This window comes from Equus quagga, chromosome 9, assembly GCF_021613505.1.
Source record: "Equus quagga isolate Etosha38 chromosome 9, UCLA_HA_Equagga_1.0, whole genome shotgun sequence".
In the NCBI taxonomy this organism is placed as follows: Eukaryota; Metazoa; Chordata; class Mammalia; order Perissodactyla; family Equidae; genus Equus; species Equus quagga.
In genome coordinates this window covers 68,794,286-68,866,374 of record NC_060275.1, presented here as the reverse complement: position 1 = coordinate 68,866,374, position 72,089 = coordinate 68,794,286, and positions in this window count along the sequence as shown.

Genomic DNA, 72,089 nt, shown 5'->3' with positions numbered 1-72,089 from the left:
TAAGGGAATCAGCTCACGGATTTTATCAGCAACCACGGCCTTAGGTGAAATCTGACTGTGGGATTTCATGTAACTAAGAGATGCGGCGGGGCAGGAGGTGCTGGGGGTCTTCCGAAAGTCCTGAAGGAACGTTTAATAGCTGTTTACTTCTCACCAATTACAGATGGTCTTGAGCTTTTCCTCTGAAAAAATGCATTTCTATTAGGGCCCCTTCACTGATTCCTGGGCATGTGGAAGAAGAGAACACCAAGAATTCTAGGAAAATAAATATAATAGCCACCCTTTTTAGCCTTTACCATATAAAATACATTATCCTATTTAGTCCTTATAATTGTCTTACAAGGGAGAATATTATTATTCATGTTTGACAAATAAGGTAACTGACTTTGAAAGAAAAAGCAATCACCTATTTTTTAATGTCTATGGCAACACACAAATAGTCATGGAGGAGTTTTTTTTGTTTTTTTTTTCTCTTCCACATTTCCCTTCCTCTCCTTTACAACTCTCTCTTGGACCCAAAATACCAGCACCCCCAGGCATTAGAGTGAGGAAGTCAAGCCAAGTCTGTCAGCAAGACATTGTGAAGTCAGAGAGCCCCCATGTTTGAATTCACCTCTTACTAGCTGAATAATCTGTGTGTGTGTATTTGCAACATCAAATCATGTATCTGAGTGAGCATGGCTGAGAATCAACCCTATCCCATAAATGTCCCTTATGTAACAAAACTAATTGTCTTTAGAATAAAGATCTTGAAAAGATGTCTGAAAATATAAATCAGACCTAAGCACTGTGAACACATTCTATCTGGTTAGATATGCATGAAAGAAAACATTTTTGCAGTCCAGATTGCATCAACTCCTCCAACATTCAGCATCAAATATATCTCAAGCTATGGGATAGGAGATGCGAAAATGAATCAGATTCATTCCTCGTCCTCAAGTCCCTCACAGTCCAGTAAGGGAAATAGAGAAGCAGACAAGTAAATGAGCAGCATGAGAAGTTATAACACAAAGATGGACACAATGCAGTGGGGTCACAATGAAGACAGCGACTTGATATGAATAGGAACACACCAAGGAACCAAAGGGGTAAAACGTCCCAAGCAGAAGGGAGGAGTGTGCAACGACACAGAGGCCTGAATGAATGTGTGACTCCCAGGTAGCCGCAGGTGGTTCACAGATAGGAAACAGGTGTGGGTGTGGGTGTGGTTGCGGCTGGGGACGGGACTGGGCAGGGCAGCTTAGAAGGCTTGTTGGTCTCTAAAGAGCATGGGCTTCACCCTGTAAGCAACAGGAAGCCATTGAACGTTTTTAACCAGGTAGAATGTGATGCAAAGTTCATGTCACTAAGATAACTTAGGTCATTGTGTGGGAAATGAACTGGGGGGAAGTGGGGCCAAGGAGACCCATGAACGCTCCTGCACTTATTCAAGTGGGAGAGAACCAGGGCTTGGACAGCAGGTTCAACAGAGTGTCTGGAAGACTGGACAGAACTTGGTGAAAAAGAAGAAAGTATTTAAAATTATTCCAATATTTCAGGCTTATAGTCCAGAACAGTAGGCCACTATCCAGCAAAGGGAGGGACACCCCTCCTCCAGTGAGCATAAGAGCACACCCTGGAAGCACACAGGTAATCTAAAGCCCCGTGAATGCCGATCTACAAAGTTATGGAACCTCGTGAATGCAACCCTTAATGCCTGTGATCTGCTCCCTCTCATTGCCTTGTCTCCCTCTTTGCTCTAAAGGGCTCAGGACACAGAAAGGCCTTCTTGAAAGCTGGTCCTTCTGCACTCCCTGCTGTCCACGCCCGATTCTCAAGGCACAAATGCAGGATGCACCCAGCTCACTTGTGTGTGCTGTGTAGAATCCTTTGGGTTGACAAAATATAACTTCAGGTAGCTTCCCACCATGGAGCAGCACAGCTTTGTTTTAAAAACCACAGTGAAAGCAGATCAGCTGGGCCTCTGAAGACTCCTGAAGCCCATGTATGTCCTTAATGGATCCGTAGGTCTGAGCCCTGCCAGCCAGTTCACCTGGGTCAGCAGAAACGCATCCACACGTGGTTTGCCTGCCCCAATCCAAGCCGTGCAGTCAGCCAAGTCTGTCAGCAATACTCTCTGAGCTCAAGTGTCTTTGAGACTAATTGCCTGTAGGTCACAAGCAGAGAATGCACATTTATTCCCCCTACCTGAGGGAACATTTAGTTTTATTAATTTTCCATTATAGCCTTAATCTCTAATAGAGATGTACATACATATTAACTACAAAAATGTCCACCAAATCATTGTTTGTAATAGTAAAACGTTGCAAACATCTGAATTTCCAAGAAACAAACTGAAGTTCATCTATAGAATGAAATAAGCAGTAGCTCCTAAAAATACTGTTCCATGAATGGATGTGTGGATACAGGAAGATGCTCACTACAGAATGGTCACCAGAACTCAGGCTCCAGGAGGGCAAGCGATTTGTCTTGTTCATTAATGTACCCCCAGTGACTAGAACAGGGCCAGGCATAAAGTAGTTGTTCATTAAATATCTGTTGATTGAATTAATGTAAGAAGGGGGAACAGCAGATGACAAAAGAATGTGATTCCATTTCTATGAAAAGAAACACGCACAAATACACATAGAAAAGGATCTAGAAGGATATGCATCAAAATGTTACCAGGAGTTTTCTCTGAGTGGGTGGGCTCTTTTGTACTCTTGTTTTATCTTTTTTTCTGTTTTTCTGTGCACAGCTCAAGGTGCTATTGTAACAAGGGCCAAAACAAAAAAGAAACTATTGAGGGGAGGGGGGTCCCATTAAAAACTCGGCTCTTGCCTCTCGAGTTCACCTATGAACTCTCTGTCCTGTGCATGCCAGAATAACATGACATTATCTGTCCACAGTCTCACATGGGACCGTGAGCACTGATTTGCACTAACACAGAAGAGTCCCTCCAGCTTACATCTCGATTGACCCTTTGGCTTTGACCTCATTATCAGCCTGGGTTCCATCCAGTGCCCTCAGGACCCTATCACTCTTGGTTGAGTCCCATCCTAGTCCCTCATGACTGAGCTCTGCGACAGCACCCAATTCCTCCTCAACAACAAAGGAACATTTTACTCCTCTCTTCACATAAACAGAATGCCCGCATTTGAGGGTAGTCCGCCTCTCCATACTATCCCAGGCATAAGAGTGTGAAGACTTTTCACCCAGTTTCTCCACAGGCAATTAAAAAAGCACCCAAAGACATCACCTCCAGGGCTGGGCCCCAATTAAACTACGACTGCCCTGGAGGAAAACAGGGCAAGTGAAAACGCTGAAACTTTGTAAAATCAGCTTGTGTAAAGTTCCCCTTTACCAGAGCTGGTGTGTATAATCGTCTCCTGGCTGAGCTAATTGGCTTGGCTCACCGATGATTTTATAGCCTGTTCTCTGAGTGCGAGAATGAGAGTTGCCAGGTGATCTTAAACCACGGCACAGACAGGCCCAGCGCCACCAGAAGAATATTTGGGGAAAGAGCTATTTTAAACGAATGCTCCTGTGGGTATGAGGATACTTTTCTGTCTAGACTCCTGCTAACACCTGTTGCTCGCTCATCCTGCCCCCAGTGCACCTCTCCTTGACAGCAATGTGGCCAAGACAAACCATGGCCACCTAACAGAGCCCGGCGATGTGGCCACATGAACAGCAAGCCCAGGCGTCACATGCTCTGGTGAAGCCTGTCGGGCCCAGACAGCTCTGCTGCCAGTTGTCAGAGAGCCATTTGCAGGCAGAGAGCAGACCTGGCAAGCCATCATTTTAACCTTTCAGAAGGCCAGGGAGTGGAGTCTTCTTCCTGAGTCTATCACAGCTTTGGATCTGGCGTGCAAGTCATCATCAAGCAAGTAGACAGAGAGGATGGCAGCATTCTTGTCCAGTCCAACCCATCCCTCCATACCTTAGTCCCCTTTACCACATCCTCAACAGGTGGTTGTCTAGCCTATCCTTGAATCCTTCTGGTGACCATAAAGCTCACTACTTCACCAAACAGCTTATTTTATTTGGGGCAGTCTTCCTTATACTGAGCTGAATTCCTTCCTATAGCCTTTGCTCCCCTGTTACATCTTAGAAAGTTATGTAGGAAGAATCTCACGTCTCATGCAATTCAAATCACCATACGTTTCTGTGCTAAGCACATAAAACAGTTCAGACACATAGGCTTAGCAAGCACTGGAACCCTGGAGGAATTTTCCAATTCCTGGCAGCATAGAGCCTGGGTTTTAATAAGCCCTGGGAACAACAGATGAAGGCTGGGCTTGGGCAGGGTTGCAGGTCAGATCTGAGCCCACCGTATAAAGCTAGGATTCCAAAGGGCAGCCCTCAGACAAAAGGAAAAACAGAAGTCAGTACACTAAAAGGCACTAAAGATACTGTCTGATTCAAACTAGATTCTGGACGGAACAGGGAAAAAACATTTCCCCAATAACTCCCTAAATACAGGTTTCCCAGTTTTTGAAACAAATATTCACACTATATATGTAGACTAAAAAACACCGGTTGAAATCGTCATTTTAAATGGTCCTGAGTTAGTTGTGCAAAAGCAAAGCAAATCTTTTCTGGAGGAACACACTTTAAACTCAAGCCTCAGGAATTTTCACAGATAAAGTTTCCAGTAACATCAGCTTGAAATCACCAAACATAAAAGGAAACAAGTTACCATGATCAAGAATCAGAAGAAAGAAAAAATTTCCAAATCAGAACCACAAAGACTGCAGATACAGAATATGAAATAGGTGCATATAATATGTTTAGAGAATTTTTTTGAAATTTTTGAGAGTGTGGCAAAAGAAAAAGAAAGCTTATCAAAATTAACAATTCAGATTGGAAAAATACCAAAATAGAACTCCTAGAAATAAAAAAAAAAAATGTAAGAATTGAAATTATAAACTGAGTTGATGAGTTAAACTGTTTAAAACTGGAGAGAGAAAGAGATATTGAAAAACAGATTTGAAAAAATACAGCACAGAAATACATAGACAAAAAAAATAGCAAGATGTTAAAAGATACAGAGGATAGAATGAGAAGGCCCAACATATGTCTAATCTGAGGTCTAAAAAGACATAACAGAATGAGGTAGAATCAATATGACCGAGAACATTTCCTGGGGAAAAAATCATAGATTCAAGCAGCAATAATAAACCCCAAGAAGATAAAAAAGAAAAAGGACAAAAAGAACAACCTTGACCCATTACAGCAAAACTGCTAACATCAAAAGCAAGGATCTTTAAAACAAGGAGAGAGGAAAAAACAGATTACCTATAAATAATTTAATTAAACTGACAGCTGATTTCTCAATCACAACAACTTAAGCCAGAAACCAGCAAAACGATAAGCTTAAAGTACTGAGAGGAAATAATGTCCACCCATTATTCTCTACAAATAAAATTTACTTTTAAGACTGAGAGTGTGATAAAGATATTTCAAATAAAACTAAGATAGCATGCTACTAGCAGAAAATCTCTAAAGAATCTTCTAAAAGATGTATTTAAGAAAGAAAGAGAGGGGCCGGCCCAGGGGCATAGTAGTTAAGTTTGCCTGGTCCACTTCAGCAGCCTGGGGTTTACCGGTTCAGATCCCGGGTACAGACCCACACAGTAATCATCAAGCCATGCTGTGGCAGCATCCTACATGTAAAATAGAGGAAAATTGGCACAGATGTTAGTTCAGCAACAATCTTCCTCAAGCAAAAAGAGGAAGATTGGCAACAGATGTTAGCTTAGGGCCAAGCCTCCACACAAGAAAAAAAAAAAAAAGAAAGAAAGAAAATGATCCTATAAAGTAGGTCTTAGATGCAGGAAGGACTAGAGAACAAAGTAAATGGTAAACATGAGACAAACATAAATAAACATTGACTATATAAATAATAACAATTATGGTCATTTGAGGGACTAAAAGATCTATATAGAACTAAAACAGTAAGCCATGACAACAATAATTTATAATTAAAGGAGGAGAAGATTGAAGCTAAGGAATTTGATTTCTCATATTGCATATAAGAAGAATAAAGATATTAATTATCTTTAGACATTGTTAAGTTAAATATATCCATTAAAGCTTCTAGGGTACCATTAAAATGATTGAAATAGAGTATATAGTTTCCAAACTAGTGTAGAAAAACTGGGCAACTGGTGTTAATACAAAACAAAAGGGAAATAAATATTGAAAACAGAGAAAAGCCATGAAATAAGATAAAAATAAATCCAAATCAAGCAGTAATCATGATTTAATGTAAATATATTAAATTCTCCAGTTAAAAGCAAAGATTGTCATTTTTTAATCCAGCTGTATGCTAACTATAAGAAACAGAAAAACATAAGAATACAGAAACATTAAAAGTAAAAGGATGAAATACGCCCAGCAAATAATAATGAAAAGAAAGCTGAGATATTTATATCAGACAAAATACACTTTAAGGGAAAAGGGTATTATTTAGACATTAAAAAGATCATTGCATATTAATACAAAGTTTTATTCACTAGGAAGATATAATACTTATGAACCTGTATGCCTCTAACAAGTAGGGCTTCAAATATATAAGGCAAAAGTTGAAGGAATCAGAGAGAAAAATTGATAAATTCACTATCATGGAGGGAAATTGTACACAGCTCTCTCAGTGATTGATAGATCAGACAATATCACTAAGGATATGCAGATTTTCTCATTCAACATCCATTCTAAACTCTCCCTGGTATATCTTCCTGTACTGTGGGGCTGGAGACCTGAAACTACATTTCCCAGATTCCCTTGTATGACCCAGTTTCCCTGGGACAATCCTGGTCTACGCCCATTTCCCTGGCATAATTACAAACAGCACTCCCTTTATGCCCTCAAAAGAGTCTGGTATGGATAATAAATTACATTGTTACTCTACTTATATGTATAACACCATCAAAGAAAAAGCTTTTTGCAAGCATGCCATACTGGTGACTCAAATATCAAAAGCCATGTTATTTTCAGATGTGTAATTTTTTCACATAGGTGAACAACTCTTCCAAACAAAACAAGATCCACACAGTCTTCCCTGGGATTTACATGATAGTGACACTCCTAGAAAAATCAGTGTATATTCAAAGCATGCAACACATCTTTATTATTTATATACAAAATGTAGGTCGAATCTGGGTTTAGATAATTTTAAACATGTTTTCCACCTAAATAGAAGTACAGAGATACTTTAGAAAGCCATGTAGTACAGGAGACAATTCTTCACTGTATGAGTCTGTTCCACACATTGCAGGACATTAAGCATTTACTGCTTCTTGCCCTTTAAGTGCCAGTTGTGCATCCCCCAATTATTACAACAAAATCAAAATACCCCCAATATGGTAGTTTCACCCCAGCTCAGTACCACTGAGTGCAGGTAGCAGAGGCCTTTAAGAGACCATTTCACGTTACAGGTGAACAAAAATCTGAATAACATGCCACGGGCTCTGAGGTCTTTCAGTACATATGGTTTTCCTGCAGGTAAATGACCCTCCCTTAGCCTCCAGAGTAAGCTAGACAGTGGCTGTGGGGCTGAATTTAACATATCTCTACCCTAGAAGGTGTTTCCAAAAATTATCTTTAAAAAAAGAAAACTGTTTTAGAACAGTTTTATACTGACAGAAAAAATTGCAAAGATGTACGGAGAGTTGCCATACACCCCATACCCCGTTTCCCCCATTCCTAACATCCTACATTAGGATGGGACATTTGTTGCAATTAAATGAACCAATATTTATACATTATTAACTAAAATCCCTACTTAATTCATATTTCCTTACTCTTTACCTAATGTCCTTTTTCTGTTCCAGGATCCCACCCAGGATAACATTACATTTAATAGTCGTATCTCCTTAGGCTCCTCTTGACTGTGACAGTCTCTCAGACTTTCCTTCTTTTCAATGACCTTAACAGTTTTGCAGAGTCTTAGGTATTTTGTAGAATATCCCTCAATTGAGATTTATCTCATGATTGAAGTGGAGTTACATGTTCTTGGGAGGAAGACCCCAGAGGTAAAGCACCATTCTCATCACATCTTATCAAGGGTACCTAACTTGACGTACCACTGTTGATGGTCATGTTGATCACCCAGGTCAGGTAGTGCTTGTCAGGCTTCTCCACTGTGAAGTTACTTCTTATTCCCTCTTTTTGGAATGCACAGCTCATACTTAAGGCGTATGGTGTTATGCTCCACCTCCGTGAGGCAGAGTGTCTACACAAATTATTTAGAATTCTTCTACATGGAAGATATCTACGATCTCTCATTTATCTATTTATTCAATTATTTATTTACGTCAGTGTGAACTCACGGATGTTTATGTATATTTTGGGTTATGATCCAATACTACTTTATCTTGTTTCTCAAATTGTTCCAGCTTTGCCATTGGGAGCCTTCCCACCGGCTCCCACGTCCCTTTGACATATTCCCATCCTTGTGGGATTTTGCAAGGGGGTGGGGGGTGTTTTTGGTTTTTTGAGAGTTTCCTTACTTTACGGCACTACAAGATGCTCCAGGACCTCCTGCCCCAGTCCTAGAATCAGCTATTTCATTTATTTTATTGGATAATGGTGTTAGAACCAAGATCTGGGTGCTAACTATGCTAGTTGCTACCGGAGTGGTGTTCCTTCCAGACTCTTTCAACTGACAGAGCAAAGAAATATATGTGTGCATACTAACCCATGTATATAATCATATCTGTAAGTATTTCTACATGTAACTATCCATATCTGTATTAGGCTAGATATGAGTCCATACTGATATCTCCAACTCTATCAATACAAGGATCAGTTTCACCTCCAACCCTTGCTTATCTGTAACCCCCACTCCAACAGTGAGAAACCTGGCCCCCACCATCTACGATCCATTTACTTAATCATTCAATTCCAATATACATTATAGCAGTATCAGAACTATGAATCCATGCTCCCACAGGAAACAACTTTATTAACTAGAGTACAATGATTATGTACACTTTCATTCACCTTTAGTCCTACAGACTCCATTCATTTCCAAAGTTACTAAGGTCATCACCTTTTTCCTCCACCGCATTGAGTGAAGTTGCTTCATACAATTGTAAGGCAGCTAGATTGTTTTGTCACATTCTCCATTCCATCCTGGGATCCTCTGACTTCCTAAATGACTTTTTTATTTGAAATATATTAAAGTTCACTCTTTGCACTCTAATAGGTTTTGACAAACGCACACTGTCATATATTCACCACTACAGTGTCCTACAGAATAGTTTGGCTACCTTAAAAAAATTCCCTATGTTTCAACTATTTCACCCTTCCTCCTCACCCCTAAATCCCTGGCAACACTGATATTTTTACTATCTCTATAGTTTTGCCTGTTCCAGAATGTCATATGCTGGGATCACACGGTGTGTAGCCTTTTAGACTGACTTCTTTCACTTAGCAATATACATTTAAGATCCATGCATGTCTTTTCCTAACTTGATAGCTCATTTCTTTTTTTTTTTAATTCAAGTTCATAACAGTTTACATATTGTGCAAATTCATTTGTACATTATTTCTCGTCTGTCACCACATAAGTGCTCCCCTTCACCCCCTGCGCCCACCCCCCACCCTCCACCCTCCTTCCCTTAGTAACCACTCAACTGTTCTCTTTGTCCATGTGTTTGTTTATATTCCACATATGAGTGAAATCATCTGGTGTTTGTCCTTCTCAGTCTGGCTTATTTCGCTTAGGATAATTCCCTCCAGGTCCATCCATGTTCTTGCAAATGGGATGATTTTGTCTTTTTTTATGGCTGAGTACTATTCCATTGTGTATATATACATACATATATATTTACCACATTTTCTTTATCCAGTCATCAGTCGATGAGCACTTGGATTGTTTCCATGTCTTGGCTATTGTGAATAGTGCTGCAGTGAATATAGGGGTACATATGTTACTTTGGATTGTAGATTTCAAGTTGTTTGAGTAGATACCCAGCAGTGGGATAGCTGGGTCATATGGTATTTCTACTTCTAGTTTTTTGAGGAATCTCCATACTGTTTTCCATAGTGGCTGCACCAGTTTGCATTCCCACCAGCAGTGTGTGAGGGTTCCCTTTTCTCCACACCCTCTCCAACATTTGTTATTTTTAGTCTTAGTGATTGTAGCCATTTTAACAGGTGTAAGGTGCTATCTTAGTGTAGTTTTGATTTGCATTTCCCTGATGATTAGTGATGTGGAACATCTGTTCCATGTTTATTGGCCATCTGCATATATTCTTTGGAAAACTGTCTGTTTATATCCTCTGCCTGTTATTCTATTGGGCTGTTTGTTTTGTTGTTGTTGTTCAGTAGTGTAAGTTCTTTATATATTATGGAGAATAAGGCCTTGTTGGATATATGATTTGCAAATATTTTCTCCCAACTAGTGGGTTGTCTTTTTGTTTTGATCCTAGTTTCTTTTGCCTTGCAGAAGCTCTTTAGTGTGATGAAGTCCCACTTGTTTATTTTTGCTTTTTTTTCCCTTGTCTGAGAAGACATGGTATTCGAAAAGATCCTTTTAAGTGCCATGTCAAAGAGCGTCCTACCTATATTATCTTCCAGGAGTTTAATGGTTTCAGGACTTCTCTTCAAGTCTTTGATCCATTTGGAATTTATTTTTGCATATGGCATGAGATAATGGTCTACTTTCATTCTGTTGCATGTGACTGCCCAGTTTTCCCAACAGCATTTATTGAGAAGACTGTCTTTTCTCCATTGTATGTTCTTGGCACCTCTGTCAAAGATTAGCTGTCTGTACATGTCCGATTTTATTTCTGGGCTATCAGTTCTGTTCCATTGATCTGTGTGCCTGTTTTTGTACCAGTACTATGCTGTTTTTATCACCATGCCTTTGTAGTCCATTTTGAAGTCAGGGTTGTGATGCCTCCAGCTTTGTTCTTTTTTCTCAGGATTGCCTTAGCAATTCGGGGTCTTTTGTTGCCCCATAGGAATTTTAGGATTCTTTGTTCTGTTTCTGTGAAGAGTGTCATTGGGATTCTGATTGGGATTGCATCGAATGTGTAGATTGTGTTGGGTAGTGTGGACATTTTAACTATGTTTATCCTTCCAATCCATGTGTGTGGAATCTCTTTATGTCATCATCTGTTTATTTCAATAGTCGTATGGTTTTCATTGTATAAATCCTTCACCTCCTTAGTTAAATTTATTCCTGGGTGCTTTATTGTTTTTGTTGCAATTGTAAATGGAATTGTATTCTTGAGTTCTCTTTCTGTAAATTCATTATTAGAGAAATGCAACTGATTTTTGTAAGTCGATTTTGTATCCTGCAACTTTACTGTAGTTGTTAATTATTTCTAATAGTTTTCCGATGGATTCTTTAGGGTTTTCTATATATAAGATCACATCCTCTGCAAACAATTAGAGTTTCACTTCTTCACTCCCTGTTTGGATTCCTTTTATTCCTTTCTCTTGCCTAATTGCTCTGGCCAAAACCTCCGGTACTATATTGAATAAGAGTGGTGATAGTGGGCACCCTTGTCTTGTTCCTGTTCTCAGAATGATGGTGTTCAGTTTTTCCCCACTGGGTATGATGTTGCCTGTGGGCTTGTCATATATGGCCTTTATTATGGCCTTCTATCTGCATTTTGTTAAGTTTTTATCATAAATGGGGGTTGGATCTTGTCAAATGCTTTCTCTGCATCCACTGAGATGATCATGTGGTTTTTATTCCTCGTTTTGTTAATGTGGTGTATCACATTGATTGATTTGTGGATGTTGAACCATCCCTGTGTCCCTGGAATAAATCCCACTTGATCATGATGTATGATATTTTTAATGTATTACTGTATTTAGTTTGCCAGTATTTCCTTGAATCTATGTTCATCAGCAATATTGGCCTGTAGTTTTCCTTTTTTGTGCTGTCCTTGTCACGCTTTGGCATTAGAGTGATGTTGGCCTTGTAGAATGTGTTAAGAAGTGTTCTATCTTCCCTAATCTTTTGGAATAGCTTGAGAAGGATAGGTATTAAATCCTCTCTGAAAGTTTGGTAGAATTCCCCAGGAAAGCCATCTGGTCCTGGGCTTTTATTCTTTGGGATGTTTTTGATTACTGTTTCAATCTCTTTACTTGTGATTGGTCTACTCAGATTTTCCATTTCTTCTTGATTCAGCTTTTGGAGGTTGGAAGAATCTAAGAATTTGTCCATTTCCTCTAGATTGTCCAGTTTGTTGGCATATAGTTTTTCATAGTGTTCTCTTATAATCCATTATATTTCTGCAGTATTTATTGCTATTTCTTCCCTTTCATCTCTAATTTTATTTATCTGGGCTTTGTCTCTTTTTTCTCCATCAGTCTGGGTTGGGGTTTGTCAATTTTACTTATCTTCTCAAAGAACCAGCTCTTTGTTTCACTGATTCTTTCTATTGCCTTTTCGGTTTCAATAGCATTCATCTCTGCTCTGATTTTTATTATTTCTCTCCTTCTGCTGACTTTGGGCTTTGTTTGTTCTTCTTTATCCAATTCAGTTAGGTGTAGTTTGAGATTGCTTATTTGAGATTTTTCTTGTTTGATAAGGTGAGCCTGTATTGTGATGAATTTCTCTGTTAGTACCACTTGTGCTGTATCCCATATTAGTTGGTATGGTGTGTTTTCATTTTCATTTGTCTCCAGATATTTTTTTATTTCTCCTTTAATTTCTTCACTGATCCATTGCTTGTTCAAGAGCCTGTTGTTTAGTCTTCACATCTTTGTTCCTTTCTCAGCTTTTTTCTTGTAATTAATTTCTGGCTTTATAGCATTGTGATCAGAAAAGATGCTTGTTATTATTTCAATCTTCTTAAATTGATTGAGGCTTGCCTTGTTCCCCAACATATTGTCTATCCTTGAGAATGTTTAGTGTGCACTTGAGATGAATGTGTATTCTGCTGTGTTTGGATGGAGTGTTCTATATATGTCTTATATATATGTCTGTTAAATCCAACTGGTCTAGCTTTTCATTTAATTACACTCTTTCCTTGTCGATTTTCTGTCGGGATGATCTATGCATTGATTTGAGTGGAGTGTTGAGGTCCCCTACTATTATTGTGTTATTATTAATATCTTCTTTTAGGTTTGTTAGTGGTTGCTTTATGTACTTTGGTGCTCCTGTGTTGGGTGCATAGATATTTACGAGTGTTATTTCTTCTAGATAGAATGTCCCTTTCATCATTATATACTGCCCCTCTTTGTCTCTCTTTACCTGCCTTATCTTGAAGTCTACTTTGCCTGATATGAGTATTGTGACACTTGCTTTCTCTTTTCTGCCATTAGCTTGGAGTATCGCCTTCCATCCCTTCACTCTGAGCCTCTGTTTGCCATTGGAGCTGAGATGTGTTTCCTGGAGGCAGCATATTCTTGGGTCTTATTCTTTAATCCATCTTCCTACTCTGTGTCTTGTTATTGGAGAATACAATCCATTTACATTTAGGATGATTATCAGTATATGAGGGCTTACTGCTGCCATTTTATCACTCATTTCCCAGTTCTCTTGGATTTCCTTTGTTTCTTGGCCTGTGTGTTTTGGTCTACCAATTAAGTTATGTAGTTTTTTATGTTGTGTTTCTTTGTTTTCTCATTTATTGTTCGTGTCTCTCTTCTGCTTTTTTGTTTAGTGGTTACCATGAGGTTTGTATTCAAAATCTCATATGCGTTGTGGTTAAAATGACAAGATTATCTTTATTTTTGGTGTTTTCCTTCCCTTTGTCTTCAAGGCCATACCTGAGTACTTGCTATCCTGCTCTGATTCTGTCTACCTATTTGTCTCCTTAATCCATGCTTTGTAACCCCCTTCTCCCCTTTTTTCCCAGGTATGAGGGCCTTCTTGAGGATTTCTTGTGGGGGAGGGGCATCTCATGGCTGTGCCCTCCCTTAGCTTATGTTTGTCTGGGAAAGTTTTTATTTCTCCATCATATCTGAAGGATATTTTCGCTAGGTAGAGTATTCCTGGCTGAAAGATTTTGTCCTTCAAAGATTTGAATATGTCATTCCAGTCTCCTCTAGCCTTTAAGGTTTATGCAGAGAAATCCACTGAAAGTCTGATAGGAGTTCCTTTGTAGGTTATTTTCTTCTGCCTTGCTGCCTTTCGTATTCCTTCTTTGTCATTCACTTTTGCCAGTTTCACTACTATATGCCTTGCAGTAGGGCTTTTCACACTGATGTATTTAGGAGATCTGATAGCTTCTTCCACATGGATTTCCATCTCCTTCCTTAGGTTTGGGAAGTTCTCTGCTACTATTTCTTTGAACAAGCTTTCTGCTCTATTCTCTTTCTCTACTCCTTCTTGAATACCTATAATTCTTATGTTGCATTTCCTAATTGAGTCAGATATTTCTGAGAGACTTTCTTCATTTCTTTTTGGTCTTAGTTCTCTCTCCTCCTCTATCTGGAGCATTTCAACTTGTCTATCTTTGATTATGTTGATGTGCTCCTCTATGATGTCCACTCAAGCATTCAGGGAATCTGTATTTTATTTCTTCCATTGTGTATTCTCTCTAATATTTCTGATTGACTCTTCTTTACAGTTTCAATCTCTTTTGTGAAGTAGCTCCTGAACTTGTTGAATTGTTTCTCTATATTCTCTTTTAACTCGTTGATTTTTTTGATGATAGCTATTTTGAATTTTTTGTCATTTAGATTACATATTTCTGTGTCCTCAGGACTGATTTCTGGTTACTTGTCATTTTCTCTCTGGTCTGGAGATATAATATAATGTTTGATATTGTTAGAGGGAGTGGCTCTGTTTTTTCACATCCTGGTGTTATTTGGTCGCAGTTACTGCCTATGGCCACTGGGTGGGGGTCAAGAGCTGTGTATTCTGAGCCCTCTGCCTTCAGGCAAGATCCCAAGTGTTGGAGTAGGGCTTTGTGGGTGTGGGGAGGGGTGCTTTCTCCTGTGTGCTTTCGGGGTTTTCTCTCTTCTCACGATCTGCTCTCCTGGGTTCTTGGCTTGATAATGTCACCCCCAGCGAAAGCTTTCATCCTGGCAGAGATCTTCTCTCTAGGCTGCAAGGGCCCTTTGAGGATCCTTGATGTTCCTGTGAACAAATGTCCCCTCCCCCATTCTTTCCCTCTTGGAGGCCTCCCGGGGTCCTGGATCACAGTCTTTAGGGAAGGGAGCAAAGTTTTCTCTTATCCTGTTCCACCTCCTCCAAGGGGTCTCCAGCCTGTCCACCCTCTGTCATATGGCTGCGTGGGTCTGGTCTCTCCAACATTTTTTGTGTTGTGTTTGGACGTCCTCTGTTGGAGTATGGATGTCCTTTACATTGGAGGGGAAAGCCTGCTGGGGAAGCTCACTCTGCCATGAGGCTGACGTCACTCCAGTTCATTTCTTTTTCTCACTGAATAATACTCCATTGTATGTAAATACCACAGTCCATTCATCCTTTCACCTATTGAAGGACAGCTTGATTATTTCCGGTTTCTGGTTATTACGAACAAAGCTGTAATAAATATTTACGTTCAGGTTTTTCTTTGAGGGCATACGTTTTAAAATCAATTGAATAAATACCTAGAAGCATGCTTGGTTGGCTCATATGGCAAGACTATAATTAAATTTGTAAGAAATTATCATTCTAGCTTCCAAAGTGGCTGTATCATTTTGCAATGAATAAGAGTTCCTGTTGCTTTGCATCCTCACCATAAATCAGCATTGTTAGCTTTTTGAATTTGGGCCATTCTAATAGGTGTGGAGTGGTGCCTCATTGTTTTAATTGGCAATTCCCTAATAACAAATGATACTGAGCATCTTTTCATAGTCTTATCTGACACCTATACACCTTTTTTTGGTGACGTTATCTGTTTAGATCTTTCTTCCATTTTTTAATTGGGTTGTTTGTTTTCTTATTGTTGAGCTTTAAGAGGTTCTGCACATTTGGATACAACTCCTTTATAAGATATGTGTTTGGAAACATTTCTGCTTGTGTATGGTTTGTCTTTTCATTATCTTAATAGCATCTTCCACAGAACAGAATTACTGATTTTAATAAAGTTCAATTTATCACTCTTTCTTCTAAGGATTGTGCTTTGGTATTGTATCTAATAATTCATAACCAAACACAAGGTCACCTAGATTTTCTCCCATTTTTATTCTAGAAGTTTTAGAACTTCACACTTCAAACTTAGTTCTATGATACATTTTGAGTTAATTTTTGTGGAAGGTGGAAGGTGTGGGTTTATGTTTTTGTATGGATATCCAATTGTTCCAACATCATTTGTTGACAAGATTATACTTCTCTATTAAATTCTAAATATTTTAGCTCAGTTAAGAATAAGAAAAATGAAAGATATTATCTTCATTCCTTTTCCAACACTCTCTCTTTATATAGATCTGAGTTTCTGACCTACATCATTTTCCTTCTTCCTGAAGAACTTCTCTTAACATTTATTGCAAAGAAGATGTGGTGATCTCACATTGTTTGTTTTTGTTTGTCAAACAATGTCTTTATTCCTTCTTTGCTTTTGAAGGATAATTTCAGTGTATATAGAATTCTAGGTTGGTGGGTTTTTTCCTTTAACATTTTAGATTTTCCATTCCACTCTCTTCTTGCTTGCACGGTTTCTGACAAAAAGTTCATTGTAATTCTTTTCCTTGTTTCTTTACAAGTAAGGTGTTCTTTCTTCTGCATTCTTTCAAGATTTTCTCTTTGTCTTTGATGTTCTGCAGTTTGAATACAATATGTCAAGCAGGTATTTATCCTGTTTGGTGTTTTCTGAGCTTACTGGATCTGTTCTTTGGTGTCTGTCATTAATTTTGGAAAGTTCTTATCCATTATTACTTCAAATATTTCTTCTCTTCTGTTCTTTCTTTCTTCTTCTGGTATTCCAATTATACATACCTTTTGAAATTGTACCTACAAGTTCTTAAGTGATCAGTTCTGTTTTCTTGGGGCAGATTTTTTTTCTATTCTTTTTTCACTTTGCACTTCAGTTTGGGAAGTCTCTATTGACGTGTTGTCAAGCTCAATGATTCTTTCTTTGGTTGTGTCCCTTGCATCCACTGATGAGTTCATTAAAGACATTCCTCATCTCTGTTACAGTGTTTCTTATTTTTAGCATTTCTTTTAATTCTTTCCTATAAATTCCATTTCTCTGCTTACATTACCTATATGTTTTTGCATTATCTACTTTTTCCATTAGAGCTCTTAGCTTACAAATCATGATTATTATTTTAAGTTATATATCTGATAATTCCAACTTCTGTGTCATATCTGAGTCTGATCCTGATGCTTTGTCTCTTCATACTATTTTATTCTTGCCTTTAGCAAGCCTTGTAATTTTTTGTTTAAATCTAGACATGTATCACATAATAGTAACTAAGGTAAATAGGCCTTTAGTGTGAGGATTTATATTAATAAGACTGGGAGTTTAGTTGTGTTTAATGTTTGCTGTTTCTGTAGGAACCAGAGGCTCCAAATTCCTCTAGTGTCTTGATTTTTGTCTCCCCTCTAGCCTTGGAGCTTCCCTAAGTACTCCTCCATCTTGCATCTCTTTCAGCTGCAACACATTGTTATTATATTAGAGCCCTATGGGTGTGACGGCAAGGCCTGGGAGAAAGGAGGCATTCTATAATCCTATGATTAAATCTCAGTCCCTTGGTGGGCCTGTGTCTTTGTACCCACTGTGTTGTAAGAACGGGAGTGATGACTTCCAATCACAAGTACCTCTCCAGTGGTATAGATTTTCCCCTCCTTAAGTGAGAAAGGAAGTCTTGAGGTGGCTGTAGTGGGAGAAATATCCTTTTCCCTGTAAGATAAGGCTCTGGCAAAGTATTTTGCCCTGGAGAGTAGGCCTTTGTAAAGGAACACCCTCTTGGCATATGATAATGATTACTCTTTCCCTCCCCCTGCCAGGGCCACAGAGGATTTCTCCTGGATCTTCACCATGAGAACCTGGTGGTGGTTGGGGGAGGTGAGGGGATTCCTGGGAGTAAAACTCACAGAAGTGTGAGGATTCCCCTAAGACTGCATAAGGCTGTGGTGCCAGGAGTTTCTCATTCTCAGGCCAGCCCACACTCAGCTTTCAGCAATTCATCAAAATTACATTTAATTTCCAAAACTATCAGTGGCTTCTACTCCAGATAAGCAGATCTCACCTGTGGCTATTTGGATTTACTTGTCTCTCCAGATTTCAGAGTGTCGATTTGCCCTGAAATTTCATTTCTCTGATGGGTCCAAGAAAGTCATTGATTTTTCATTTGTTCAGTTTTTTCTTATTATAAGAACAAGAGTAATGACTTTTGATCTAGAAGTCTCAGAGCTCAAATTGGAAGTCTAAAAGTTATCTTTTTTAATTAGAAACATTTTTAAACAAGATTGGTAAGATGTGGTAATTGTTAAAGCTGGAAGATAAAGTCACAGGGGTTCTTTATAAATCTCTATTTTTAGGTATATTTGAAAATCTCCAGGACAATAAAGGTAGTTTTTTAAAAAAATTATTGTTCAATATCTGAAACATGGTAGCTTTAAATAATAGGGACAGGAAAGGAAAAAATTAGTCATTAGTCAACAATATTTATTATCTAATATGTACGAAGGACTGTACTGAGATAATTGGGACACAAAGATGAAAACTACAATTTCCCGTCTCACAGAGCTGACAGATTTTTGGGAAAGACTGCCATTAAATAAATAATTATGACTTACTTATGCTAAGAGCTACAAAGGAGATAAAAAATGGCACTATGGGAGCAGATAACAATGCACAGAGGGTCTGGAGGTTCAGGGGAGGTCATCTCAAGGACTATCAGAAGAGATGGTACAGGAGGAACCACTATGCTGTGTCTATTTCTAAGAGACCTTGCAGCCTGGGTCAATGATATAACCTGAAGTCAGTCAGACTGGACTCCAGGGCTGGCCTCCAAGGGTCGGATATAATAATGATAATGTTAAAGATAAGAAGAGTGAGAATATTTCAGAAGAAAGCAAGCTTTCCATAGGTTGGAATCCCCAGTCATCTCTTTGAATCTCTGATTACCTGAATTTAGGTTGGACAACCAGGTGAGATTTTCACAATTCATTCTTGCTTCCTATAATATTGACTTTTTCATGAACTCTTCTTTCCTATCCATTCACATTCTCTTTGGATACCAGTAAACTCTGGATTAATTGTAGTTTTGTTCCTGGAGTGATCCCATAGGAGAAGGATTAAGACTTCACATTGGACAGAGCTAAAGAAACAAGAGCTAGACAATGAGAAAAAATTGAAATTTTGGAGTTCTATACTCAGGTATGCCATAGTTGTAACATACAAACTAATGCAAGTTGCATGTCTTTTGCATGTAACATTTTTCCCACCTGGAAAACAGAAATTATGCTGCTTACCAAATCTAATGTGGACTGTTATTAAGCAACTTCAACAATTATGTCTATGTAAATGTTTTCTATTGATTTATTACATAGCTAATGATAATTTATGGTGGTAATTATTAAAATATAGATTGATATTAACATTTAGAGCAACATCTAAAGTTCCCAAATTATTATTATCAGTTTATAGTTTTTAAAATAACAGCAATTCATCATTATTATTATGGTTAAATGATAATGATTTGTAATATGGTATGCTTGCTCCAAATAATAAGAGAAGCACTAATCTATTATGGTGAAGATAATAGCACTAACAATGGGAGAGTGATGATTGCTAATCAGTTCTCATTATTGGTACTAAAATGTCCAGATCATCAAAAGTCTGGTGAAATAAAACCTAGTGGAGGGATATGGCAAAATACGGGATCTATATACACCAAGTCTATCAAATCAGGATTCTAGGCCAGTGGTTCACAACACTGGCTGCCTATTAGAAAAGACTGGGAACCTTTTAAACAAAATACCAATGGCAGGCCCCACCCCCCAGAGTTCTGATTTAATCAGCCCGGGGCATGGCTGATTTTTTCTAAAGTTTCCTGAGTGACTTTAATGTGCAGCCACAGTTGAGAACCACTACTCCAGATGTTTGATGTTTATGCCTGAAAATAAAGATGTATTTGCTCCTAGGGGCAAAACTGAATTTGAAACCGACTTGGCCAGCCTCTGTCAATCAGTGCTGTGTATAGCAGAGGAATGAGTTGTTAGTTTTAGTTGTCAGGGAATTTTCTTCATGGAAAAGAAGTACATTAAAATACCAAATTACAGTATTTACATATTTCAAGTTTTTTTCCAACTGCGTTCCCATAGCAACAAAATCCATTTGCTCCCTACTTTCTTCCGAGTTATTTTCCATCATGAGGAATGCTTACTAGTGAGGCAAAAAGTTTGCCCTCTGAAATGACTGTTTTGCCATTTACTATTTCTTTGCCAGGGAACTCAACTCTAGTTGCATCTTTCTTGCTCCTGCACTACCCAAATTCAATAAAGTTAGCTTTGCTGGTTTGGGCAGAGATAGCGTCCCTGACTGCTTTCCTCAGTCTGGAGCAGTCCCTGGGTTTTTTCTGATGAGCTGGCCAGGAGAAGGCAATGGAGAAGAAGGCTTCCCTCAGGGAACCTGTGACTGGGAAAGGATGCAAGGAAGGGAATCGATTAATTCCCAAACAGTGATCAATTAGCCTAAATCAGCAGTGGACGAAGGATAACCCAGCTCCTAGGCTTGGTCAGGCAGGGTCACTGGCAGAAAGGAGCCATGGCCTTGGAGATGGTCACCAACTAGCAAGCAGGAAGACAGTGAACCCTGCTCCAGTCATGAAAGGCTTACTGAACCCCCTGAGAGGAGACCCAAAGGATGCACAGGATACTAAGATTTCTTTGTAATTTCACCCAGACAACTTGGCAGACTGCAGGGCCTGTTTGTTTGTTTGAAACTATGACATTTCACTTGCTAATGGGGCTCTGCTTTGCAAGAGGACAGGGATGCCAAAGAAGATTGCAGAAGGGAGGCACCAGGCTCAGTGCTTCAGGGCAGCTCCCCTCACTGAGGCCTGATGCCAGGATGGACCTGCTTCCCCAGCGCCAGAAGAGAGACGAGAGCCACTGGAGACTGGGCGAAATTCTCTCTTCTCACTTGCTGCCTCAGAAACCTCCTTCTGTGCCAGCAAAACTAATGGAGATTTGCTTCCTCCTCTCTCCCAGGCTCCAAATAAAAGCCAGAGCTGTGGTGCAACTGCCTCAGGGGAGGGGGTAATCCAAGCAGCATCTCAGAAAGCCCCAACAGAATCACACACAGTGAGAGTCTCCTTCTCACTGGCAGGATCTGGAGCAACTTACATAGGTGCATTACTCACATTGCCTACTGCCATGTTCTGGGGGGTCACTGGTACAGTCCCTTAGGACTCTTCTACCAACCCATCATTTATACAATAATAACCCCCTGTATCAGCTAGGGTCCCAGCAGGAAACAGATGGCACACTCAAGTTGAGTAATTTGAGGAGAGTTTAATTAAGGGACTATTTACAAATGTATGGGCAGGGAGTAGGAAAGAACACAAAAAATGGTGCATTACCTCAGAGCTAGTAATAGCAGGGCTCTGTTACCACCCAAGGCCCGAACAGTAGAATCCAGAGACCAAGCTGTGTGGGGCTGACAGGAGCTGAGACCTTCAGTTGAGTGAGACAGCCAGCACACAGGGAGAGAGCCAAAGAAACAAATGCCTGGATCTCATTCTCCCCTCTTCCTTCAAATTGCCATCAGAGCTCTCACTGCCAAACCCAACCAGAAGCTCAGAGCGTGGTAGCTCAATGACTTTATCCACACAAGTCAGCCTCCTGGGGGACAAAACAAGGGGTAGTGGGGAGGAAGGGTCTGGGAAGACAGATAAAGACATCAAGTACCTTCTCTTGTGCACTGGAGCCAATGAGGTGTCCCATTACAGGGAGACATTTGTTTTACTATTGCCAGAACCCTCCCAATGCCAGCAAATGCGAAGACAACAGTGTCCAGGGATTCAAAGGGAACACTGAGAGCTCGCAATACATTCAACCACAAAGAAGGCAAGTGGAAAGACGCAAGGACGTAGAAGTGATACTGAGCACATAGACACAGCACCCCAGCCCTATTCAATGGTACCTCTCAGACTAGAATCACACTGCTGCTCACATTTTATGCTTTTCTTGCTCAAAAGGAAATCATGACACCTTGAGAAGCCCACTTCATATGGAACATTTGCCTGGTTTTCTATTTAGAAAGGAAAGTGTAAAAGAAAGCCTCATTATTCTGAAGTTTGGTGTCATTTGCACTGAGAATATGCAGCATTAAAAATAGATGGGCTTTAGGATCTGACAAGATGATGCTTGATTATTGAAAGTCCAATGTCTTAGGAAAATCTGCAGGATTAGTTGTCCCCATTCTGGTGGAGCTGGGAGAAGAGCAGATATCTGAAACTGGATGTACAGGAGGAAATAGAGGCAACATCAAGATGCTCTTCGGCTGCCTTTGAGTGGTGGGGGAAGCAATAATGATTATAGCATCTATCCTAACTGATTTCAGAGACCCTGTCAAACATTCTGCTTCTGCTTCTGCTTGTATTACATGGAAGCTGAAGAGTAAGTGCCATGCATGGCTCAAATAAAGATGGTCTGACCAAATACAAATGGTGATTGTAGGAAGTATAACAGCCTTTTTTTATTCAAGTTCCGATGCAAACTTGACGGCTCATTCTCTACTGTAACTTATTCATGAAAAATTAAAATTTCATGTCCTGGATTTGAAAACCAACCCAAAGATCTATGCTTAATCACTTCAACTCTAGAACTGGTCCACTTTAAGGTTATTAAAAAGAAGACAAAATTTACCGAACTGCTCAAAAGAAGAGACTATGAGGTGGTAGAAATCAGATTCTAATTAATTTAGACTTTGCACTGCTTTTATTCAATATATTCAATATATTAATAAATATATTAAATTTTTCCTAATTGTTTGCCTATTAGGCATCCTATGCACGGGTCGTCTAAGAATCATTCTTCTGTGTAGTCCATAGCTATGATGACCATATTTTCCCAAGTGAATATTAAAATTTAACACCTTGACGTGTGCTAGCCTGAAAAACATATAGTCACCATGGTTATGATATGTACAGAAGCACACTAGGGGTAACGGCATCCACAATAATAGCTAAAGATAGCCTCTCAAAAGCCTCTCTGTAACCCACGAATGTGTTCTCCAGGAAACTTGATTCCTGTGATTAGAGTGGTTCAGAGTCGGTTCAGACAGACACAGGCAACTGTCACTTCCCTTGCACTTTTCTTCCTTTTATCTCCCCACAGCCAACCACTACCCTTCTCCCGCTCCACAACAGCATAGCAAACGTGCAGAGGACACACCAATACACTCCACTCTGCTCTCAAGCCATGAAGTTTCTCCCTTGTGGACACTGTATACAAGCACAGGTTTATTTTCAGCGTGGTAAACCACTTTGCCCGGATGGCTGAGATCACAACTGTTCAGAGAGGACCTTCAGTTTTCAGTCTTTCCTCTGTTCTCCACTACATTGATGTTCAGATCTTCCCAGCTATAATCTCCTTCTAAGACCCAAGGTAGCAAGAGGAGGCACATGGAGAGCCACATGTTGTCTTGTGGGGCCATAGAGTAGGTTCTAGGGAGAGAAATAAGACTGGGCCCAACTGGGGCAGTTTGGAGGGGAACGATCATCCTACACCCACTGGGTTTGTAGTTGGATACAAGGTCCAGGATTTTTGTAACTTTTCCTGTAAGTAATGGAGAGCTGTCACGGGTTTTTAAGCAGAGATGCGAATTAATCAAAGATAACTCTGATGGAGATGTGAAGGATGAATTGGGAGGGGTAAAGAGTGAGACTGCAGGGGGAACACCAGGCGAGAGGAGATGAGAGCCCGACTAAAGCAGTGGCAGTAGGAAGGAGACAAAAATAGTGAATATCTAAAAAGGAAATTTTTCAACATACACAAATACTGTAGAGAAGTTAAAGAGAAGAAGATTTTTTGAATTCAGCCATTTGACTTTGTGGTTGGTGTTAATAAAACTAAAAAGACATAATCCCTTTTCTCAGAAAACTTTCGCTCTAATTGAGGACACTCAAAATGTCATTGGAAAGTTAAAGTATCTGGAATACAGGTTAGTGTCTATTAAATATTTATTACATGACTAAGGAGATATTCTTCCATCTTTTTATTTCTTTCTCATCTCGTCATACCTCTTTTCTTCCTAGAGATTTGCCTTTTCCCAGATGACAAAGATTGCCACAAAAATCACTATTTTGTTTTTTGAGGTCCTTTAACTTGAAGATACTTTTCTTTCTTTGGGTTAGTTTGGACCTCACTATGTTAGGTGGTGAGTTTTATTGTATTTTATTTTAAAGACCATTCTACTGAAAAAAAAGAAGATTTACTAGAGGAAAAAAGATAAGTTAAGAGATTCTTGTACCCCTTTTCTGCTCATTTTAAGAAGCCATCCCATCTTCCAGGTGTCAAAGGATAAATATTTACTGTTTACAAGGCAAATTCTAACTCCACTGGAACAAAAACACAAATATGCAGGCACAAACCAAATCTTTGCCCCAAAACACTAGACTTAGCACTTTGGGGTCCACTGAATTCTTGGAAGACATAGTTCCCCAAGGATGACCCCAAGCTTCTCCAGGAAGAGATAATAAAGCTTTGCTTAAATTATTTGCAATTAAGTACAAAATTCAGAGGTGCTCAAGATGTAAAGTTATTAAACCATGAGATTCTGTCTGCAAAGCACACAGGAACAACCAGAAAGGAAACAGATCTGTTTTTATATTATAAAGCAACTATCAGATATCACAAAACACTCTCATAGTCTTCTGTTTTCTACTTATTTCATTGAAATACCCCCAAACCACTTTGTGGAAATGTTTTACATGTCAACAAATGCATAAACAGTAACCAGAGCAGATAAAGTGAAATTCAGCTCAGATGTCCAGGTTGAGAGAGAGCGGCCAGACATTTGTTCCCTTATTCTGCCCTCTGCACTTGCCTTCTCCTCCAGTTTGTGTGTCTAATTGCTATGCTGGATGCTCAAGTGCCTCTGAGTACAATATATTACCTTCTGTTGAAACCCACATTGTTCTCCCCATGGTTTCTTGGTAGCCTTCCCACCCTGTATTACTAGCATAGTGGTGGGTTTGCTTTCATTACTCAGCTACAGACACTAAATTCCATCCAGAGCACTCACTCGCCAGGCTTTATTGGCATCTTTCCATGTGCGTCCACATTCCTGTAGGGGTTACATCTTCATTCCTTTCTATTTCCCCTCTTTTCCATTTCCTATGGTTTTCTCTTTTTCTATTCATCGGCCAACCCTCCCTGCAGCTACATGTGTTTTCAAATCTTCCCGTATTTTTAAATTATCCTGGTATTCTTAGCCTTTGGGCTTTCAGGACTTATTCAAACTCTCTCATCTTTCCTCTGCCGCCTTCCCAATTATTTCTAGGTCTCATTTTCCATGGTCTACTCGTAGCTTCTTTTTAAGTAAAATTTATTTTCTGAACAGCGAAATGCCTTACCAGGATAGGTGGTTTCTGTAACCTGTCCTTGCAGCACAAATTCAAAGTCTTCTAGATGAGTGATCCACACGTCCATTTGCTTCCAGTCTGACTTATCCAGAGTTCTAGCACCTCCTCTCATTATTAAAGATATAGATCACACTCCCCTATTAGAAGATGTTCCCTGGATTGGGAAACATGCTAAGAGTGAGGCTGTACCAATGGCAACTTACTTGCATCTCTTCTCCTAGCATCCTAGGTTGCTTGCCTTCCCCATAACCTCATCATCCTTCCCGAAAGGACTTTCTGAGTGTTGCATTAGGCACATACACACCACAAAGATAAACATTAGAATTCTGTTAATGAAAATTAACCAGTAATTATCCTATAAGTCACGTGTTCCTGTCTTCTTATTGGTCTTAATGATCAACAGTCAGATATGTAAGTTCAGTTATTTAGGATTCATCTTCCTTCTCTCCTTTATGAGCTGACACATCTTGATGAAAGCCCTCATTTAGTAGGGACAGTCTTGGCATCTCTCTGAGTACAAGATAACATCATATTTAGCTCCCATTTAGTTTTATCAAAACACAAATTTTAAACGCCACAAAAAACAGATTTATGGATCATTCTCCCTAATGCACTGCTTTTAATAATACTACAGACATACTCTAAGATATTCTTACCTCAAAAAAAAGACAATATAAGAACATTTATAAGATGCCAATTTGAACCCATGCGTTAAATTGTCTTCCTTCCCATATTCTCACTGAAATAGCCAAAGAAAATTAAAATATCTGTATCAGCCTTGGAAAACAGGGAAAGTTGTGACAAATACTTGAGAAAAATTGTGACCTTTTTTACTAGGAAAATATGAAATAAAAAAATTGACTCAAGAAGAGGTAAGAAATATGAATAAGCTAATACCACCAACGATACTAAAAATACCATGGAAGAATTGTCAAACTATAAAGGACATTTGGCTTAGGAGGTTTTAGAAAGCTTCAAGGAACAAGAAATTCTAATGCTATTTAACCTGTTAAAGAGATTAGAAAAAAGATTAAAGTTTTCCAATTCAATTTTAAAAACCAACTAATATAACCCTGACACCAAAAACCTGGCAAATACAGCACCAAAATCTATAGACCAACATCACTTAGAAGTGTTCATGCAAATATTTTAAGAAATTTCGGCAAATCAAATCACGAACATACTTTAAAAATAATAAGCCATAACTGAGGTAGATTAAAGATGATTCCAAATTCTTTGCTATCCTTCCCATTGGGAGGTGGAGCCTAGTTCCCTTCCACCTCACTCTGGGCTGACTTTGGCAACTTCCTTGACCAAGAGAATCCAGCAGAAGTGACACTCTGGAACTTCTGTGGTTAGGTCATAAGGAATCTTACAGCCACCATGTCTGGGAACATTTGCTCTTGGAAGCCAAATAATGTGTAAGAAATGTGACTACTCTGAAGTCACTATTCCATAATAAGCTCAAGTGACATAGAAAGTTGCTATAGGATTAAGAGGTCATGTGGAACAAGAGAAAGAGGCCACGGGGTACCCAGGCAGCAGACATGTAAATGAAGAGGCCATCCTGGCAGTGGCTCCTCCTGCTCAAACTCCAACGGAACCACCCAACCAAGTCCTTCCCCAGTTCCTGATCCCCAAAATAGTGAGACAATGAAATTTTTGAGGCAGATTGATATGAAGCAATAGATAACCAGGACAATAACCAAATAGGATTCATTCCAAGAATGCGAGCACTTTTGAACACTAGTAAATTAATCACATCGATAAGTCAAAGGAGAAAAATTATATGATCATGTAAAAGGTGCTAAAAAGATACTTGAAAAATCAAAAAGTATTCTTGATTTTAAAAAGAACTCAGTTGGATATGAATATGTTAATACTTTCTTAACATAATTTGAAAAAGAAAAGAAGTTCTCAATCCAATTACTAATTATCAATTACCAATTACTAATATTGTACTTAAAGATATAACAAGAAATGCATTTCCATTAGAATGAGAAACAAGACAGGTATACAGCTGCTATTTAACATCATTCTAGAAGTGCTTGGCAACTAAAAAGGATACAAAAACAAAATGAAAGTAGAAACATTGAAAAAGAAGAGGCAAAAATATCATTATTTGTTGGTGATTTGATTGTCTAACTGGAAAATCTGGGAAAACAGCTAGGACTTCTAAGAAACTTTGGCAAGGGGACCACTTGAAACAATAAAATATTTTAAAAGCAATAGTTTTATTATATACCTCAAATAAAAAGCTAGAATACTGGAAGAAAACATCCGCAATAGGAGTAAAGGGTAATAATGGTAATAATGCTGTTGACCTAGGAATCAAGTTAATAAGGAATATACAGGAGCAATATGAAAAAAGTTATAAAAATTTTACTGAAAGACATAAAAGAAGTCTTGAATAAATGAAAAGATATCCCGTGTTTCCTGATAAAATTACTCAATACTGTAAAGATTTCCACCAAATTAATCCATAAACAATGTATTTGCATTTAAAACACAATGGGACATTTTTAAGCTGACAAAAGTATCATAAACCTAGAAGATAAACATGTAAGAAAATTCCAAATACCTTTAGCCATATGGAATTGATTAAGAAAATTATAGTAAATCCATACAAAGCAACACCTTGCAGTCATTTGAAATGTTTGTGTAGCTATAAAGTTATTGACATGGAAAGATGATCACAAAAGATTATGCTGAAAAAGCAAGTTGCAAGACAGTATGTTTAGTTTAACCCCATTTGGATAAATTAAATAAACAAACAGGAAAATAAAGTATTGTAGCTACACACCAAAATATCAATAGTTATTATCTCTGAGATTGTAGGGTTTAAATTTTTAAAAATTTTGTTTATATGATTTTTCTCCAATGAACTTGTTATTTTTGTGATTTAAAACAAAAATGTGGGCCTATTTCTTAAATATACCTATTGTAGACCTTACACCATTGGATTCATCTAGGCCCTTCTTGAATCTCATTGTATTTTGACCTAACTACTTCTTGGAATAATGAATTTCATGATTTTACTGTAAATACGTAAAGCTACCCTTTCTTTTGTCTTCAAACTACCTTCAATATGTGTTCCTTACTCTCATTTTTCTGAGTTGTTACTTGCCTGACTCATTCCCTTCGTGACACTGTAAATTTTTTATCGCATCTCTCTCCACCTTCATCTTTCCAGATTGAGAGCATTAAGTGGTCAGCCCATCCTCATAAAGAAGCATTCACCTGCTCTGTCTCTGTTTTTACTGCATCACTAAAATGACTACATGGCCAGAATTGAGCAGTATATTCCCAATTTATTTTCCCATACTTCTACTTTACAAGAATTATTCTCCCAGATGTAAAATATCATCCTCAATATAATTTATGAGAATCTTTGTTAAACCAAATGTGAGTATGGATTGCGTCTGCACTATCTGCTGGGAAAGCAGAATCTCTCCTTAGGTCAATTTCAGTGGCAACAGCTTTTTACCTCTCAAAGAGACATAGATTTGTCTAGGCTGCGCAGATGGATGTGTATCCAAATTCACAGGGAAAGCCTTTCATGAATCAGTAGGTGCTATCCTAGCGTCATTTTGTTGTTGTTGTTGCTGTCAGAATGCCACAGTAGTGGAAAAAAGTGTCCCAACTCAGCCTGTGTAAATTATTAGTTTTAGGCTCTTCCCAAATTATTCTGCATTGTGTGCGTGTGTGCATGCATGTGCACACATGTGCCCACACTCACGTACATACACACAGAACGTCTGAAATGGTCTAATCAATGTGCAGAGCTACTGAGAAGAAATGAAAAATCTACCGTTTGAATTTGGATAAAGAGCCTGGGAATGGGGAGAAAACAGCAAGCAGGGGTGAGCAGGCACGTGGGCAGTTGAGGGAAGGAGCTGAAGGACACAGTTACATCAGTGTCACAGCTCCTGGGTGGAGAAGAAGGCGGATTCTCAGTATGAGACTGCGCACACAGACCAGTGACAAGCTCACTCTTCTGCATGCAACATTTAATGTCACATGGGAGAGGAATGTTATCTCACTTCACTTCATTGCTTCTCACCCAAACTGCCACAGCCTCCAGACACAGTTCCATTCCTCTACACTTCATCTTACACATTGGTGTCTGAGTGATATGTTTAAACAAAGTTCTTATGTTGTCACTTTTCTGGCTTATTAAAAAAATTCATCTCTTGGTGGCTATTCCATCCTCTGCGAGCCTTTCAGAACAGAGCAAAAATCCTATCCCATAGCGTATAAGGTCCTTCCAAACCAGGCCCAGCCTGCCCTCCAAGACTCACCTTATCCCAGCTCCCAAGTCCTTTCCTCCTCAAAGAAGCTCTCCCCATGCCTTTGCTAACCATCTCTTCCGGATGGAATCTTTGGCTTCCCACCTCCACTTGTCCAAATATCACCACCCTTCTTTAAGACCCTCCCCAACTGCCCCAACCGGGGGTACTACGTGATCAACTTCTTCCTCTTTTCCTCTCTATACTTGAAGTACTCAGGGTAAACCTCAGTAAACACCTGAGCACAATAATAAAACAACAAGCACTTACAGAGCATTCATTAAATATTGGGTATGGTGCTGAGTGTTTGTCTTAATTAGAGATTCTTAGGTTGTGGGAAATAGAAACTTGCTGGAACCCAGAAAAAGGGGATTTATTATAACAACTCAAGAAACCCAGGGCAAGATATATAAGCAGGATTCCAGAGGGACCAGAAAGTGACTGCAATCAAGGCAGCTCTCCTTCTCTCTCCAGCTCTCTTTCTCTCCCTGCCTCCCTCGCCCTCTCTCTCTCTCTCTCCTCCCCCGCCCACCCTCTCTCTCTCTCTCATATTTAGCAATGCCTCCCCCTGGTTGCTGCATACTACAATGGAGAGAGTTGTGAAGATCTTTATTCCTCCTCCCCAAACCCTACAAAACCATATAAATGACTCAACTTCTATTTAGAAGTGTTGAGTGAATATTGTTTATGTGTGCAGATCATTATGTATCAAAATGATTGTTGTAAAAACAGCAAAAGTAGATTTGTATTAGGTAATTATTTTATTTGTATTACGTAAATATACCCTCTTTAATCAAGTCTAAGACTTCATTGATTGTAAGACATGCCTCCATTTTGTGTATTATAAAGAAAGAAAAAAATGCTACCTTTTATCATTAGGAAGCTGTCAGTTCTAAGACATCTTTCTTTTTAGATATGTTAAAATGTAAAACAATGATTATGGATGAAGTATTATATAGAGAAAATAAAGTATAAGCTGCCTTATACAGCACCTAAGGTCTCAAAAGGAGAGATTTTTTTATGCCATTTTTCAGAGAGGAGCCCAAAGTGACAAATTTACTACTACATAGGCCCCAAATGAGGACCCAGCAGCTGGAGCTCCTACCAGAAACTGTCAGAAACCACATTAACTCATCTCAAAGATGACATCAATGACAGTAAGGCAGAAATTCAAAACCTTTGGGGTCAGATCATATAGACTACCCAGAGAAGACATGCAAAGAGTTTATCACAGATTTCTGATCCTGGAGGAGAAAGATTCCTCACTGTCTACTGCTTGATCCCTGAAGCCGCTCAAATCAGATGTTCAGGCAAAGGATGACCCTCAACTTCAAAACCAAGGTAGACATTTTCCCTCTCCACTACTCTTCCTCCCCTGGCATGACCAGTGTGGTGGAACTGAACAGTGATGACTATTGCCCTTCTCAGTTTCTGCTCCCTGCTTCTACCAAAGCTGGAAGATAGGCTATTGCCAAAGCCAGCCAGCAAACTGAAGACTAGACGGACAGCATGCAGAACTCTTCACAGAGCCCAACCGTCTCCTTAAACTGGTTTTATTCTCACTCAGTATTGATTCTAAGATCCATCCATGTTGTTTCATGTTCCTGTGGTTCATTCATATTCACTCCTGCATACTATTCTGCCATGTGAATGAACCACAATTTATTCACCTATCCTCCCATAAATGGTCATTTGGTTTATTTCCTTTTTAAAAAAAAACTTCTGTTATGAACAGAGGTTCTAGAACTCATTATATATGTTTGCTGGAGCACACGTGCAAATATTTCTCTAGAATATATACCCAGAAGTGGAATTGCAAGGTCTTAGACAACATTCATGTTTAGCTTCACAAGATAATGCCAGTAGTTGTTCCAATCTATGTTTGTATAGGAGATACATGAATTCCCATTACTTCAAAATCTACCAACAACTTGAAATTGTCAGACTTCTTAATTTTTGCCTATCTGGTAGAATGAAGGAAACTGCATACAGTATTATCATTATTTTTACAAAGCTCAAAAGTAAACAATACTGAATAATAAATTGTTTATATGTATATACACTTGTGATAAAACCATATTTAAAGCAAAGGAATGATAAATACAAAATTTAGGATTGTAATTACCTAAAAAGAGGCAAGGGAATTGAGATTATTGTATTTGTACAATATAATACATACATATGTAATGTACATACAATATACACACATACAATATAAGTACATACAACATACATATTGATTTTTTATTATTCAAATAACATAATAAAAATATTTTCATTCTCTGTTCCCACAACACTGAAACAATGGCTGTAGACATCTGTGGAATTACATCCTTATAGCTTCATCAGAGGAAAAACAAGTTCTTCCCTTCCAGCTCAGATACAAAGAAAATCTCAGCAAAGAACTCTAATTGGCCCAGATTAGATCACGTGTCCATCCCTGAACCAATCACTGTGGCCAGGGGTGATAAACACCAGGAGTGGCCTATCTTGTGTCCAGAGAGATGGAATCTGTTGCCATGAAGTGTGGAGTGGGATGAAGGGGTATGAAAAGGTAAAGTATGACAAAAACCTTGAGCATTATTGTCAAAAACTTTTAAAGGCCATACAAATATTAGGTGGCAGAGCTGGGATTCAAACCCAGATCTGCGTGACTCTGGGACCTGGGGATTAACCACTTCAGTTCCAGCTTCTGCTGAATTAAAATATTGGGAGTTTTCTCTAGTGCTATGCCAGGATTTTCTTAAAGGCTGGGACCCTGTCTTATTTATCCTTGTCCCTCCAGCTCCTAGAAATACTACCTGGCACTTTTTAAGTGTTTTGTGGAATTAATTAAATCTCCAAACTACAGATTGCTTATTTGAACATATTCTTATATCAACAAGGATGTGACCATTTCTGAGATGAGATTTGTGGGTCTTGTGCTCAGAAGAGAACATATGGGGATTTGAAGAGTGGGAAGGGGTGGAACATTTTCATTTCAAGAACATTTCAGCACCATGAAAATCAAAAGGGAAGTAGAAATACTAGAAATTTTATACTCAAAGCAAAGTTGCCTGATGATCAAAAGAAAGCATAACAAGAGTAGGAAGGAGTAGCTGTTATATTTTTCTTATGAGAAAATGATAACCATCCAGATTTGTTATTTCTACTACATTTTTTTAATAAACTCTGTGGAAATAAAAGTGGGTTTGGGCAGGGCCGACAGAAGATCTTTCTTTTGACTGTGTCATTACAATTATTATAAAATATGTTCACAAGAATACTTAAAATTTAAAATTAAATAGGGGCCAGCCCGTTGGTGCAGTGGTTAAGTGCACACATTCCACTTCAGGGGCCGGGGGTTCCCAGGTTCGGATCCCGGGTGCGGACATGGCACTGCTTGGCACGCCATGCTGTGGTAGGCATCCCACATATAAAGTAGAGGAAGATGGGCATGGATGTTAGCTCAGGGCCAGGCTTCCTCAGCAAAAAGAGGAGGATTGGCAGCAGATGTTAGCTCAGGGCTAATCTCCCTCAAAAAAACAATTAAAAAAATAAAATATAAATATAAGTAAATAATCACTGCCTAAATACATGTTTTAGGTCTTTTGGCAATAATGACCAGTTTTCTGCCTTTTTCCACTTTCCTCATCTGTGGTGTGAAGGTCGTGTTCAAGAAATGATCTTTATTTTTTTTTCATTTGAGTCTTGCTGGTCTCTCTCTTTTTTCTTCCACAGAATCGTGTCTTTCCTGGTATTGGTCTTTTACGTCTTTATGAAGCTTAAAATAAAACAAACAAAAAACCATTTCTTCAAATGAGAACAATCTTCTCATTTCTCACTATTCATTTTGTCTTACTTTGGAATGCTTCTAGTCTCTTCTGGACTTTGGATCCACATATTTAAACTTTTATCTTCATTTCAGTCTTTCAACCCTTTTGTTCTTTCTTTGTTTCACCAAAAAAAAAAAAATACTTCATTTTAAATGACTCCCCGTTGTATTGCTTCCCTGGCTTGCATAGCCATTAAGTTGAATATAGTCTATTAATTTAGAGTTGTGTTATGCTGTCTTGGTTCAGGCTGCTTGTAATTTTGCTGAAGGATCTGTATGTGGCTGCAATTAATTTATTTTTAAACATTTTCTTTCTTTATCTTTGTCCTCTTCTCTGTATTAGCCAATCTGATATCCACCAGATCATCATACTCTATTCCAAATTTTGTGCCATTCCAAATTTCAACTTTTTCTTTTCGCCCTCCTATTAGACTCATTTTGTTTCTACTTACAATCTAGCTACCCACAGGCTCATTTAACTAGAGGCGATAACACAGGTGTTTATTCAGGTGATTTTGAAGTGAGTTTTACCCTGCCTTTACTAGGAAAAAGGAGAGGGGAGGGGAGCAGAGAAATGGAAAATAATAATTTTTCAGTCTTGAAACTAAATATTCCCTGTTGGCCACGTACACTGCTAGGATTCTCTGGGCCCTTACTTAACCCTTGCATTGCTTTGTCCGTCTTGACTTGTGCAGGGAGTAGACTCAAAACAGGAGTAGAGGACCTGAGAACCTTGACTCAAATTTCTTATTCTACCCTTTAGGTTCAAATCTACCCTTGTTCTTTGGGGAAAAAGAAAGAAGTTTCTTTTCCTCTTCTTCTCCAGTCTAGTTGATGTAAGCAAAAGAGAGTATGGTCTATCTGGGCCCTGGAAGTTTCTCCCAGATGGCATTACAGTGCACAGGTGCAAGCTCTCCTTAACATATTTAACTCACAGAAAGTCACGGTGCAAGGAGCAGAGGATAGGTGTTTTGTGGAATTAATTAAATCTCCAAACTACAGATTGCTTATTTGAACATATTCTTACATCAACATGGATGTGACCATGTCAGACTCCAGCTGTGTGGGTCTTGTTCTCACAAGATAACAGATGGGGATAAGAGCTTATCCCATGGAATATCAGAGGGGGTGGTCCTGGAGTAGAGCCCATCCCTGCCAAAGTCTTCTCTGGGCTACCCACTGTGTGTGAGATTCACATGACTACAGCCAGGGGCGAAATAACTCTCCTTCCCACAGTGAGATCTGTGGCTTCAGTTATAAAGAACTGAAGTGTTACACTGCTCATCATAATGCAGTGCAATGCATTCTCTGCCTCAAGTATCAGGCTAATAGCAAATTTGAGATTAAAATCTCCAAACTGTTTTCTCTTATGCCTTGTAGAGACATATGAGGCTTGTGGGAAAACGAAAAACCTCACGTCACAGAGAAATTGGGTCCCAACTCAAGAGCTCTGGCTATGTGGCCTGATAGACTGGGAGAACCCATGTGCCCGCCTCAGGGGGCAGCAGTCTTCTGTGGACGTTGAATTAGGCTGTTGCCTACGAAGTCTGTCTCCTCATCACAAGAGTTTCCACTGTCACCACTACTGTGATTCACTGACCCAACTCTGGAAATCCCAGGTACAGGACCAAATCTCATATAAAACCATGAATGTGTCACCAGCTTTTTCCAGGCAAAGCCAGTGCTTCCTATTGGTTAGAGCAGATGCCAATGAGGCCAAAGCTTGGGCAATACATGACCCAGTTTCTCAGAGGGGACAATTCTACTCTGTAGTTATAGAATAAAGCTGTAAGCCTAGCCGGACATTTTGCAACTACAAACGTGATGAAGTCAGGTAATTTTCTGTTCAATTTTCCAGTGTATTAGAAAGGATACTGTCACTTTAAATTCTGTGTCAGAACCAGTCTCTAAAGAAGTGAGTTGCTGGAGAAAAGTAGCCAAGGATTATTGATGAAGAAAAAGATTCCTCCTGAGAAGATCGAAAAATGAAAAGTAACAAAATCCGAAAAGCCTCCTATGATTAGAGTAAGCCAGACACAGATGTGTTCAAATCTATATATTCTATAGACGCAAAGGGAAATTGACGTGCTTCTTGGTAGCTTCTAAATTCAGGGATGAGAAAGTGAATTAAAGAAATATCAAAGGCGGGCCTGGTGGCATAGTGGTTAAGTTCACATGCTCCACTTCAGCGTCCCAGGGTTCACGAGTTCAAATCCCAGGCACAGACCTACACACCACCCATTGAGCCATGCTGTGGCAGTGTCCCATACACAACATAGAGGAAGATTGGCTCAAGGACAATCCTCCTCAAGCAAAAAGAGGAAGATTGACAACAGATGTTAACTCAGGGCCAATCTTCCTCACAAAGGTAAAAAGAAATATCAAAGGCAATTGCTAGAGGTGACACTAAAGTTGGTATGAGAGGCTAAATCTCATCCCTTCTCACTGAAAATGATCTCCCTCAAAACAAACTCAGTACATCCTCGCATTGATAAAGGAAGTGGGATACATGAGAGAGACCATGAGTGAACTGAAACCAAGATAAGAAGGAGGGATTCAGAAGAGAAAATTATCTCCTTCACTGTGATGGGACTGTAAATGGGTACAATTCTAGAAAGCAGTTGGGCAACATGCTTATCAAACTCCTTCAATATGTATTACCTTTGACAGTAACTCAACTTCCAGACATCTACCCTAAGAAAATAATAAGAATGGTGAAGAAATACGCATGTCACAGAAGTATTTATAACAGTAAAAAATTAGATATCTAAATATACAATCAGACAATCCATACTATAGAAAATTATGCAATTATTTAAATTGCACCTTTAAGATTAGTCAGTAACATGAGAACACACTCATAATATATTAATTAAAAAGAATAAATGCAAAATAACATAAGTAGAATTACCTTAGACTTGTTTATATAGATTTTTAGAAGGAAATAGTATTAATAGTGATTATCACTTGATTGTGGAATCAAAGTTCATATTACCAAATTTTCTACATCAAACTAGTATTACTTTTATAATCACCAAAAAGTGTTTTTTGGGGTTTTTTTTGCTGAGGAAGATTCACCTTGAGATGACATCTGTGCCAATCTTCCTCTGTTTTGTATGTGGGTCACCACCACAGCATGGCCACTGACAAGTGGTGTAGGTCTGTGTCCAGGAACCAAACCCAGGCCACCAAAGTGGAGCATGCCAAACTTAACCACTAGGCCATGGGGCCAGCCCCCAAAAGTTATTTTTTTAAGAAAATCTTTGTCACAGTGTTGGGGAGAGGGGAAGCAGAATACAAAATTGTATAGGGGAAATAAAAGGAAATATTGAAAATATTATTTTTTATTATTTCAGGATTGTAGTTCTGTATAATTTTTCAGTTTCTACTTTTTTGGTATTTTCCCATTTTTCTTTAAAGGAAGTATATCTCTTTTGTACTGGATGAGATATTTTTCAAGAAAAAATAGAATGAAAGAAACAAGAGCATGCTAGAAGTTCTCATTAAGAATAATGAAACCACCTAAGAAGTGTATAAGGGACTTCTTTCTATTTGGTCTTTTATTGAAAGATGTAATAAGATGAGAGGGACTTTTCATGTTGCTCCTAAAATTGGCCACCAAACCCAAAGTGAGTGACAAAGAACCATAAAGATACCACATCCTGAAGAAAGACAAGAATTGAGGGGAGGAGGCAGCCTCTTTGGAGAGAGGACTGAACTGACTGGGCTTCCCCCCCCCCCCCCCCCCCGCCAAGCCCTATCACCCCTCTCCGGCTCGTACATGCAGACAAGTGTGGGATGCAGAGGACCTAAGGAGAATCTGGGTAATCGTGAGTCATTGGACTGACCTAAGGGAAGAGCGCTACAATTTGTGGTTGGGGAGGCCATGAAAATGCACCTCTCAGATTTCCTACTGCAGGGAGCATAGCCAACTGCCCAGCTGCTGCACAGTGGAATGTACTACCGCATCTGAGCCGAGATCAGGCTTCCTATTGGCTGATCTCAGACAATGATTGAGTGCAGCAGGGGTGCTAAGGCAGGCCCATTCCTGAGATACTTGATGGAACTTTCTTAGAACTGCACTGAAGTCTAAGATCTTCCTTCCTTTCTTCCTCATCTCCTTCACAGAGGTGAGACCAGCATCACAGTCTGGTGACTCTCCCAGCCTTCTGCAGCTCCTGCCCCTTTCCTCTTATAAGCATTTCCCCCATAAATTCCTTGCACATCTAATCCCATCTTGACATCTGCTTCTGTGAGGACCTGGACTAACACAGGGGCACTCCTCCATCCATTCACTCAATTTTAGAACCCAATAATAGAACCATTCACAGAGATTGGGGGTGCTAGCGAAAAAGAGTGGATTGGCATCTCATTTCCCAGTTGGAAATCTGTTTATGTGGTAGATTTACTGATTGGGCTTCTATGCCTATTTTAGCATTAAGAGAAGGGAATTGCAGAGATGGGAAACCCAAAGAAAAGGTGAGCCATGGGACAGTCTACTCTCCCACTGGTTGGTATGAGTTTTCCTTGGGTCAAGCGAATACTGCAGTAGGTAGATGGACTTGAATGGTGTTGCTTGTACCCACCCAATGGATTTAAACTACTCAAATTTGAAGTATGATGAGGATTCAAAGTAAGGGATCCTGGTGCCAGCTGCGATGTTGTGAAAGGGCCTGTGGGAAGCCTGTAAGAAGGCCCCTGGCAAAGAACCAGGAGCAGCTTCTAGGAGATGACAGCAGTCCCCGGCTCACAGCCAAGGAACTGGAACCTCAAAGTTCTACAACCACAAAGTTGTCCTGCCAACAGCCTGAATGAACTTGCAAGTGGGCTCTTCCAAGATCCTCCAGATAAGTGCCCAGTCAGCTGACTCCTTGAGCAAAAGATCCTAAGCAGAGAACCCAGGTGGGCCATACCTGACTTCTGACCTGCAGAAACTATGATATAATACATAGGTGTAGTTTTAAGCTGATAAGTTTTTGGTCATTTGTAATGCAGCAATAGAAAACTAACGTAAGGTGATTCAATAGCATTTATTTGATAGTAGTAACTAGAGAAAAGTAAGCCATTTTGTTTTGCCTCTACCAAGTTCAGAATGCTTAATAAACTAATTACAAAAGTTTTGTTATGGAGTTTGCCTTGTAAGTGAATACATTCAAGTGTTTCATAAGTAAATTGTATCAATTATTATACAATGAAGTGGCTTAAAAATTCAGAGTAATCTTTCACCTCAAATTAAAGCTATCTATAAGCAATCTGATTATCCCCTATGATGTTCTTTTTGAACTACTATATCGATGTTTCATACCTAATTTAATGGCACACTGTTTAAAATCATCAACGATCTCCATAGTTCTTGAGAGGAGGCAGGAAGAGAAGGAAAGCAAACATAAAGTAGTCTATTACTGAGTTGGCCACAGCCTCACGAGAAAATACCACTGGCTTCTTCTTTATGCAGGACATCTCCGGAGAGGCCACGTGGAAAGCCTGCATCTCACAATAGTCTACTTGGGGAGAGAGGCAGCAGAATTTATCTGCCACGTCCTTTCCGTTTCTTGTCTCTCACTGGTCAAAGGACCCCACTACACTTCTGAATGCGTTAATGCTTATAAATTTCTGGGTGTGTTAGTGTCACCCAACCACTCCCATCAGCCACTGGGATAGTCAGATCCTGTGCCACTTTCCAACCATCCTTCCACGCCTGGGCTTGGTAGAAAGGCAAGGGGTGGGGTTGCTGCAGTCCCTGCGCAGAGAACGTAGTGGAGCCCTGGCCAGGCAGTGCCCTCACCCGGGGAAGGCTGCGACAGCTGACAGTGCTAAGAGATAGAGAAAGGTGGTGGTCAAGGGTTCGCCACTGACCAAGTGGCCGGGGCCCAGAGAGTGGAGCCCAGCATATCTGGAGAGGTGCATTAACTTGGACCTCACAGGCCCAAATCTGATGTTTGCACAGCACCGCCCTTCCTCTTACACTATTAACTTGACAACTAGGTAATAGAGAATTGACCCATTCCCCCCACTGCTTCTAAGGAACAGCTACTTCTTTCCTTTTGTCATCCTCGTTAATTTTGGGTTCCTCCATCTGGTTTACATTTCTTCCCAGAAAGCTCTCAGTGCCCTTATTTCCAAACTCTTCTCTGTACGTGAAGCTATTTCTTTCCCACCGATTTTTGTAATCCATTCTGGAAAACACACCCAGAGCCCCTGGGCTTCTGCCCATTCTGTTTTTCATTATTGCAATGGCAATGTGGTTAAACTAGTAATGTCGAAACCGCGTGTGTGTGTTTGCAATAAATTCTACTCCGAAGTTCGATAAGAGTGGGCTTAAACACACACCCAGGTGCCCGTGGACACACGCTTCCATTCTGGGTATTGCAGTGTTTAGATAGAGATAGCAGGACATTTCTTGCAAAGGAGGACCAGAAAAGAAAAACCTGGGTATGAAGCATAAGTTTTCTAACTTCAAAATGGGAAATATTCCAAAACTAGCTGAACTAAACCCTCAAGTGCAGAGGACAAAAACCCTATAAGGAGCATGAAAAATTAAAACATAGCCATTAATAAATAAAACATTTTTCCCACAGATAAATTGGGCTTTCAGTGCTTTATCCAAGGCCTTCTTTTCACATTTCTGGGATTCTTGCATTTGTATTCAAACTCATCTAAAATTGTCCTGAGCGACCACACAGTCACTTCCTGTGTTTTTTCTTCTTCCTTCTTGATTAGTTTTTCTCTTCAGAACCTTGGCTGACTGTTTTGCTACTGTTACCAGGTCTGAAGTTCCTACTGGGGTTAAAAAAGAGAAGCATGAGTAGCAATGTTGTGTTCTCAAGTTTTTTCACCCTGAGCAAGAAAGGACCATTTATGGATTGATGTCCCCATCACAGAACCATGTCACCCAATCTCCCTGCTCTGCAACTTGCCACAAGATTGATGGTAAATATAATGTATATGAAAATGAAGGAGAAAAATGTATGCAAGGCATCAGCAGCGGTGCGGAGGGCTGGAAACGGTGTTGTGCAGTATATCATTTCATCGGAATTTCTCATTTTCAGGACATTGACTCTAAAATTACTTCAGTCTTAGTGTTTAATGTCCCTGTATTGGGATTCTAGGGTTTAAAAAAAATGATTTGAAGTCAGAAAAGAAAGACTGACTTATCTGAACCTATGCTGTAGTAAGAGAAAAAAATTGCGAGAAAATAAGAAATGCTATAAACACACACGTAGACAGATTTAACAACGAGCTTAATATTCTATCTAGTAGAACACCAAGCAGGTTGCCAATAAAAGAAGGAGCATAATTTAATAGTCAACTAATGAAGCTTAAGTTCCAAGGCGCTGGGAGGGCACCCAGCAATATGGTCAGACGTTTTTGTAAAATTTGCAAAAATAAGCTATTTTAACCAAAATGGCTAAGATTGCTGTCTCTCTCTACTCCAATTTCCCCTCTGTATTAGATGGCATTAGACAGGCCATGAGCATGTGGAAGCTAAAGGAAGTTGAGTTGAAGATATGTTTCATTTGGTCTAGTAGGAGGACAAAATTTATTTAGGTGGTTTCCGGACACTCCTGTGTTAGTTATGTGATTGCTAGTGTCCTGGTAAAGCAATGGCTTCCAGGAGCGTTCTGATGGCCCCTGACTGACACAAGTACAGGGAAAGAGATCGCATCTAAATGTGAACATGTACTTCAGGGCCCAGTACCAGGACTGTGTTGGGTGATCAAGAGGGAACCTGGTTTGAAATATACAGAACCAGAAGCTAATCTATGGAAAATTCTTCTAATAATCAGCTCTACTTAGAGATAAGCAGAGGATTCAGATTTCATCAATGCCTCATCAAAACAGAAATTTTCTCCTTGATGGAGATTTTTCTGAATTTGATATCAATCCTAAAAATTTATGTGAAATGAAACTAAGAAATTGTGACAGTGAAAAAAGATACTTTTGTAAGCTATCAATAATTTTTTTTAAAACTTCCATCAACCATACTGTGAGAAAAACTGAGTTACATTTCAATTCTGTTTATGAAAAGGATATTACAAAACTGTTGTCACATGAAGCGGCAATCAAAGATTATAAGGCAAAAGAACATATTTTTGATGTTTGTGGTATCAGCTTTTTCAAATTTGTTATTGGTTACGATTCTTTTCTCGTTTTAAACAAATGCTCTTTTATATCTAATTTAGTATTCGTGATTTCGATTCTCTTAAAGAACTGTATAAGCTTCAGGCCCCTCAAAACCTGCACTGCCCCTCGATCTGACCCACCATCTCAAGGCTGACTCTCAGGTCAGAGCAGCTTCTAACACATCCACACACATCATGAGCCTCGGAGCCTTTCTTCACATCCTGGGATCCAAGAGCTTTCGCTTCTGCTTCGCCTTAGTCACCCTGGACGGTAGCCCATCTTGTTCCTTGTCCTCATGTGGAACCCACTCCATCTCCAACACCTTAAATTCCTAAGTACCTACAAGTCAGTTAACGTAGCTCAAACTCCACCTTTTCTCCAATTTCTTCTACGCATCTACCTACAAACACACGTGCACACACATGCCCATGGATTGTCTTAGCGCATTATGTTATTCTTTGCCGGCCTCTTCTCTTCCTCACTTCCCATCCTTATCCCTGCTGCTCACTCCTAATTTCCCACATTCTATATACATCTCTAAATCTTTTCCTTCCTGTCTCATATTTTATATCAATCCCTCCCAAAATCAACCCAGTTAGCTCTAATTGGGTTTTTCTTAGGGGGGAGAGGGGTGCAAGGAAGGATTCACCCTGAGCTAACATCTGTTGCCAAACCTCTTGTTTTTTCTTCTTTTCTCCCCAAAGCCCCAGTATGTAGCTGTATATTCTAGTTGTAGGTCCTTCTAGTTCTTCTATGTGAGCCACCACCACAGCATGGCAACTGAAAGATGAGTGGTGTAGTTCTGTGACCAGGAAACAAACCTGGGCTGCCAAAGCAGGAGTGCCAAATTTTAACCACTAGGCCAGCAGGGTGGTTCTCTATTTGTTTTTGATAACTGTGTAATATTTCACAGTGAACGTATCACAGAGACACATCATTACGAGTTCAACATTTCTCTTTTGATGTCCATTCAATTTGTTTCCTGTTTTCTTTTGTTTGTTGCCATATAAACAATACTGCAACAAACATTCTTTTACCTATATCTTGATGCTATTATATCCGTAGGATTCCCAGTACTTGGACTGATGATTTAAAATGTACACATATATATATTGTTTTCTAATTTTCAGAGGTGCTACAAAGATGCTTCCAAAAAGACTGTAAGAATTCACATTTCCATCAGTAGAGTGTGAGGAACTCCTCCTCCTTGCCTACTTTGCAGCAATAGGTATTATTTCTCTTTTTAACTTTGGCCAATCTTAAGTGTATAATACAACACCTCAGTGTTGTTGCCTTAATTTTCTTTTCTCTAATCACTAGTAAATTTGAGCATCTTTTCATTGATTAATTGGACCTTTATTTTTTTTATTTTGTTGTTGTTGTTGTTGTTTGAGGAAGATTAGCCCTGAGCTAACTACTGCCAATCCTCCTCTTTTTGCTGAGGAAGACTGGCCCTGAGCTAACATCCCTGCCCGTCTTCCTCTACTTTATACATGGGATGCCTACCACAGCATGGCTTTTGCCAAGCAGTGCCATGTCTGCACCCAGGATCCAGGCCGGCGAACCCCAGGCCACCGAGAAGCAGAACATGTGAACTGAACTGCTGCACCACTGGGCCGGCCCCTAATCGGACCTTTAGATTTTGCTCTTCTGTGAGTTGCCTATTCATATTTTTTACCAAATGCTGTGAGGAGGTCATTTTGTTCTTTCTCATTAATTCTTAACCCTACTTGTTTATTGTAAATAATTATCCTTTGCTATGCTTGCCTTAAGCATGCCTTCCAAATCCACATATTTTTCCTGATTTTGTTTGTGGTTTTTACGTGTTTAAATTATCTATAATGATTTCTACAATGGAGTCAGGCTTTCATAATTGGTTATATAGTTCTCTCCTACTCCTTGGTTGCATATAATCTCTTAGATTTTCTTCTAAAATGTTAGTTATTTTATTGTTTACTGAAATTTTCAGGCTATCTGAAATTTATGTTTGCATATTTTGTGTGATAGGGTCCAACTTTATTTTTTTTCTAGAAGGATAGTAGTGATATCAGTACTATTTATTACATAAATCATTTCCTACTGAGTTGAATTACAACTTTTATCATAAGTTTCCATATATGCTAGGATATATTCTTGATTCTATATTTTAGTCTACTGGTTTGTTTATTCTTTGCCAATATCATATTGGGTTTTAATGTGGTGGTTTTGTTAAATATACTGATATCTAATAAGAAAAATTTCCCCTAACTATTCTTTTTCATATTTTCTTACCATTTCTTCGGCATTTACTTGTCTATATGAAATTTGACATGTTTTTATCCAATTAAAAATGTTTTGTGAGTCTATTGGAACTATACTAAATTTGTATAATCGTTTTAGGTGATTTGACATTTTATGATATAATGTCTCCCCATCCAAAAATGTGGTATGTCCTTCTATTTGTTCAGATTTATTTCCCATTTCTTCATATAGGTCCTTAACTTTTGTTGCTAAGTTTATTTCTAACTATTTTGTAATTTTTAAAAATATTTTATAATTTTATATCATTATTTTGAATGAAATACTTTTCCCACCTCTATTTCTAGGTGTTGAGAAATAAAGTGCAGAGAAAAAATTGGTTTTTATTTTCAATTATTATTGAATCCAATCAATCACTTACAAAAATTGTATTAATTCTTCTAAGTGTTTATTAGAGCCCCCTGTGTTTTCTAAGTATACTAGTATATCATCAGCAAAAAGAAAGATGATGTCATTCATCTCAATTTCTCTAGCACCAAGTATTGTCTGGTACTTAGGAAGCATTCTATAAATGTTTTGGGAATGAATGAACAAATGAATTAATGAATGAACAAATGCAGCGGGTCAGAGAATATTCACATGGAACATTAAGGTTCTTTGTATTGTAGCACCACTCCAATGAATTCCCAATCTTCCTTTTGAATGCCACAGCCATTTCTTTGCTAGAAACCACATAAGTTCCAGAATCTAGTAAAGTGGAAGATGAATGACAGCCATAGGGAACGTGTGCTGATCACTGAAGGATCTTCCCAGGTGAGTTGTAGTATGTGTTCTTTGAGTTCTTCTTTTCATTTGAGCTGAGAGAGACTATACAGGGGCTTTGTTATTCTGACCAGGAAAGAAGCAGCAAGCTGTAATTACACTTTAGAGTGAATTAGAAGGCTTTAGGAGGCAAACTAATGCTTTTATTGGATGAGGGCAAGCAGCTAGCCAAAGGTTCACCTGCCACATCATTTCAGTGAAGGGTCCAGGAGCACTGACAAAGAATAAAAGCAGGCTGGGAAGCTTTATAAATCTAGGAAGAGAGCCAAAAAAATTTCACAGTTGGCAATTCAGAGAAAACCAACTGAGATGCCAACTTATATAAAGGTGTTCCTGTTCATTTTAGTCCTCGTCCATAAATTACCTCCATAGTTAGACCTCACAAATATTGCATAATGGAATTGGAAGCACGTATTCACTTACCCACCCTCTGTAAGTCCACTGTACTTAAGAAGACCCAAGCCACTGGGCCTATAATCAACCACAGCCATTTACCTAATGGCAGCTATTAGAGTTGTAGGTATAATTTATTATTGCGGGAATTAACCATTATCTATGGTGCATACTTGAAACTCTAACTCAACTAAATGTCAATCTGAGTCATAATAAATAATAAATAAGCCCCAAACATTAGAAGCTTCTCATTTGATCTTACAAGAATATCACTAAGGGGCCAGCCCCATGGCTGAGTGGTTGGCTTCACGCTCTCCACTTCTGCAGACCAGGGTTCTCCGGTTCGGATCCTGGCCACAGACTTAGCACTACTCATCAAGCCATGCTGAGGTGGCATCCCACATAGCACAACCAGAATCACCTACAGCTAGAATAGACAACTATGTACTGGGGTGCTTTGGGGAGAAGAGGAAGAAGAAAGAAAGAAGATTGGCAACAGATGTTAGCTCAGGGCCAATCTTAAAAAAAAAAGGAATATCACTTAATCCTGGAAAAGATTTTCCAACAAACCACAGTACCTCCCTGCTCTTTCGCAAAATTAAAATATACATACACAAATTTATGAATGCATGTGAAGAATTTTCCACTTAAAGAAACTCCTTTGTTTTCAAAAACAGAAATGATGATCACCAGGCTGGAGAGCATGATGCAAAGTGCTCTCCACGAATTACCAGGAAGAACACCAAATATGTACTAAGACAATGAGGAGAAAAGCGTATGTTCAAGCTGTGGAAATAAAGACAAACTCTGGCACAGATTATAAGAGATGGTTACCCAAACGGTGACTAAACTGTTCTTCCAAGGAAGACAGAATGTTTCTATTAGAGATCCTAAAGGAAAATCCCTCGAGAAGCAGACAATGTACCAGCATAGTAATTGGCTAGATAATCCCAAATACTGCTTCTGAGCTAGCAGCACAAAGCCAAATGAGGAGCATCGGCTCCTCCAAAATGATCACTCCAGCAAACAGAAGGGGTGCTCTTTACTTCCTCTGGGGTAAAATTGTGATTTTTAGATTAATTAAACCCAATTGTAACACCCTTTTGTCTGTAGAACGACCATGCAGTCATGTTTGCCTCCAACATTCCTGGTTTACACCTATCATCCCTGAGTAACTATTTATAGAGCAACTTTGCACTCTCAAAAGTATCCCACTTTGAAAAATAAAGTATATTGTCAACCTATTTATTTGTTTAGCATACCAAGGACAAATTCCTGATCCATCCAAGGTCGCACACGGATCAACAAAGACACACAGGATTCCTAAGTCGAAGGGCTTGAAGCAGCAGGTTGAGGATTTAGAAATGGTACTTCTCCCTTGGTGGAGATACCAAGCTTATCTTTCTGCAAGGCTGCGTATTGCTGAAAAAATATAGCCATAATCTGGAGGTCTCATCTGTTCCCATTACAGGAAAATCTGTAATATGACTATATCAGTCAGGATCCCAACAGGAAACAGATAACACACCTGAATTAGGATAATTCAAAAAGAGTTCATTTATGACAGTGTGGGTGTACGGAGACCACAAGAAATAGCACAGAGACCTGATGCTCAGTGTTAACCGAGCTGATATCACCACAGGCCACAAGAAGGAGGAGAGGAAGAGCATCATGTAGAACTGGCTTCTTGAAAGGAGAACAGACCCCTCGTGACTCAGCTCAAGTCCCCCTTCTCTTATGACCCAATCCCCACAAACAATCTGGCCCATAAGGATGCCGCTCTGAAGCTCTAACACAAACTGCACCACGTATCTGGCATTTATATATACTAACTTATGTTCTTACATACCTTTATATAGTCCAAATATGTCCTGTCTTTTAATCTAGACCATAAACTCTATGAAGGTAAAGACCATGTTTCTTATCTCCATATCTCAAGCATTGCAACACCAGTGAATCTAAACCTGTTGTTTTTCTACTACAAAACATAAAAACATTGACATTCACATACAAGACATTCCCCAAAGGCATTCACTGGGTTACACATAATTCCCACCATTTCTCTCCCACTCAAGAAAGCACAGCAGAATGTAGATGAGTGACGTCAGGGTATTTTACAGATAATCTTGAATCCACTCTGACTTTTTAACGTGAATTATGTACAAACTTTGATGACTTGTTACTATTAACTGGTGTTTGGCAGAGATTATCACAACAGCTCCCGCACACTGTGTGTCATAATGGCACAAGTACATAATGTGCTTGATGGTGAGATGGAGGAAGGATTAACAAAGTGCATAGAAAGAGTGGAAGAAGAGGCTGTCTCCATCACTTCAGACACAGGTGTAGGATCATAGAAGAGACCCCAACTCCCAGTATGCTATTGTTGGATCTCAGGAGAGATCTCACATTTACAAAACCAGAAAAAGGTAGCTAAAACTTTCCTTATGCACTACCTAGTCCAACCCTGCATTTTATGGTGAAGAAATTGGGATATGTAATCTTCCCGTAAACATACAAGATACTAATCAAGGTGGTGTTGGAACTCTGAACTAAATCAAAGACACTCAGGGAAAAACAACAACAACAGAACTCTTTTCTTGCTTTGGAAGTAACAAATTCGTTTGTATTTGCTGAATTCATATATTTACTGAGTTTCTACTTTGTGCCAGCTAATGGGGATACACAGTAAACAAAAACAAAAAAAGGCCTGCCTTCAGATGGTGGTAGCATTCTATCTAGGTCAGAGAAGACTTTCTTATAAGATGACATTTGAGCAGAGAGGTAAAGGGATGGAGGGAGTCATGTGGCTCCCTAGGGCAAGAGTGCTCCAGGCAGATGTAGGAAACAGAGCAGCAGGTGCTTACATGGTCCGGGTGAGAAGGGCACTGTGACTGGCCTGGTGCAGTGGGGAGACAAGGGGCTGGAGATGAGACGAGAAGTTGGGAGGGAGGGCAGATCACGCATTTTATAGCAAGCGAGATGAGAAATCACTGAAGGGTTTTCAAGAGAAGACTGTAATCTACGTCTTTAAAATATCAACCCAGCTAGTATGTGGAGAAGAGACTTGGCAGAGCAAGGGAAGAGGCAAGGAGGGAGCTACTGCAATAATCCAGGAGGGAGAGTGGTCAGTTTGGACTAAGATGATAGACACGAGGTGATGAAAAATGGTCAGATTGTGAACACATTGTGACAGTACTGCTGACAGGATTTGAGGGCTGATTGGATGTGAAATATGAGAGAGAAGGAAGTAACATTTGAGGCCCAAGTTTCTGGCCTGAGTAACTGAATGATTGAAGAGGACGTTTACCAGGAAAGAAGAGTGAGGGAAGAGCAGATTTGCAGAGGCAGGTCAAGAGTCTTTTTGAACATGCTGATCTGCATTTTACAAATTGAAGTGGGTTGTCCAGCAGGCAACTGGACACAAGTGTGTGGAGTTTGGAAGAGAGGTTGGGGGTCATCGGTGCAGAGGTGGCATTTTGTGTCATAGGACAAAGTGTAAAGGCAGAAGGAGAGGAGGACCAAGAGCTGAGCCCAAGTTCAAATACTGTGCTGCCCTTCCCAAACGTCACATTTCATGCTTACTTAGACTTTCTACAGACAGTGTCTCTCATTCTCCTTCAACATCAACTGAAGGACAATTCACCGGTAGAATGTCAATGAGCTTCTCCTCCTACTTGGGAAAGCAGCACTTCGCTTTCGGCCTGTTCACCACTCTTAGAAAACAGCCAGAGGCTGTTCAAAGAAGCCACTCCACCAGAAAGAAGGTGAAGGAGTCAAAGAAGCCACCCCAGAGAAGAAGGAGCTCCGCCACTGTGGGAGGGTGAGTAGAAGAGAGAGGTGACACCTAGGGGGCCTTCCCCAGACATTGCTCACTAAGTCATCCCAAAATAGAGCGGGCAACGAGAAAAGCAGAGGCAAACCAAGTCGACAGTTGAGCAAACTTCTTGATGAGGGGCAAATCCTGAGGAGGGAGGGAGTCTGCTCACAGCCCTGAGTCAGGATGAAGACGCCCTTCCCACTATAAAGGTGAGTGACTGGCTATATGCAGGGCTGAGAGATGCAACATTGCAGGTTGAACCATTTTTCTTTTTTCCTTTTCTGCTTTTTCTCCCCAAATCCTGCCCCCAGTGCATAGTTGTATATCTTACTTGTGAGTCTTTCTAGCTGTGGCATGTGGGACACCGTCTCAGCATGGCCTGATGAGCGGTGCCATGTCTGCACCCAGGATCCAAACCAGTGAAACCCCAGGCCACCGAAGCGGAGTGCATGAACTTAACCACTTGGCCATGGGGCCGGCCCCGCAGGTTGAATCATTTTTGTTGCCAAGGACAGAGTGACCGCCGCAGGTCCTGACACTCAGCTGAGGCAAGAGCTTTGACCCGGCTCTGTGAAACCCCTTACAGATTGTCTAACTTCTCTGGAGACTTGACTTTCCCTCCTCTATGAATCACAAATGGTTAAGTGGACCTCCTTTATGGGAAAAAATTTTCAGAAATAACTTATGAAGAATCATTTTCCACGTAAAAATAGCACCACCACATTAAGTTTTAGACAGCTAAAAATAGGTAAACTCCCATTGTGATGAACTCAAGGAAACTGCCAGTTATTTTAATGAACTAAAATGGTGCTAAAATTAACACATTGCTAGAAATCAGGTTCCAGGTTGAGAGATCTGGAGAAGAAAGAATGCCAACATCCAGCTTCTGCTCAACAAATCCACAAGCAAAGGGAACCAAACCCAGCAGGGGAAAGAAATATCATGAATACACAAACACATAGATCCCCCTATCTCTCACTAGGTGCTGGGCTTTTGTCTTACGTGGATTTTTTAAATTAATTACTTGGAACGTGAGACGGCACCCAATTAGATGATTAGTTCTTCTAGGTGAAGAATAAGAGTTACTGGGGGGGGGGGGGGGGGGGACACTTCCATTGGAAGAACAAATCTACTAGGAGAGCTCAGCTGTCCTCTATCACCCACCATGCAGGAAGCACACAATCAATTTCTCTGATTATTGGAGTGACTGTAAAACGGGCAGTCCCTCTATCAGATTATTATTGCACATAATTGACTGAAGCCAGACAAACAAAGCCCTGTTTTCAGAATATAACACAATACCCATAAGTAATAATTTTGAAATCAGAGATTTGGGTCCATACCCTAGCTCTACAAATTTCCAGCTGTGTGACCTTGGGCAAGTTGCTTTGCCTCTCTGTGTCTTGGTCTCCTCTTCTATAAAATAAAGTTATGTCATAGAATTATGAGAATTGAAGGTGATGATAGACATACAGTACTTAGCACATACCTAAGTCACTATTAACCATCGATATAATGGATCATCCAAAACATGGATTTAATTTTACTTTCTAGAAAGCATTCTTATAATGGTATTTACAGTGATGAGGTTTAAATGAGACAGACAAGCAAAGACATCTAAAATGCCAGTGCAGCTACCTAAGGGATTCTCTGATAAGCTCAGATCTCTAATGGGCATTTAGAAAAGGATACAGAACCAGAGCAAGCTGTTTTTAGCAGCATTTACCAAGTGCTTGGCCAAACAACATACAAAACAAACCGAAGTTTGCAAAGAAAAAGTGGCAAAGATAACAAAAACAATTTTTTAAATTATCTCTTTGAGGAATAAATATGTGATATTGATGAAGTACTCCAAGACACCACTGATATTCTAACTAAAATTTGCAGCTTGAAATTTCAAAGATGGAATGATACTTTAGCACAAAAAACAAGAATTAGAAAAGTTGGTTCAATGGCAGAACTTGGGCTAATTTGTCTTCAATGTCCTGGGAAACAGTGAGGCCCTCTGGCCTAAAAAGGCACTGGCAATACCTGCTCCTTTATCCACATTCCAGCAAGGAAGGAGTCCTGGCTGCTGGGAAAGCTGTGCACTGCAGGCCAAAGGATTAACGCACGAGACGTGAGAATGTTTTTGTCAATGTTTAGCAAACTCATTATAATGGAGAATTCCATTATATAATTGGAGAATTCACTCCCCATTTTGTTATGAATTATGCATTGATTAGGGTTAACAGATTTAGAAAATAAAAATACAGGACATCCAGTTAAATTTGAATTTCAGATAAACAGGGAATAATTTTTAGCATGTTTGTTCCCTGCAATATTTGGCCACCCTGATACTGGCCTATCAGTAACCTGTCACTTCAGCGGGACCTCAGTTAGGAAAGAAGTGACTCCCTTCAACTTCGGCAAAGAGTACAAGTTCTGTGTGACATTTCACTCCTTGTTTCTGAAGAAGTCATTCATCACCAATCACTTTTATTGATCTAGTCCAGTGGTTTTTCAAACACACACACACACAAAGTTCTTTAGAAAACAACTTCTGATGTGGAATCCTAATACATAGTACAGACTTTTTTCTAAAAGGAGGGAAAGGTTCTGTGGTTGAATGGAGAAGTCAGGGGTAGGATGGAGGAAGCTGGAGGGTCTGGATCTCTACCCACTTGGCTTGTCCATCATCTTCGCCCTCAGAGTGCCCCCAGAGGAACTCCTTAGAACAAAGGGACTCTATAGAACAGACGTAGAACATCAATAATTTGGTCAGTCCCACCAAATCTTACTCAAAACTGAATGCCCAGGTCAACTGAATGTAAGCCCCATCTATACACCTCCATGCCTGTGCCAGGGTTTCTTCTCACTGTGGACAATATCAGTGAACTCCCATGAAAGAAACACTGGAGCTCTATTCGACTCATTTTAATCCTTCCTTTGCCATAACCAATCTATAGCCATAGCCTGCTGTTTTTTATTTTACAACGACGGTGCCTCTGTGATATGAAATAAAGAGCTAAAAACAGACAAAGTCACCCCAAAAATTCATCTTATTCACATGACAACAATAATTCAGAAATTGAAATAAACTTCCAATGCTTTGGCTAAAATTTCCATACATCATCTAGATATGTCCTATGGTGTAGATATAGGCAACACTCTTCCCAATTCAGCTCTTCCTCTCAGGGTTGGTTCAGAAGTATGTTCTCATCATGGGGAACAAGAAAGGCTGCTGTCACACAGAAGTCTTCTTCCTCACTCTATTCCTACGACTTTCTGCAAGGGTACCATGCCATCTCCTGCAGACTTACCTCCATACCAAGTAGGAGTGTCCTTAGACATTCTTTTCATGTTTATTCAAATGCTCATTATTCTTGCTCACCATAGGGCATCTTTAACATCCTGCCTTCAGCCGCTGTCTGGGAGTAATGACTCGCTATGATTTTGCCCTAACCCATTCTCCACCAAAGACCTTTTGTTTTGGAAGAAGCACCACAGAGTCATTATCAGAGTACATGGAGGGCATCCTTCATCAGCTTAAAAAGCCAGCTTCAGACCAATACTGTGGAAGGTATCTTTCACCTACTGACATGTTCAGCTTGCTCATTAAGAGTTATTCACCTCCAAAAATCTACTAAAATTAATAAGTGAGTTTATCAATGTTACAGGATTCAAGAGCAATATACAAATATCAATTATATTTCTGTATACTAGCAACAAAGAATCACAAATTGAAAAAAAATACCATTTGTAATACCATCCAAAAATAGTGAAGCTCAGGAATAACTCTGCCAAAATATTGTACAAGATCTGCCCTGAAAATGGCAAAACATTGCTGAGACCAATTTTAAGAGACCTAAATAAAAACTATATTCATGTGTTAGAAGACAATAATGTTAAGGTGCTAATTCTCTCCAAATTGACCTAGAGAGTCAATGCATTTCCAATCAAAATCCCAGAAATTAGCAAACTGATTCTAAAATTCATATGAAAATGCAAAGAACAGAATAGTTAAAATAACTCTGATAAAAAAAGAACAAAGTTGGAAGACTAATAGCACTTAATTTCAAGACATTATAAAGCTACAGTAATCAAGACAGTGTGGTATTGGTGTAAAGATAGGGAAATAGATCAATGGAACAGAATAAATAATTCAAGATGGACTCATAAATATATAGATTTTTTTTAAAAGGTTCAAAGGCAATTCAATGGAGAAATGATAGTCTTTTTAACAAATGGCACTGAAAAAATTGGATAGCCATATGCAAAATAAGAACTTTAACCCATTTTTCATGCTTATACAATAATTATCTCAGAACGGTTCATGGACCTAAAACTACATGAAACTAAACCTAAGACTATAAAACTCCTAGAAGAAAACATATGATAAAATCTTTGTGATCTGGATTAGACAAAGATTTCTCAGATTTGACACCAAAAGTGCAATCCACAAAAGAAAAAAAAATCAATAAATTGGACTTCATCAAAATTAAAACCATCTGCTGTTTGAAAGACCTTTAGAGTAGTTAAAACACAAACCATAGGGGCTGGCCCCGTGGCCAAGTGGTTAAGTTCGTGCACTCCACTGCAGGCGGCCCAGTGTTTCGTTGGTTCAACTCCTAGGTGGGGACATGGCACTGCTCATCAAACCACGCTGAGGCAGCGTCCCACATGCCACAACTAGAAGGACCCACAACGAAGAATATACAACTATGTACTGGGGGGCTTTGGGGAGAAAAAGGAAAAAAATAAAATCTTTAAGAAAAAAAACAAAGCACAAACCATAGACTGGAAGAAAATATTTGCAAATCAAATATCTATCAGATTTTGTATCGAGCAATTGTATCCAGAATATATAAAGAACTCTTAAAATCAATAGGAATACAAGCAATCCAGTAAAAAAAAAAAATAGGCAAAAGATTTGAACAGACGCTTCACCAATGAAGATACATGGATAGCAAATAAGCACATGAAAAGATATTCAATATCATTAATCATTAGGGAAAAAAATTAAAACCACAATGAGATGCCACTACATACCTTTTGGAATAGCTAAAATTAAAAAGACTGAGCATTACCAGTGTTAGTGAGAATGTGAAACTAAAACCTTCACACACTCCGGATGGGAATGTAAACGGTATGATGGCATTGGAAAACAGTTTGGCAGTTTCTTAGACATATACCTGCCATATGATCCAGCCATTGCATTCCTAAGTATTTGCCCAGGAGAACAAAAAGCATATGTTCTAACAAAGACATGAACATGAATGTTCACGGCAGGTCTACTGCAAAAGCCAAAAACTGGAAAAAACTCAAATATCCATCAACAGATGAATAGATAAATAATCTGTGTTGCGTCCATACAATGGAATACTACTCAGAATTAAAAAGAAATGAACTGTGGAAACATGCAAAAACATGAATAAATTTCAAAATAATTATTCTGAGTGAAAGGAGCCAGACAATCCCCCAAAAAAGAGTAGATGCTACATGATTCCATTTACATAAAATTCTAGGAAGTGCTAACTAATCTATAATGACAGAAAGCAGATCACTGGTTGCCTGGAGACGGTGCAATGGGAGGGAGTACAAAAGGATGCAAGAAAACTTTTGGGAGTGATGGACATGTTCATGATTTCATTATAGTAATAGTTTCACAGGTGTATACATGTCAAAATGCAACAAGTTGGACACTAAATATGTGCAGTTTGTTGCGTGTCAATTATACTTTAATAAAGCCATTTAAATAAAACTAAAAATTAAAAAAGCATTGTTTAGGAAGAAGAATTATTTGTATTCGGTCTAGTCTCTGCTCAGTGTCATATTTAAACAGCCAAGAATTAAGTGACAACAGTGTTAATCTTTATTGAGGCTTGAAAAGTATCAAATGGAACCTAATTCATATTTGAGAGCAAAACATCTTCAATTTGCCATCCCCATCATCTTATTTACCTTCCACAGATGCTTCGAGCTCCAAAGACTCTTTCCTTCTCTTTCTTAACTCCTTAAATCCTCTCTCCCTCAGCCCTGCCCAAGAAACTGACTGTGGTCTTTTTCCCATCCTTCCCCTCCCTGCCTGGCTGTATTCTCCAGTCACTCTGCCACTCCCTCCATGAGTACTTCTATTTCTTCTCAATTCTGATCTCCTCTTCCTTCTAGTGCAGCATTTTTCTGTTATCATAAGCTGTATAACTAAAACCCCAGAAGCCAAAAAGTAAAAATAATCTTCCTTGGAAGCAGAATAAGTAGGGACAGAGAGGAACACTCATACATTAATAATTTTTTAATTCTAACAGCTGAGGGGGTGGAGGGGACTATCTTATTTAAAAAGAAAAGATTGGTTCCAAGCTCCTTGTCCCCTCTCTGCATAGAGCTCCTCCCTATCTGCACATCCCCTCCTCATATGCTACCCCAGGCAGAGACTCAGATTCACTTCCTCCAGTCTTCCCCTTCTGACTCTAAATTGCATCCCTTTTCCGGAAACACATTCTTCCTCCTAATTCACCCTCGTCGCTCCCTTTCCACAGCTGTGGCTATTTTGCCTCCTCTCTGAACCCTTTCCCAAGCCATTCAAAGAGAAATGACCCATTTCATTCTTTCTAAGAGGAAGACGGCTCCTTCTTCTACATGTATACTTTGGCGTATATATAAGAATTCTTTATGAATTTAAAGGCTCTATTTGTTAAGTGTTTGTCCATTTCACTGCATATAATTAAGACAATTAACACGTCTGCCTGCGTCACTGCTCTCTGTAGAAGACTAAATTTCTAGAGAACCAGAGGTCCATCTGTGTCATCACTCTTCCCAGGCTTCTCATCATGGTCGGCCATGGCGGTATCCTGCTGAACCTCCTGTTCAGCATGTCGCTGCTCTGCCTCCTCATCCTCCTCTCTCCTTACTCCTCCTGCTTCACGTCCCAACATCATCAAACCACTAACAGTGCCCAGCCCCACATCCCCAGCACACCACAATCCTCTTGCACTCCCAACAACCCCCACCTACCAACCCACCCAAGCATTACCTTCTGCCTAAAGCAAAGGTTGGCAGGTTTTTTTTGGTAAAGGACCAAATAATAAATATTTTAGGCTTCATGAGCCCTGTGATCTGTCACAACTACGCAACTCCACCATTAGAACAAAAATGCATAAATAATACATAAATGAATGGGTGTGGCTGTGTTCCAATAATTCCTTATTTCTGAAAACAAACAATTGGCCAGATTTGGCCTGTGAGCTGAGTTGCCAAACCCTGGTCTAAAGCATCCTCCCTTCCAACTTCCATCTAGCCAGCTCCTGGTTTTCCTACAAGACTCAGTACAAGTTATCTTCATGTAAGTGCTTTCTCCTGTTCCTGCTTAGGTGTGCCCCTTCTCTCCACTTCTGTAGCATATATACTGAATGTATTTTATAGGGGCAGGAAATGCTTCTTCCCCAACCCTAATGTTTCCTCCAGGTGGAGGGAGCTACAGCATAACACAGCTGGCCTCTCCACTCCCACTTACTCCTCCCACTGGGGATGGAGCTACTTGGAGTAGGCTTGTTCCTTCTCCTGTTCAGGGGAGCAAACTGCCCATAGAGAGTATATACTGCCCCTGCTTCCTCAGTGCCATAAGAAGCATGCTCTGCCACTACAGGGAAAGGCCTGGCTGTCCAATATTGCCTGTGCCTGGGTGCATAAATCTGTCTCATTCCAGAGTTCTCCATTATCAGTTTAATCAGTAACAACAGTAATGTTTTTATCTCTCTCTATCTTACTTTTTGATTATCTCTTAATTGCTTTAGAACTCTAGAGGGAAACAGGGAAGCTATTTATTAGGCCCTACTGAGCCCCAACCTGTACCATTAGCCATAGCACTCAGCATGTTGCTTAGAAATATTCTCCGTAGGTCTTCTTCCGCTTTGGTCAGTGATTCTCAGAGAAGCCTTCAGTCCTCTGGAGGCCCCTCCAATTGTCATGAACAGACCCAGAAATGCAAGTCTTCCTATCATACTGACAGGGAATGACACACTTTCCATTAGCTTTTCTTTTTACCTACTTACCTAATGTTACTTACTAGAAACCTACTGAGTTAGCAGTAGTTTCTAAATTGAACATGTGACTAGAGTTTACTGAATCTCTAATTCAGTATTCTGTTAAGAAGTCTGGTGGCTTCTCTGTTTGAAATACTGCAAAACTTTTATTGAGCGTGAGCACACAAGACAGGGTTTCAGTAGTTTTCAGGAAAGACAATTTGTGAATAATGTATCATTGATGCTGTCTTCAATTGGTCATGGTTTTCAACCACTGCTATTGGAGTTTTGCTTTTGCATTATAAATCACCATTAGTGTAACATCTTTATTAGCTGAGTTTATTATGTGTTATTTGAGTAACCTTATAGTGTAGAGTGATACCTACTTGTCCGTCTGGAGGACAGAATAGGGTAAGAATTTGAGCACAAGCTCTAAAGTCAGACCATCTGGTTTGTAGCCCAACATCACCACACACTAGCTGTGGCACTTTGGATAAGTTAGTCGAACTCTTCTACTTCAGTTTCTTCACCATTAAAATGGGGAGAGTAGTACCCACATCATGGGGGTACTGAGAAGATTAAATGAGATAATCCATGTAAAGTACTTAGACCGCATAGTTAGATATTGTTGTTACTATTTTATCATTACTATGCACATGAACAGGACTTTTAGCCTCTAATTTTCCGATATCTGCACTTCAAGCTATGTATAGATGCAGTTCAAATATAAATCATCCATAAATCTGTTACTAAAGCAGATGTATCTGTAATCCTCCCAAAATTTGTTTACCATATATTTCATTGGTGTTATGTTTTGTAGCACATATTTATTTGCTTGGTATCTAGTGTCTGTCTTCTCTACTGGAACTTAAATCTCATAAGAGCAGTGACCTTTCCTTATCTGTGCATTCTCTACTATAGCCTCAAGGCCTAGAACAGCGCCTGGCACACAGTAGGCTCTCAAGAATCTTTTTGAATGAATTAATATGCTAACTATGAATTTACACTATATATCTTGCAGTATAATATTGAATTTGGCGTAATAAAGTTACTAGATTATCAAGTTTTTGGCATTGTTTTATACCTTAAAACCACGTTTGAGCTCATATTGTTATCTTATTAAGTAAATAATGAGTGATTTATATATATCTACTTTAATTCTGTGCTATCACTGCATTATTTTCCACTGAGAACATGTGGGATAGGTGATCATGGGTCTTTTGTAAGGCTTGAGTGGGCCACAGCCAAATAAAAAACTGTATTTTTCAATTCAACAATTCAAAAATGTTTCAAATGACCCAGCAGTTTCAGTTCTACATATATGCTCAAAAGAAATAAGTGGAGTGAGTACCATTTGTTTATTTTTTCTTTTGTTTCCCTTCCCTGAGGAGTCATGATATCCAAAAAGATACTGCTAAGACTGATGTCAAAGAGTCTACTGCCTAGGTTTTCTTCTAAGAGTTTTATGGTTTCAGGTCTTACATCCAAGTCTTTAACCCATTTTGAGTTAATTTTTTGTGTATGGTATAAGATAATGTCTACTTTCATTCTTTTGCACGTGGGTGTGTGGTTTTCCAAACATCATTTATTTGAAGGGACTTTCCTTTCCCCATTGTATGTTCTTGGCTCCTTTGTCAATTAGCTGTCCCTAGATGCGTAATTTTATTTCGGGGCTCTCAATTCTGTTGCATTGATCTGTGTATTGGTTTCTCTGCCAGTACTATGCTTTTTTGATTACTATAGCTTTGTAGTATATTTTGAATTCAGGGAGTGTGATATCTCTAGCTACATCAAACTAAAAAGCATGGCAAAGGAAACTGTCAACAAAACGAAAAGACAACCCACCAACTAGGAGAAATAATTTGCAAATCATATATCTGATAAGGGATTAATTTCCGAAGTATATATAGAACACAGATATCTCAACAACAAAAAAATGAACAATCTGATCAAAATATGGACAGACAATATGAACAACCATTTTCCCAAAGAAGATATACAGATGGACAAGAGGTACATGAAGAGATATTCAACGTCACTAATTATTACAGAAACGCAAATCAAAACTACAATGACATATCACCTCACACCTGTCAGACTGGCTATTATTAAAAAGACAAGAAGTAAGAAGTGTTGGAGAGGATGTGGAGAAAAGGGAACTCTCATATCCTGCTGGTGGGAATGAAAACTGGTGCAGCCACAATGGAAAACAGTATGAAGATTTCTCAAAAAATTAAAAATAGAAATACCATATGATCCAGCTATTCCATTTCTGGGTATTTATCCAAAGAACATGATAACAGTAATTTGAAAAGATATGTGTACCCCTACGTTCATTGCAGCATTATTCACAATAGCCAAGACTTGGAAGCAACTCAGGAGCCCATCAATGGATGAATGGATAAAGAAGTTGTGGTACACACACACAAACACACAATGGAATACTACTGAGCCACAAAAAAGATGAAATCTTGCCATTTGCAACAACATGGATGGACTTTGAGGGTATTATGCTAAGCAAAATAAGTCAGGGGCCGGCTCCATGGCTGAGTGGTTAAGTTGGTGCGCTCTGCTGCGGCAGCCCAGGGTTCAGATCCTGGGCGCGGACATGGCACCACTCGTCAGGCCACATTGAGGCGGCGTCCCACATCCCACAACTAGAAGGACCTGCAACTAAGATATACTACTGTGTACAGGGGGGATTTGGGGAGATAAAGCAGAAAAAAAAAAAAAAAGATTGGCAACAGTTGTTAGCCCAGGTGTCAATCTTTAAAAAAAAAATAAGTCAGACAGAAAGACAAATACCATATGGTTTCACTCATATGTGAAAGATAAACAAACACACACATAGATCTGAAGAACAGATTGATGGTTACCAGAGGGAAAAAAGGTAAGAGGAGGGCAAAAGGCGTAAAGGGGCACATATGTACAGTGATGGATGGAAACTAGACTTTTGGTGGTGAACACAATGCAGTCTACACAGAGTCAGAAATATGACGTACACTTGAAATTTATGTAATGTTATAAACCAATGCGACCTCAATAAAATACAAAAGAAATAAGTGGAAAAGTCCATCAAAAGATGTTCAAGAACATTCACAATGGCTTTGTTCAATATATGTATAGATAGATATTTTATATTCTCTCTATATATACACATATAGAATAGGTAAAAATTGGAAACAAGTCAAATATCTATCAGAGAAGAATAAATAAACGGTGGCATATTTGTGGAATGGAATACTACACAACAATAAAAAGGAACACTGTTTTTACGTACTCTTACATGTAGCTACCTGGATGAATCTCACAGACATAAAGGTGCGCAAAAGACAACATATTGTATGACTCCATTTTATGAATTCAATTTATAGGAAGTGTATTAGTTATAGCAAAACTAATCTGTGGATATAGAAGTCAAAATAGTGGTTATCTTTGTTGGGGGAATGTGAGGGGCAAGAGAGAGCCCTCTAGGATATGGAAAATCTTCTGTCTTCATTTGGGTGATAGTTCACAGCTTTGCGTGTATATATTGCCATGTGTGTATAAATTCATTGAGTTGTACAGTGAAGATCTATGCACTTTACAGTATGTATACTAAATATGGATATGTGTGTGTACACATATTTATATTTTTATTTTGAGAGAGAGAGAGAATAATTTCTGCATGTCTGACTTTTAGCTGGGCCCTGGAGATATCTGATAAACAAAACAGATATAGTCTTTCCCCTCCGTATAGTGTATCTCTGGTCTTAGCTTAGTATCTATGCTCAGTAAATTGTTAGTGACCTGAACTGAGGACTCTTTTTATAGACTAACCACTTAAACTTTCAAAAGAATACTATTGCTGATGCTAATGGCAACAGCGGTGCTTCGTATTTCTTTCACAAACATGTTTTGTTTCATTTTAGGCTTTTCAATCCGAGGTCATCATGATGCCTCATTATGGAAAAATCCCAGAACCTTCTCCTCCCTCCAGCGAAAGAGCTCCGTGCACTTTCATCCTACAGACTTCAGAATTGATTCTCTGTGCTGCTAGCACTCTCCATCTCCCATGGAGTTCTGAGCTAAAATCCAGAGCAATGAACGCACCTATGAAAAATGATGCTTTCGAGCCTGCTCCATGGTGCAGTAAATTTGAAAGTACTCTTCATAATAATAAGGATCAACATTGACTTTAATGGTCCTCAAATCCATCACGTAATTTCATTAGCCACCCAGCACAGATGCAAGCAGGGGTGATGTCATACTTTTTCCCCTTGCTCTGAAACCTGAGTCAGGCGCCAGAGATGGAAACCAGTTTTACAGACTTTAATCGGATTAAAGCTTCTGGCAGCTGCTGATCAATAGGTGGTAGCTGGAGGAATCCCAAAATGTTCAAAGCCCTCTCAGGCTCCTTCATGGCCTCACTCAAGCAGAAAGGAAGTTCAGGTGGTCACCTGCTGCGAGTGGGAAAAGTCAAGATGGTGTGTCCTAAGGCACTGTGCTATTTCCAGTTTTCCCCAGTACACAGGTCGACACAGGAGGGGGTCATCACAGGTCATCACTTTTGCAGCATCCTCAAATATTGCTATCTGATCTTAGCTAAACGAATCTGTAACTACTCACCCATCCATCACATAGGAAACAACAGTTAAAATCATGGGCTTTGGAGTCAGACACAGCTTAATCTAAAACCTAGTTCCCCCATTGACTAGTTAACCCAAGCAAGCAACCCTACCTCTCTGAGACAGATTCCTGATCTGCAAGGTGGAGATAATAACACCTACCTCCTAAAGGTGTAGTGAGGATAAAGAGTTCATGTGTGTAAGGCATTAAGACAGACCCTGGGCCTACGTACTTAATAAATGTGCTCAATAAATGAGAGCTAATAATGAGAAGAAGTGATCAGCTATGATTAATAGCTACCAATCAACATTATAATTCATAAAACTCTGAAATTCCCCCTCACAACCAGAGAGGAGAATTTTTGTTTGCCTTTGTCACTTTACTTATCTCAACTTTCCCATCTCTCAAACTTAGCACCAGCAAGAAGCCAGTGCCTAGATATGCTCATAACCTCCAGGTTGCTTTAACAAGAACTTCAATAACATGGCAAAATACAATGACCTCATCATCTCAATGTTGCAGCGGTAAAAATCAATGCTACTTAAAAAGCCTGACAATCAATCAAGCTCCAGCCAGATATCTGTGGAAGTCAAACAGGCCTGTATGAAAAACAGTTTCACCTAGGGATCTCATTAGAGCCGTGCAGCAGTATTTCCCTGATGTAAGCAGGGAGTTTTCACTTGCGTTGGTTTTTTTTTTCAACTATGGAATCCCTGTGAAATCAGGGCTATATGTCTCCCCAGCAGCTGGCTTGGGAGCACTTTTCTTAGTTGGATGTCCTCACTAGCGTTACCGATGCAAACAGCAGTTCACGTGTTAATGTCATTCCACCCTGATGACTGGGAACTTCTATGGAAGGTACGAGCTGCTTTAGTCCGCAGTAGACTCTTGAAAGAGTAATAAACATGCTTTGTTTCTATCACATTAAATACAGTAGTATAGGAGTTATAGAATGCATAATTTTAAAAGAATACATTTCTATTCTATGAGCCATTTTCTAAAACCTCATTATTCAAATGTTAATGTAAAACGACTTTCCCTCTTCTGAACTCAGGTCATTTTGAGAAATAGCACCTACTCTGGGCCAGGCATTCTTCTAGGCACTGGAGGTACAAAGACGGATGAAGCATGAGCCTTCTCTTCTCAAGGATATTGTGAGACCAGCAAGCATAGATCCCACTAATTCCAGACCCAGTTCCTGAAAAAAAATGACCCACAGGATATGGCACACACTGCTTCTTTTTGACTCTAGCAGTGAAAAAACTACTAGACTCTGGCTTATCCACTCCAGAACAATCAACTTAGAATTGAAACTTAAACTAGTATGAAAAAAAATGGGTGAACCAGAATACGAAGCCCCACTGTTCCCAGCTGCCTTGGCAACTTTTTCATATAAAAACTCAATAAAGGTCAATTCAGGACCCAATTCTTGGTCTACTCCATATCCCATGCATACACGGTGGGAAAGGGAATGAGTTTACGCATTATAAATAATATATTCTTCAATTCCTCAGGAGCATTTTCTAATTTCTTTAATTAGTCTTCTTCTCTATGAGTATAATAATACTTACATTATGGCTTCGATGTGAGAGTTAAATGAAGCAATATATATATAAAGTATCTAGAAAAGCTCTTGGCTTACAATAGGTACACACTGAATGAGAGCTGTAAGAAACTCAGTTCCAAGATACCAAAAGGAGTGTGACCACAGACACTCTGCCCCCTGGCTAGCTTCTGGTTTTCCTTACTTTGAAGCAGAATAAGAATACTTTTCTCTAGCCACACCAGCCTAGAAAGATCTAAGCTTAGCTACCAGCACTAGAAGGTCATTGGGGCAACATCCAACCTTGACAAAAAGTCTAGAAAGGTATTCAATGAAAAACATAAAGATTACAGGAATATCGGTAATCCCAACAATTATACATAGGTTGATTTCCCTTATTAAAAGATACGAACTTTTAGACTGATTTTTTAACAGTGAGTTCTAGCTATATGCTGTTTACAAAAGATATGTCTAACACAAAATAATAGAGGTTGAAAATATCAGATGACCAGTCAAATACAAAAAGAAATCACTATAGGAATATTAATATTAGCTCAGATAGAACTCATGGCAAAAAGCTCTACATGGGACGTAGAAAGTTGATTCATATAGATAAGCAGTTGCTTCACCAAAATATATAGCAACCATGAATCTTTTCACTGAATGTCGGCACAGTTCTAAGCTCTTTACATACAGCAACTCGTGTAATATCCCGAGAGCCCTATAAAGTAGATGATGTGATTTTACAGTTAAGGAAACTTGTCCAGGTCTGTCAGCTCATGAGGGTGGAGCTCAAGTTCAAACCAGGCAGATAGACCTGCATCAGTGCTCTTTTTTTTTTGAGGAAGATTAGCCCTGAGCTAAGTACTACCAATCCTCCTCTTTTTTTGCTGAGGAAGACTGGCCCAGAGCTAACGTCCATGCCCATCTTCCTCTGCTTTATATGTGGTACGCCTACCACAGCATGGCTTTTGCCAAGCCATGCCATGTTCGCACCCAGGATCTGAACCGGCCAACCTCAGGCGGCCGAGAAGCAGAACATGCAAACTTAACTGCTGCGTCACCTGGCCGGCCCCCATGCATCAGTGCTCTTAACTTTGTTACTATACTTCCTCCAAAAAGTTAAAAGAAAGTGTTAGAAACAGAAATAAAAGGTGTCAGACCCATAGGTATAGTGGGAAAGGTTAACAAACCAGTGCCAAAATGTGTCATGTCAAGATGACAAAAATATATATATAAAAGACATGAATAATAAATATTACAAGCTTGACTTCATAGCAAATCATGATCTCACTAAAAAGGGGAAAGGACACATTATTTTCAAATGTCCGTGGAATATTTATTTAAAATATGTAAAAAGAAAAATCACTTAACAGGCCTTAAAAATTTTTTCAATAAGTTTCTAAAACTCTTGAAAGGACCCACTCTTATAGAACCCAATCACTCATAAAATTAAATCTAAAATCTCCCTTTTATAAATAACTTGTGTCAAAGAGTAAATAAAAATTTAATTTATAAATTACTTGAAAATTAACATATATTGAAACAGTAAGTGGAAAATTCTATGGAATGTAGCCAAAGGTTTACTCAGGAGAAAAATCATATCCTTAAGTTAGTTTTTTCCTAAAACAAGAAAAGTCTAGAATAAATATTTTTGGAACATTAGACTCAGAAACCAGAAAAAAAACAAAATAAAAAAAATAACAATGAGTTAGGAAGTTTAAAAAACTAGAATTGTTGAATAAAACTAATACTAGTTCTTTGGGAAAAAAAGCATTAAGAAATGTTTGACAAATCTGACAAAAAGAAAAAGAAGTTTGAGAACACATATACAGCATCAGCAATGGAAAATTAAATATAACTACAGATAGGGAAGAGATTGTTTTTAATAAAATAATACTACTTGTAACTTTACGCCAGTAATGTGAAAGCCAAAAAAAGATCAACAATTTTCTAAGAAACTACTTGAATTTTTTTTAGAAAAGAACAGAAATTGAAAGAATTAGTGAATTCAACTCCCCAAAAAAGTTCCAGATGTTGGCTTTATAAGAAAGTTCTGTAAAGCTTTTAAGAAGTCATTTCACAAAGCTAATATAACCCTGACGAAGACAGTGGGAAAAAAGTAACCTTTAAGTCAAATTCAATTATGAATATATATACCCTAAAAATAGTATTAACAAATAGAACCAACAACACACTAAAAGAATAACACAGCACCTCTAACTAGGATTTATTTCAGGAATTCAAAGATGGATCAACATTAGAAAATCTATCAATGTAATTCACTAGATTAATAGATTAAAATAGAAAAATGAAATGATCAATACCTTAGTAAGAAAAAAAATTTTAATGAAATGATAAGTTTGATAAATGCAGAAAATACAGTTGATAAAATTCTGTATTCATTCTGGCTAAACCTACAGGTAAACTAAGAACAGAAGGAAACTTATTTAATATAATACAGAACATTTTTTTAAAAATCTGTAACAGTCTCTTTTAAAAACTTAATATTATCTGGGCAAAAACTTTGAGTGACTATTCTATATTAAAAAGAAATTAAAGGTACCTAACAACCAAATATAATGAGTGAAACTTTACTCGATCCTTGGTTTAAAAAATAATATATAAAGGCAGGAATAAAATGTGTTTGGGGGAAAAAAATATGTAACAGAACAGTAAAAAGGTTAGTATTTCTATTTTATGAAGAGCTCTTATTAATAAATTTTTTTAAAAAAACAAGTGATTTCTCCTTCCTCAAAAGTAAGTAAAGAATCATGAGCAGGGCAATTTCAAAAAAAGAAACACAAACTGCCAAAAGAATATGAAAAGATAGTCAGCCTGATTACTAACCAAAGAAATGTAAATTAGGATAACAATGAAATATCATTTTCCACTTTAAGATTAGCAAAGATCAAACAATAATAATATTCAAAGTTCATGAAGCATGGATAATCTACTGGTGAAGTGTAGTTCAACTTTTTGGAAGTAATGAATCAGACAGTATATACCAAAATTTTACATAAGTATTCCTTTTGACCTTGCTGGTAAACTTATAGAATCTGCCCAAAGGAAATAGTTAAACAAATGAACAAAAATTAATGCACACGATTTCTTTTTGCAGCATTGTTTATAAATTTTTTTAAAATTAAATCTAGACGATCCATGAAATATATTGCGCCTTGGCCATATAATGCATGCTTTTAAGTATTTGAATAGAACAAGTAAATCTATAAGAATTAGCATAGAAATATGTCTGTGAAATAGTTCATTAAAAAATTTATGGGCGAGTAGGTCTAACAGGATTTTATCTATCTAAAAGATAGATTTGTGCAGATACATGTGTTAATAGTTGCAAAGAAAAGCTGCTGGAAAAGTATACAACAAATTATAACAATGGTTATGTCTGTGAGGTAGAATTAAGGGGACTTTTTCTACGTCACAGATATCAGAAAAATTATAAAAATACTAGGATGTTGTGGGGAGACAGAAAGCGGGACCCTGTGTTCCCTCTTCCCTAGTGAAAGCGAAGTCCCTGCCCCCTCTCAGTGGCTCCCTGAGAAGCACCCCCAGCAAAGCCACTGGGATTGGGGCAAAAACCAGATCAGGGCTGTGGGTCTCTTGCTTTGTAAAGCTCCACAAGCCTGAGCCTGAGTCACATGAGAGATTGGCCCCCTTTAAGGTCACCCTTATTGCTATTGAAATAACTACTCCACATCTGGGAACAAGAAATACATTTCCCCAAGGAAGCCCCTGGTTCCAAATCTGCACCCTGGTTCACCATCAGTTTGAGCTCTTGGCCTCTGATGGACCATCTGTCCAGCATGTCTCTTTCTCCAGTTAACAGCCACCATTATTTTTAAACTGTCTTTAAACACAGATTCAAAGGCAAAGGCAACAAGAATGTTCCTTAATTCTCTGAAATAAATCAATCCCTGTAACCTGGTCACCATGTCCACTCTGTGAACATGAGTGTGATTAGGGGTGTCATGATCGTCATAACATCTTTGCCCTAAGAATCAATACTTAAAGGCAGGCAGTTAGCACAGGGTGCCTGCCAGGTCAATATAAGCAGAGGTTAAGGAGGACTTTGCCAGTGTGATTCCGAGGGGCACAGAGTATGTGTGGGGCTTTACACATCCGAGGGTGATTCAGGAAACAGTTCAAAGATGCTGGGCTAGTGAAGAAAGGCAGGCTCTGGGTAATTACATTCATAGCTTGAATACCACATGTGGGGGTAATTAATAATCTGTAAATGTCCCGAATGAGTGCACATATTGAATTATTCCATCATTAAAAACAGTGGCAGTGTTAATGTGGTTCCTCTGTAGGGTTCATTAACTGGACAGAGTGTCAAGTCAGGGTGGATTTATTTTTTCATTTCTTCCATTTACTCTTTATTTTGTTCCCTTCCATTGTTCATAAATAGAAGTGGTGATCATTGGAAGAAAAAAAAATTTCTCAATGCTTTTGCTGGATATTATAGGGAAAGGTGGAAATTATTTACCAGTAATCATCTTGCCAAGTCTGCGGAGAACTAAGTGGAAATAAGCAATTAACTGGAAGATTTGGGTTTTAAAGTACTTTGAAAAGTATAAAGTTCTCAATATTAGTAAGGTGTTTTTCATCTTGTACTCTGTATATGTGACTTCAAATTGATCTTCAGGCTAGAGAAATCCCAGTGTAATTCAAATCTCCTAGCTTGCCATGGAGGGCTGCATGTAACTTGAGAAAAGTTCTCTATGCCTTAGCCCCATCTCAGAATACCACAGGCTTCCGTAGGTCTCCTATCTCAGAGAAGAGATAAGCTTACATCTTTCTAGGACCAGGTCTTCTCTTGTCCTCTTGACCCCACTTCCTCCTGTCCTCTCCCAAATCTGCTCCAACATCTATCTGCTGTCTACTGAAAGGTTAATCTCTCTCCACAAGATATTCAGCCCACAAACTTCTTCAATTCTCCCATAAGCTAGGATACACACAGTATCCCCCAACCAACTTCTGCTCAGGCTGAATTCCATTTAGTCCCCTCACAAGCTTCTTCCAGAGTCCTCCACAGTCTCTGCTCAGTCACCTCCCCCTCACCTCTCATCCCGCTATAACTTGCCTTGTGCCCTCCACGCCACAATTCCTCAAATGTTCCCCAGCCCCTTCCTCATCCCAAATTCCATGGCTTCCTCTTCCTTTAATATATGACCACTTTACTTTTCCTTGAAATTTTCTTCTCCCCAACCTTCTATGGCAGTTTATTCCTCCATTACTTTCTTCCACCTCTCCAACAACCTTTTTTGATTCATTCATTCTTTAATTTATTCAATAAATATTTATTGAGAACTTACTCTGTATCAGGCACTGAGATAGATATGCAGGGAACACAAAATGACTAAGATCTCAACCTTTCTGTCAAGAGCCTAAAAAGAGATATCGTTGTGGGAACAGATGAATTACAAGAAAATGTTAAGTATAATTGATCATTCATTCATTGATTCAGAAATATTATGGAGGACCTACTACTTGCCAAGCATTGTCCTATGTACTAGGAATACAACTGTGAACAAAACTGATAAAAATTCTGCCTTTATTCAGTTTACACTGTAGGGGAGGAAGACATTTCTGGCCAAGAAATGAATTAAATTCACATGAGACAGAATAGCAGGAGAAAATTAAACAAGGCTTTATAACATGTGTACATGGGAGAGGCTCATGCAAACTGAGCAACTTGCCAAAATGGCAGAAGCTTTCCCCTTAAACACCACCCTCAGGTAAAAACAAAGGAGGATGTTGGGGGTGAGGGGTGTGGATCATGGGAGGTTACCAAAAAAGTACAATAAGCAAGAGTAAGGTTATTATGCAGACATGAGTCCTTGCCTTCCACATTGATGAGTTTCTAGAGATAAGTTCAGCCCCCCTTCTTCCTGGTACAGAGAGGAAGACACCTTTACAGATGGAGATTTCCCTTACAAATGTAAATGTCTCTTAACAAAGGGTAAGTAATTTCTACTGTTCAGAGTTTCTTTCCTGTCTACAGTTTTTGAAAGTAACCAGCCTAAAATAATCCTCATGCCAAAGAGACATATCTTGGGGTGGCCAATTCCAGTCCCCCACAACACTAAAGGAAGAGAAAAATAATGTATATGAGTAAAATATATAATAGGTCAAAAAATAATAAGTGTTATGAAGAAAAATAAAGCAGGGGAGAAAAATAGGGGGAGTGCTGGGAGAAAGGTGGGTTTGCAGTTTTCGGTAGAATGGTCAGGGAAAAGCTTATGATGAAGAGACTTTTGCACAAAGATTTTAAGGAGATGACGGAGTAAGCCATGTGCATATCTGAGGGAAAGTATACTGGGTAGAGGGAATAGCAAGTGCAAAGACCCTGAGATAGAATCATGTCTGCAGTGTTCTGGAAAATTGAGGAGACGGGCAGAAGATGAGGTTGGGGAAGGATGTGGCTGGGGAAGTGTCAACCATATAGCCTATTGTCCATCAAAAGACTTTGAGTGAGATAGGAAATCATCAGATGATTTGAACAAAGGAATAACATGATCTGAACTAGATGTTAAAGGGCCCCTCTAGCTACTGTATGTGAAAAAAGAGTAGGGAACATGGGCAGAAGCAGGGAAACTAGTTAGGAGGAGGCCACTGCAATAATGTAGGAGAGAGTTGGTGGTGGCATAGAGCACGGGGAGCAGTGGGAGAGATACAAAATGATTAGAGTTGGGGTGTTTTTTGAAGGCAGAACAGATTTAGTGATGGATTGCAAGTAAGAACTTCCCAGAGAACACACAAAAGTGTCCCACAATCCAGTTGGCCCATATGAGGAGTCAGCTGCCATCGACAGCATTAGTCAGGTAAGACCTCTCCTGCTCCATCCCTCCTCTCAACAGCCCTTTCCACCTTCTACTGTGAAGTTGATCTGAAATAGTGGCTTTCATCTCAAAACAAGGGAGGAGGGGTATGACACACACTGGAGAAAAAGAAAAGATGACGGACCAGATCCCCTTGTGCACAATGCCGACGGCTGGCCTTCAGTAGACCTGAGCTGGAGGAGCAAGAGAAGCACCAACATTTAATGCAATATACTAATTTATTATTACACTGGCTTGGACACACTAATGGGACAACCTACTGTTAACTGAAAGTGGCCTGAAGGCTACCATGATTTGCCCTAAATTTTGTCTGTCATCCTGGGAACTAGCTCCACAGAATAAATGCACAGGGACAATAGAAGACAAAATAATTAAAAATATTTTAACAATAAATAAAGTTATTGTATTGTTATAAAGTCATGGTTGTTCAATGAAACATTTGCTTTAGGAGGTCAAGACTAGAATAGTCAACGAATGCTCTTTATGGCCAGTTAAAGAGCAAACTTATGTCCAACTGATGATGAATACCTCCAGGCCCAAGCACAGCTTGCAGGAGCCCTTCTTTTAGGGTTAAACCTGCAGAAAAAGCCTCTCTCTTAGACACAAAACTGTTAGGAGCTGGTAGGAAAACAAAGTGTTTTGTTGTTGTTGCTGCTGCTTCTGCTTTTGTTGGTGGTGACGGTGCTGTCATGCAATAGAAGCCCTTAAGGTTTGGGGAAGCAGAAATCCTGCACTGAATTTATGATTTAAGTAGATTTTTCACAAGTCAAGATAATCCTTCATTTGACATTTCTTCACTCAGTTGGTTTTCCCGTATTGTTCACATGGAGCCTTGCCAACTGATTTATTCTTACTGTGGGGACCAGAAATTGGCCACCCCAAGATATGTCTCTTTGGCATCAGGATTATTTGAGGCTGATTGCTTTTGATAAACTGGTACAGAGAGGGAGGCACATTTTACAGATAGAGATTTACCTTACAAATGTAAACGTGTCCTAACAAAGGGCAAGTTCCATTCCTCAGAGCCTCCTTCCCTGTCCCAGGAAGAAGAAAGGAGATGACCTTCTCTCCAAAAACTCTTAATCAATACCAAAGGCAAGGACTTAAAATCTGCATTTTATTGTGCTAGTCTGGTAACCTCCTGTAACTGACTTCCCTCCCCCTCCCAACTTTGGCATTTCTTTAAGGATTAAGCATCTTTCTTTAGTCTAGGAACTGATTGCTGAGCTCACCTGTGACCGCCCAGCTCCAGACAATCAACTAGCCTCCTGCTACACCCACCGAGACAGCAGACCACTATCTGCTGTGTCCATCAAGCACTGTGCTGAGGGACATTTCAATCATATGTGAAACACCCTCTTTGAGGGTATACAACCGCCCTATGTACCCCCACTTCTTTGGAGAGCTCTGTTCCTTTGTGGAAAGACTCTCTCGGGTTATAATCCTCAGATTTCAGCTCAGAATAAACTCACCCAAATTTTCATTTACAGATTGGTTATGGATTATTTTCGTCGACAACACGGAGATGGAATGCAAATGTTTATTAAACAGCTTTCGCTGGGCCTAAAAATGGGTGTGTTGGTGTCTTTCTATCACACCTATTTTACATCATGTGATAGCTATCACGGTATGAGCTCCTTCCTGGAACAGGCCTTCTATGTTAAATTCTTTTAGGCAGTTTGGTGGGGGGAACCTCGAATGTTCTTTGTGAGCCTTCTGAGCCTTTGTTCTCTTCAGATGGAAATAATCTGCATACCAGAATGGTGCGTCTTGGGGCGGCCTGCCCTGAACCCCATCACCAGTTATAGAGAAAGTACTCAGTACATGTTGGACCCCTTCTTGTGTAGAGTTTATTTATGACACTGACCAAATCTCCCTTGTGGTGACTTTAATATCTTTTCAGAGCATAGCTGATGGAGGATGCTGTCAATCCAGAGTTTGGCAGTCTCTCACTCCTATGTAAGGCAAATGTCATGCCTAAAATCCCAATGAATTTTCCTACTTTTTTTTTTGCATAACTTGTTGGGGTTAGAGAATTATGACTGTTTTGGAAACATTCCGGCATAGAAGCTGTATACCAGAAGAAATGAAATTCTGGCAAAATATCTCCTCTAAGGAATTAATTCTGTTTTTGGAAG